Source organism: Ursus arctos, unplaced genomic scaffold (genome assembly GCF_023065955.2).
Source record: "Ursus arctos isolate Adak ecotype North America unplaced genomic scaffold, UrsArc2.0 scaffold_13, whole genome shotgun sequence".
NCBI lineage: Eukaryota > Metazoa > Chordata > Mammalia > Carnivora > Ursidae > Ursus > Ursus arctos.
Genome location: NW_026622797.1, coordinates 11493170 through 11565258, shown reverse-complemented (window position 1 = coordinate 11565258; position 72089 = coordinate 11493170).

Below are 72089 nucleotides of genomic sequence, written 5' to 3'. Positions count from 1 at the left end.
GCACATAATAACTTTTTCATCTTTCATAAATGGATATCTTGCTCTTTGCTTGAGTCTAGGGACTTGGTTGTCCATTTATTCCAAGAAATGTTTATTAAGCACATACTATGACCTACCACTGTTCCATAGGTGTTAGAGATATAAGGATATATTAGACGTGGTCTCTGCCCTAAAGGAGTTTATAGTAATATGAAGGGAGAGAGCAAAAAGCAGAGCCACATAATTGTAGCGACTCAGTACGCATACATAAATGTGTTTTGTGCAGCCTGATCATTAACAGGATGGGCTCTGGGGTCAGGCTGCCTATGTGGTGTTGGGCAAGTCACTTAAACTCTTCATGCCTTAGCTTCCTTTTCTTGAAAATGAGAACAATGGTTCCTTAAATCAGTAAACATATATAGAACACTTAGAACAGTGCCTAGCACATAATAAACCCTTGATGAATATTAGATAGCATTATTAGTATAATATCATAATGACAGGATTATATGCAGACTTCTGTGGGAGAACAAAGTAGAGTCACTCTTTCCAAACTGGATGGAGGCCCTGGAGAAGACAACTTGAGTTGAGTCTTGAAGAATTCAATGGCCTTGTCTAGAGGAGGAAAGAAGTCATTCAGAGGCAACAGCACGTACCAAGTGCAAGAAAGTGGAGAGGGGGCACCCCTAGCCTGTACTTTCCTGGAGGTTAGTAAATGAGTGAAATTGTGGGATGAAAGTAAATAGCTGAGTGGAGGTAGATCACACAGAACTCTGTCAGTTAGGGAGTTGGAAGGATTTAGAATTCTTGAGAAGCCACTGAGGAGTTTCAAGCAAGAAAGTGACATGATCCAAATTATGCTTTGAAAAGAGAACCCTGGTTACACATGCAGAATGGAGACAAAGGCAGATTGTTGGGGGACTAATAAGAAGGTTATTTTATTAATATAATGAGTCAATGGTGACTTCGAAGTGGGTGCCACAGATTTGTACCAAGGATGTCCATGTTTTCTTGTTCCTACAGCCTGGATAAATGGTGATGTCCTGATCTGTCCAAAGAAAGACAATTGAGGAGAAGTAGGTTAGGGAAATTATAAATCAGGATTGGTTTTGGGTGGAAATAACAGAAGACCCTCTTAGCAAGAAATAAGTTTATTCCTCACATTCAAAACATTTGCAGGCTGATGTGGGCTGGTGTGGCCCTCCACAGTGTAAGGAACCCACATTCTTTCTATCTTGTTATATCCCAAGGTCACCTCATGGACATAGTCGGCTGCTAGAACTATGCTATTATATCCATACCCCCATCATCCAGAAGGAAAAGTGAGGGGAGAAAGGAGCTTCCTTCCCTTTAAGGACATAAAACTTAATTTGTACATACAACTTCTGCTTATAACCCTATGATGGTTAATTTTAGGTGTCAACCTGGCTAGGGTGTAATACCCAGATATTTGGCCAAACACTAGTCTACATGTTGCTATGAAGGTTTTTTTTGGATGAAATTAACATTTAAGTCAGTAGACTTTAAGCAAAGCAGATTACACTCCGCAATGTGGGTGAGCCTCATCCAACCAATTGAAAGCCTTAATTTAAAAAAGACTAATGTCCCCCAAGGACAAGGAAATTCTGCTTTTGGAGTTGAGCTGTAACATCAACTCTTTCTTGGGTTTTCAACCTGCCAGATTTTAGAGTGATTGGTTTGCACAATCATGTGAGCCAATTCCTTAAAATCAATGTCTCTCATCCATCTGTCATCTATCTATCTATCTATCATCTATCTATCTATCTATCTATCTATCTATCTATCTATCTATCTATCATCTATCTATCTATCTATCATCTATCATCTATCTATCTACACACATATACACACAGCTCTTTTGTGGAGAACCTTGACTAACATCTTCCCATGGGACCTGAGTTAGGCACATGCCTGTGTGGCTGTGAGGATGGCTGAGAAATGTGGTGTTAATTTTGGTGGTCAAGTAGCTAGTTATGGTTCATGGGAGTTATAATTGTGCAAGAGCAGAAGATGTAAGTTACTGGGGGACAGCTGGCGATCTTAGCCATAGCTAACTGTTTAAAAATGGGCTTGAATAGGTTGGAAATTCTCGTAAGACTTCTATATGTGGAGTCGGGTGGTTAGTTCAGAAATTTGGATGTGAAGCACTGAAGAGAGAACAGGGATGAGGAAATAAATTTGGCCATCTCCAAGTTGTGTATAAATTTACAGTTGTGGACTGGGATAAGGCTCTGCAGGAAGAGAGTATTGCATGAGATAAAGCCTACCTCTGTTTGTGAACTTTAACATTTAAAGTTTGTGTGGGGATGAGGGGAGGAGGAGATTATAATTTGAGATATGTTTAAAAGGCAAAATGCATTGAATTTAGAAATTAACTAAATGTGAGGTAGAGAGAATAGTGAGTTTAAGATGGTACCATAGTTTTGATTTCTGGGGAGACAATGTTGTTAAGGAATGGTGAATAGAGAGTAGGAAGAGTGGGGAGGAAGAGCGTGGATTTGAACTGGAACAAAACTGGATCTGGACCTATGGGACAGCCCAATGTCACTGCCCAAGAAGTGGAGCAAGAGTCAGAAACTCTGGTAGGTATCGTGTCTGGGGTAGGGACTGAGGGGGGTCATCAGCTTATACAAGTAAAAATTAAAACCATGAGACTAGGGTGTGTGAGTAGGGAGAAGAGCAATGGATGGAAGACAACATTCCGAAGAGGAATTCTCAAAGAAAGCCAAGAATGAGTGGGCAGAGAGATGTCTCAGAAATAAAAGGAATTGTTCACATGCGTCATCGGGGTTCATAACATGAAGACCATGTTAGTGGTCAATTAGGACAGTCACGGAATTCGTCACAGTGGTCCAGTGTGGTAAGAGTGGAGGCCAAGTTCTCCTTGAAGAATACAGTGGTGGAGAAGGAGAAAGAGGGGGAAAGGGAGGGAAAGGGAGAGGGACCGGGTGGGGTGGGAGAGGGAGAGAGAGCGGCCAGAGGCCCACTGTGGGCTACATGGGAGGGCTTGGTTGGTTGGTTGGTTGGTTTTCGTCTTTATGAGAGCTACTTCATCATGTCAATAGGCAGAAACAGAAGAATGAAAATGAGCAAACAGTAAATGGCAGGGCTGTGTGAGCCAAGGAAGTCCGAGAGGTCCCTAGCCACAGCTTTGAATCATCCGTGGGCCTGCAGCAGTCACCTGGGAAGGCGGGAGATGGTCAGATAGTTGGAAAAAGTAATCTCTGTACACTCACTGCATTCAAAACGGTTCCTTGCACTTAATAAATATCACGTTAGTTGATTTGTCAATCTGTTGATTATTGTTTCTGCGTTATTTATCAGGTCTGTCACTTTCATACAGAGGAAGTGTTGGCTTCATTGAAGTTTTCATGCAGTTGTTCATTTGGGACAAGTTCTCCCACGATTCCCCTATTTAATTCCTAATTTATTCCCGTTCCACAGCTTCACAGCTTTGTTATTGAAATGATTATCTTGGGACACAGCCAATTCGGTTCTTCTAAGAAAAATCCATTCTAGAAATTTATTAGTAGATTTAGAACAAAAGTAAAAATTAAGGTAAACCTCCTGTTCAAAGGGAGGCTGAAACAGGGCAAATAGAGCTGTGTTTTGGTGGGGTGAAGCCAGGGCTGAGGATCCTGGGCTGGATAACTACATCCACTTCCTTTCCGAATCAAGTGCACCTTCGGTATTTTCCTATTGCATTCGTCCAACTCATTCAGAACGCCCTTTCTACAAATTGCTACCTTAGTCTCAAATTAGGTAGTTTCAATCAGCTTTCTCTTTCTGTCCATAACGTCTAAGCAATACCAGATTTGGGGATAGCATTTTAATCATGCTGTCATTAGTAAGGCAGCAGGTGGCTTTTAATGAGATCTTCTTGAAACAGAACTGGTTCCTCTATATCCTATCCAAATCCACACTTTGCCGCATTGGCAGAAAACACTGAAATGTTTTTGTCAGTTTTGGGGAAATGAATCAATGAAGATTGTGATTATTCCCCAAAATTGAAGTTTCTGATTGAACCTGTTTTTGTATTTTACATGATGGGGAAATATTATTTTTTTGGAAATGAACAATAACTACACTAGCCCCCAAGTAAAAAGAAATTCATGCAAATTAGTCCAAGGCTTGCGTGAACAATTAATTCTGAACCACAACTTAGAAGCTCTATTTTTCAATTCTCAAACAGTTTTATCGAAAGAGACCTGAAAATCTGTGAAAATGCATGTACTTATTCAGCATGAAAGAGACTTCTAGCAAGAAGGACTTCTAACAGTTTGGCTGAGCAAAAAGCTGCTATTACCTTTTTAAACTCAGATCTGTCAGATTTTTTTGTTTTTGTTTTTGCATATAATTCAGAAAGTTCAGTAAAATTTCTCAGAAATTACATTTTCGCTCTTTTGAAAAGCTTGTTGATTTAGGAGAAAACAGAAACCAGAGGAGTAAGTGCTCAGATTTTATTTTATTTTATTATTTTTTAAGATTTTATTTATTTATTGGAGGAAGAGAGAGAGAGAAGGAGTGCACAAGCAGGGGGAGTGGCAGGCAGAGGGAGAAGCAGACTCCCCACCAAACAGGGAGCCTGATGTGGGACTCAATCCCAGGACTCCAGGATGGCGACCTGAGCCAAAGGCAGAAGCTTAAACAACTAAGCCACCCAAGCATCCCAAGTGCTCAGATTTTAAACTATCATTTTCTTAAAGTTCACCCTCAAGACCTCTCTACATATGGGCATGGACTAAACAGGTGACCATTTACGCAAATGGAGAAGTGCTTTTTATACCGCCGAAATATTAGTAACTTTTTCTTGGTGGATCCCAGGTATTTCACTTCTTCTATTTCCCACATACCTGTTTGCTTATAGAGAGACTCAAAAGATTTATAGAATGAGATAATCTAGATAACTCTCTGCTTCCAAGGTAGTCCAATAAATGAGGTTTAAACTCTTTAACATAAGGGATCTTACCTTGTCCACTCCCTTGGCCCCCACACCACCTAACACTGTGGCTGAATTCCTGATTCAACTTGCTATATGAAGAAAATGCTGTAAGAAAGTGACATGTTGCCCCACTAGCAACTCACACTAATTTAAAGTTGAAGAGAATCAGCAGCACCTCAATGAGTACCCAGCACCGAGCCTTTCCGGTCCTCAAATCAATGCAAACAATTGGTGCCAGGTGAATGACAGAACTGAAGGGAGTCAACGAGAATGGTCTTGTGCACAGATTCCTTGAGTCCAAAGAGTCTGACTATTGGTTTTTCTTGTCTTGTCACAGCATCTGTTTGACCAATTCCTATCCCATAAAAATCCTCGATGGGAAGACTGACGGTCACTGGCTCAGGAATGAATGTTGGGAGCTCTGAAAGTCCTCCAGTGGGCCCTGAGTATGGAGTGAGCATTGGAGGTGAGGACGGGGAACAGAGGGTGTGCTGAAGGCATCCCGGCAACTTGGACTTGATTGTAAGGTATAGAAACCCACCGACTTATTTAAAACAGAAGAGTGATGTCAGCAAACTTGCATTTGCAAGTAACAGTGAGGGAAGGAGACGGAAAACAAAGAGAGGATGCAGGGAGAGATGAAGGGAGCATGACTGAGGGAAAAATAGTAGAGAAAAAGAAATGTTCTAAGAATGCCAAAATAAGCCAAAACGGTAACAGGGTGCTTAGTAGCAGGGACAGAATGGAATCAAGGAGGACTTGAACAGGTCCATGGGACGATGACATCCAATATCTTCCTATGGGAGCAGAACGAACGTACTACAGCAGGAGTAGAATTTCAACACACTGAGAAGGAAGCAAAAAATAATAATAAAAAAAAAAATCTCAGAAGAGGAAGTTCTTAAAGTTAGGGGACATACCTCACTTTTGTGGTGTCTCCTGGGGAGATGTGGTGGGTGGTCAGTAAAATCCTGATGGTCTCTATATTCATTCCTTTCCCATGGTATTTCCAGCTTTCCTATCACATATTTTTAATTTCTTTCTCTCCCTCTCTCTCTTTTTCCTTTCTGTTTTAACTTACATCTTGTTTTCCTGAAGGAGTGTTTAGCACAGAGTAGAAATTCTGTTAAATAAGCTGGTGCACGTGTACCTCACATATTAAGATGCAAATTTTCTGCCTGATACTGCATATTCTGAATATTTCCTTTATACGTTACTTGTTGGGCCGCGGTTTAGGCATTGTCCCTGCCTTATACAATGTAGGCACCAGTCCTTCTATTGTGATTCTGAAACCCGGGTGTTACACTCAGGATGACAAAAGGACATAAGACATTCCAGCAAGGAGAAAATATAAAGATTTGAAAAGATGTGGTTTTTCGTAAGTGCAATTTTATTTTGTTTTTAAAGATTTATTTATTTATTTGAGAGAGAGCGAGAGGGAGAGAGAATCTCCAGCAGACTCTGCTGAGCACGAGCCCGACTTGGGACTCGATCTCATGACCCTGAATTCACGACCTGAGCTGAAACCAAGAGTCGGTTGCTTAACCGACTCTAGCCACCCAGGTGCCCCTGTAAGGATAATTTTAATAACAACAGTACCAATAAATGCCAGGTTTCATTTTACTATCATTATTTTAAAAAGAAAGAAAAAATATTAGCTCACTTGATGTGCATGGGATGGGAAAACACAATTCCTAATATTGTGAGTGATATTAACATTTTCAACAAAAGTTTTAGGCCTTCTTTTAAGCGTATTAGTATTATAAGCGTGCTTCATTTTTAACATATCCAAGAATCAGTATTATAAGCTGATAATTTTCTCTGATTTCATAATGCAAGGAAATGAGAAGATAGGGTTCACATAAATTTTGCTTTGCTGAAAACTATCGGGATACCTCCATGCCCACTTTGAGGCATAGTTGAATGCCCGTTGTGACCATGATCACCATTATCTGACTTGCTTTTGACCACAATAGAAGGAAGTAAGGGTTGTTATGTCTCCTTCACAACCGTTCATCCTTCCACCTCTCTCTGTTCATTTATTCAGAAAATATTTATTGAGTATCTACTACCTGTGGACATTTCTAACCACCTAATATCCATTCCCCTTTGCATGAGCCCCCTGATTTCCTTTTGAACATTAACTTCCCTCCTCTGTTGGAAACCTTGGCTGGGTGGTAGATCAAAGACTCTGTGTCCCACCCCAGAATCCAAAGGCTACACAGAGGGTCTTCCCTTTCTTCATCCTGCAGTACGCAACGTGTTGACATGGGACCTAAAGGTAGCCAGCTGGACACTCTCTCCTGGAGTGATGAAGCTTTGAGGAGAGGAATGTCCTGACCCAAAATTTGTTTGAACTGGTCCCTTCATTCCAATGTTGGTGGCAGGGAGCAAAGAGGGGACAGTCCTTGAGTAGGTCCTGTCTCTGAAACCTTCTAGTGTTTCTTGATTCCCGATTGTTGCAAACCTGCTCTTTCCACCGTCCGTTTTGTCCTCTCTGTTAGCACCTTCTTGTTCTTCCACTCACTTCTCTTTTTTCCTTTCATTTAGCCAGAGTTCATTGCTGATGCTTGCAGTCAAAGAATCCAGGCTAATAAAGACATAAACCTGAACCTGAGGGGCTCACAGTCTAGTAAGCATGAAATAGATCTTGAGATCAGACCACGTTTGAGTGACAGGGATATCATGTCGCTTTCAGCACTCTGTTTTTCAAGCCACCAGCATTGCATACTTGTCAAATACCAGGAGAAGCACACACAGTCCCCATTTACATGACCCAGGAGGAACCCGGCAGGGGATATCTGAATTGCTCTGTTACATATAACCGGTAAAACATGAAGCAGATATGGTTTTGCCCACATAGCAATGGCCAGCACTGATATTGAAAATAACTTTCAATCTCCTCTTGCTCTAAGTAATTGATGGCAGATGTAATCTGCTACCACAAAGACCAAATCTAACTGCTCAACAAGTTAATGGGCAGGTCAATTCAATTTTCTTACCAAAAAGCCTACTCCACATTATTTTTGGCATTTGATTATATTAGAAAAGATCTAAATCAAAGGAAACAAAGCATCCAATATAATTTAATGAGAAATAAATCTATTACAGTATATAGTTTCGTTGCCTCGAAGAGATAAAGAAGAGTGAGTTTGACTTTTTTTTCCTAAATGGATATTACTGGGCCACTCTCTCAGGCAGCCTCTGCACTAGAGTTGAAAGAGATTTTTGCACGAATGCCAATAATGGTTTTAAACAATATAAATACTTGCTTGGAGATGGATACTAATGCCCTCTTTGGAACTATTGTGGTCTATCAGGTCAATAATATTCATTTAAAAAACTTTCCAAAAGTGTTTTCATACAATAACTCCTGAAGATAATAAAAGGGCCTCCTTATGGTCTCCTGAGTCAATAATCTCTGTTTTTAATACATACTCCAAAATTCACCTTCTTTTCTATGTCAGTGTCTGTTTAAACTATTTCAATTAATTATTGATAAGAGGAAGGTTTGCAATGGGTTTGAACTTTACCTTTACCTGATATGCATCATAGAGCTCTCATCACAGTTTCCTTCTCCAGATATGTTAGGCGAGATTGCGACCCACAGCCTAGAATGCTGGACAATGGTGAAAATCATGTCTTAGAGGGAAGCAAGAGGAAACATTTGTGAAAAAAAAAAAAAAGAAAGGACCTTCTATGACAACAACTTAGAACTACCAGGCAAAAGCAAGTCTGTGTGCTCTACTGTTGCAGATATTTCAAATTGCCTGGATATTTTTCTAAAACTTAGTTTTATAAAACAGTAATATCCGAGGTGTTAAATCTGGCCAAACAAGGCAAGCATGACCAATGGGCTCACACTAGCCTGTTTTGAGTTGTAATGTCCCATTTGGTTTATTTGTGAGAGTGAGCAGTGCTGTGATGTTTCAAATACAGACTGTCCCCGACTTAGGATGGTTCCACTTACGATCTTTTGACTCTATGATGGTGCGAAAGCGATATGCATTCAGTAGAAGCCGTACTTGGAATTTTGAATTTGGATCTTGTCCAAGGCTGGCGACATGTGGGCAGCTCCCCATCGACGGGCCACCACGGAGTGAACAACGGGTACGCTTGATAGCCATTCTGCGTTGGTACCTCCGCTCGGTTTCTCACTTTCAGTACACCATCCGGTAAGTTACAGGATCTACTCAACACTTGATTGTAAAATAGCCTTTGGGTTCGATGATTGTGCCCAACTGCAGGTAATGTAAGCGTTCGGAGCACGCTGAAGGGGGGCCAGGCTAAGCTGTGATGTTTGGGAGGCTAGTTGTATTAAATGCATTTTCCACTCAGGATATTTTCCACTTAGGACCGGTTTACTGGGATGTAACCCCGTCATAAGTTGAGGAGGAGCTGTATAGACATTTTAAATATAGTTTATATATTTAGTATCTGAAATCCAGACTCAAATTGCTTGTACTTTTATAGAAACTCTGCCAAGGTTTTAAGGACTAAATTGTTAAATTTATTCTGGAGGGAAGCACTGACGATTTGAAATAAGGTTACATTTATTTTTTAAACATCTTGTTTGTATGTATGTATGCATGATTTAAAGTGTTGGCATTCTGTAATTTAACTGTATGATTCTATGCCTACTGCACATTGGATGCTCATGAAAATGAGGGGCCTGTTCTCCTTGCTCCTCTGCTGAACAATATTTCAATAAATATTTTCTTTCCCTTCCTCTCTATTGTGGTTTTATAAAAAAAATACCTTTTAGCTTAATTACTTAACCTTGGTTTATTTTGCTGGGTGGAGAGAGGCTAGCATTTCTGCCTAGCTCTGTTATTTGAATTTGACAAGGTTCACAATTTCAATTAAGCTGGATTTTCTAATCTGTTGGTCTGCCCCTGCTGGCTGCAGTGAGATCCTGGAGACAGGGCAGCCCGCTGGAGTTGGGAGAGCTCATTTAGCTGTGTAGAGAGAAAGGGTAGATGGACCCTGGAGTGACCTGAACTTGTAGCCTGAAGGAAAATGATATGGCTGCAGGGAATTCTAGGATTAGGGTCAGGAGGTACCTGGGCAGAAGTGGCAAGCTGGACCATATATGGGGGTGGTGTGCACTTTGAAAGGGAGGAGAGGGTGAGCCCCGTTTTCATTGGAAGACTCGCGTTCTTTGAACTGGGCTCAGAAGACAATGAGTTGTGGCTAGTTAGGGCCCTATAGTGTACTAGATAAGCCATGTTAGGAAAATAAAGGTCATGAAACCTCCAAGCCAAGGGCAAATTCTGACTTCGTAATCCCCCCATCCTGCTTGGCACCACTCCATTTATTTTACAAGCTCTGTGTGTGAGTAAGCAAGACGAATCGCTGAAATTAGAGCCTTTGATAGAATTCATTCTCTGAGATTTATTGAGGGCTGACCATATGCCACACCCTCAGAGTTTGGGAAGAAATGGTGTGCCAAGACCAGCCCTGTGCCCCCTGCCTTCATGGAGCTTCATGAGAGACGTGTTTGTCAGAGTATCATAGACAGACATGTAAAATTAGAACCATGGTAAGGGTAGGTAGAAGTTAGGGAGAGCTGACCTGGTCAGCGAAGGGTAGGGGAGAGATGCAGAGTTGTTAAAAATGGATAACAATGATCGTATTAATGCTAATGTTTCTGGTGTAGCAGGTAATATTTACTCAGCTCTTATTATATGTTTTGAGCACTGTTTACATACAACAATTTACTTAATCCTTGTAGCAACTCTGTAAGGCAAGTATTGTAGTTGGTGTCATTTTACACAAGGGGAAACTGAGGCATTTCCGCAGAGAGATTATGTAACTTCCTCAAGGTCACACAGCTCATAAAAGAGGAAGTAGAATTTGGATCAACACAGTTTAGCTTTTCTTCTTTCTCTCTTTCTTATTTATTTATTTTGGAGAAAGAGAGCAGGAGAAGGGGCAGAGGGAGAGAGTATCCAAGCAGACTCCTGCTGAGCGGAGAGCCCAACGCTGGGCTCCATCTCATGAGCCACGAGATCAGGACCTGAGCCGAAACCAAGAGTTGGATGCTTAACCAACTGAGCCACCCAGGAGCCCCCAAAGCTCTGATTCTTAACCATTACATGTGAACCTTCTAAGCAAATGCAATCTGGAATATAGGTCCTCTGCCAGTAGAAAATAATTATAATCGTGAATACTTACAAAGTAGTTTCTATTTGCCAGACACTGTTCTAAAGCTCTGACATGTTAACTCATTTAATCCTCAAAACAATACTTTGAGATGGGTTCTATCATTACCCCTACTGTGCCAGGAAGGAAATTGCAAACTGCTTCCTGAGTTTTGCTCTGAATCCCTTGCTATTCAGCCTTGCACTAAATAAGTAGTGGATAGACGTGCAGAACTCTTCTCACGATGACGTGGGAGGGTGACAGCTGTCTGCTTGGGGACAAAGGATGCTGTTTAAAAGCACCTGGAAAGACCTGCTGGAGGGTAGTTTGTACTGAAAAAAATCTGCTTCAATATTCTAAATATTTATAAATTCTCATAATGAATAAAAGGCATTCGTGATAAAGAAGAACATAGCCATGGATTAAAAATGTAACTCGATGGACCAGCCTTGTGAGTAGATGTGTAATAAATAAAGTAATATACAAATTAAATCAATTGGGATCCATGGGCTCTCATAATCTAATATCTCTGAATCTGGGTAAAGTCTTTTGAAATAATTCTCTGAAAAATCAAATAATTTTTATATCTGACTTTTTGTGTATCTCAAGACATTTACAGACAAATTTAGCTTACAGGTATTGCAGTGTCTTATTAATCAAAAACATTAATTACAGGCAGCGTGGTTATTTGGTTTTCAAAAAATTAAATGAGTTACGTGTTATCTGCAATTTTAGAATGTAAAACAGAAATATTTTATTAGTTAATATTTGTGTTTACAATCTCATATTGCTGTACACATTTTCAAAACAAGTCACCAGAGACAATACACATAATATCATATTTTCTTCCAATATTAGACTTAAATGGTTTTAAAAAAACATTTAATATTAAAGAGAAAACACTACTGTCTGTCATGTTAATGTTTGGATCATTATTTTTGACCTGATCTTCACAGAGCACACGATGATCATAAAACGCCATTCTAGGATACCCGTGGGGTCGGCATAAATGAGAAAACCTGGATTATTACTGAGATGTTAACAGAATTTATATTGGTCTTTTTTTTTTTAAGATTTTTTTATTTGACAAAGAGAAAGAGAACACGATCAGGGGGAGTGGGAGGCAGAGGGAGAGGGAGAAGCAGGCTCCCTGGCTGAGCAGAGAGCCCAATGCGGGGCTCGATCCCAGAACCCTGAGATCACGACCTGAGCTGAAGGCAGATGCTTAACCAGCTGAGCCACCCAGGCGCCCCTATATTGGTCTTCACAACTTAAGAATAAGAAGTTTAGTTCAGATGAGTTAAGGTTCATTATCCATTACCCGTTAGGCTAACTCTTAGCAAGAGCTGGTTCTTACCTACTCTCAGGCCAAATGGAGTCGTGAAATTGAAAGTTATTTTCTGTAAATCCATACTTTGGGTTGATACAAATCTATTTACAGGTGCTCCCATTGGATGGGAAGAAAATTCATCTCTCTCTCTTACAATCTGTGACCACAGACCCACGTATTTGACTCGGGGTGAATCTACATCCCCAAGCATCCAGGAGGAGCGCAGAGGACTGAGTTTTCTCTGACTACAAAGAGGATTCAACTCCATCTCTGTGAATTCAAATGTAGATTCTCAGTGGTGAAAGTCTTTACTAGGGTGATTGTTAATTTCTTAGACTTCCATTTTTCAGTTGCTAAAAGGGTCCAGGTTCCAAATTAAGAAGTTAGGAGAATCTGCATTACAGATGCACGTATATGAGGTCCCATGAGGCACGCAGATTACGGTCTCTTTAAATATGTAAGTCTGGAGATGCGTCTCTACACAGTTGATGGACATATTGTTGAAAGACTTTTAATCACTCTCTCAGATACTTGGGGGAATTTCAGTCCCTCTGTTGGAAGAAAGTCACAATCCCAGACCCTGAATCCCAGATCTGTTGTCACCTGCTCTTTCACAGATGACAGGTAGCTCTTGGTACACGTTTGAGGACGACTGCAAATATATTTGGATCTGACACCTTTTAGTTTTCCCATAGGGAAATGAAGATGCACAGAGAATGAAACAATTCATGGGGAAAGGTAATTTTTTTAACATGTATCTTAATAGAAAGCCTCAATACTTCGTCTATATATTTATACTTCAATTTATAAATGGACTTTTCCCATCATTATTTGATTTTTTCCTAGCTTTTTAAAAAGTTTTTAAAAAATCATATTGAAACCGGCTGCAAAAAAGTTGTGAAGACCTGTCTTCTTTTCATCTTATCGGCAGAATTTATGAAGCGATCTTCTTCTAAGTGACTGATCCCAGAAATTCACAGACCTTTACTTAAACCATGTGAAAATAAAAACCAGGCACAGGATTTCTATCAAGAGAGACATCTTTCTTTCTACTTTTTCTTTTTTTACTGTATTTGATCATGGACAATGAGATATATAGATGTATAGAGACATGTACATTTGCTTTTCCATGGATAAAATTCTCACTAATATTTGTCCATTATTCATCTTGACTATTTTGATTTTCTTCCGCTTGATTTTCCTCATCTCATTTCTTTCTCTCCTGTCTACGCTGAAGGTTTCTGCCCAAACTACCAATTTTTTCTTTCATCTTCTTTTCTTAATCAGTTCTGACAAAAGGCTGTGAATTTCTATAAAGCTGGCCTTTTTTGAGGGAGTATTTCTTCTTCACTAAGGATAGCCCATTTATATTTTGGTTATGAAGGGATAATTTTTCTTCAATAAAATTGCCTTCTCCATTAAGCAAAGAAAAACATCTCCTTCCCTTCCCACTCAAATTTTAATATAGAAAAATTTTAACATAGATCTATTGATAGACCGTTGAATCCGCAGTAAGCCATACATTTACCAAAAGAATTCATGAGATTTACTGAGTCAGTAATTCCCATTTTACTCAATATTCTGAGAAGTAAGAACTGGAAACAGAGCATTGAGCTTTGTTTTATAATAATGATACTAGGGTTGTTTATGAGGGTCATGTTTGAATTACATATTCTTTTATGCTTATAAATCAGAGGGGAATAGTAGCTACTGTTGACTCATCAACTTTTTTAATTCTGTGAAGCAAATCTCGTTGGAAAAATGAATATTAATAATTAGACAATATCCAATTAGGGGCCATAGGCCAGAGCTAATCCCTCAACTCAAAAATCCACAAAGCACATGTAATAGTAGAAACTTAGGTTAACAAACCCTATTAACATAAAATTAATGACAGTAGTATAGTGTGAGGGATTTCAGGCCCTCCAAATAGGAGCGTATTGACATAATTTTTTTTTTTCTTTTTCTCAGGAATTCATTTCCAGCGTAAGACCTTAATACTGCCCTTTGGAACAATCATATCATCTCTTTACACCGGTTTAAGAAGCTGTACTTTGATCAATTCTTAGGTAGAAGCACTTCTTCCTCTCCAGTTGAGAATGCATTTAACTCCGTATTTTTCCTTCATTTGAATAGAGAAAGTTCTATGTTTCGGACAAACTAAAGGAGGAATTGCTCCATTTCTGGCTGATGTAATGGTGCCAAACAGATGTCCCATAATTTAGTTTCATTAGTGTATCAATTTGCTAAAGACCTGTATATTCACAATCACAGCCATTTTTATTTCTTTTTTTAAAGATTTATTTATTTATTTTAGAGAGAGAAAGAGCGTGAGTAAGGGCCGGGGGGAAGTAGAGGGAGAGAGAGAATCCTCAAGCAGACTCCCCACTGTGGGGATCCATCTCATGACCCCAGAATCATGACCTGAGTTGAAAGCAAGAGCCTGAGGCTCAACCGACTGAGCCATTCAGCCGCCTAAACACAGCCATCTTTAAATGGTAGTTATGAACTCCATTTTACGGAGAGGAACTGGTGGCTCTGATACATTAAAGGAGTTGCGCAAGGTCACCAGTGGGTATCAGTGGAAGGAATTCCGGGTGACAGAATGAGTTGTGAGCTCACCTGCTTTCTCCCCTGCTCATTTCCTCCATAACTCTGCCCTCTGCCAGTTACGCAGGGAGCTGGTAAGCCTGCAGCTTTGGTCCCTTATCCCAACCCTTGACTCAGCCAAGTGGAAGGAAAATAAAAGAGGCAGGAGTAATGGACATAAAGTCCATTTCCTTCAATCCATGCCGATTTTCCCTTTGGATCCATTTTAGAGATTTTCACTCTGACAATAAAATCATATATTTTTATATCACTCTCCTTCATCTTGCTGGAACCATGCAGAATATTAGAAACAGATCTGAAAAATATTCGTGTATATTTCTTTGGGACACAGAACTGGAAACTAACCTTCCATATTTCAGTTTTCACGTATAAATAAAATTGAACAAATATTACTGGGGAGGAAGGTATTCATTCAACTTCTGAACAATAAAAGTAAAAGGACTCCAAATATATTAAGGCCCAAATTATACAGTACACACAAGTAGACACAGGCAAGAATAATCTACAAACTGTTCCCTTTATGTATAATTCAGGACACAGATGCTTTTTATCTCACTAAATCAGAATTCCATAAGAAGTGTTAAAGCTTCATTATTAACCAAATGCACCTCTCCCCTCAACTAAATGCTGATGCTACTTTTCAGTTTCACTCTTCAGAAATTATTTTCATGGATACATTTTGAGTATGCTTGATTTTTTTTTTTCTTCAAAGTTTCTCGAAAACAAATTTCTGCGTTATTCTTTCAGTCTGGTCCTTTCCTTTCAAAATGAGAATTTCTGTTCATTTGGTTGTCAAAAGTCCTCAGCTCTTCCAAACTAAAGACAAAGAGAAGGAAGAAATAATTTTATCTTTTATTCCTTCCATCCACATTCCCACAAAGTTTCATAGAGTGTTTATTTTAGCTGATTCAAGAATTTAACCTCAGTAGTTTTTAAAATGCAGATTTAAAACAAGGAAGAAACACCAGTCTTAGCCCATTGAATTGGCAAACTTAAGACGCATGATAATGTCCTGCGTCGGGTAGGGTGTGGAGCAATGGGCATAATTACACACAGCTGGCAGGATCTGAGAATTGGTACAGCATGTCTGTAGAGCAATTTAGCAACATCTGTCAAAATATATCCAAATGCACCTAGCTTTTGACCCAGAAACTCCACTTCTAGGAATTCCCAAGGAAAGTATCAGGGATGTGTGGAAAGATACTCGTCCAGGGCTTTTTTCTTGTGCGATTATTTACAGTAAGAAAACTCACACAAATATGCAACAATAGTGGATTAGTTAAGCACACGGTGGTACATCCATATCATGTAGAATCGCGTTTAACGAGAGTGTTGGGCATGAGAAAACGTTCACTAATCTTATATATATATATATCTTTTTAAGTGAAAAAAGGAGTCCATAAAACAGTACTCAGTGTTATGCTGTCCAACCCTATAAAGTTCTATTTCTGGGAAAAGAAATACACCAAAATGTCATCAGTGGTTTTATCTGTGTGGTAGATTTCAAATGGGTTCTCTTTCTCTCTCTTTCTTCCTTTCTCCCTCCCTCCTTTCCTCCCTTGCTTCCTTCCTTGCTTCCTCCCTTCCTTCTTTCCTGTCTTCCTTTCTTCTCTTTCTTTTTTTATCCCTTCTTTCCTCTCTTCTTTTTATTCTTTCTTTCTCATTTTTATTATGAGGACATTTGAAATAAACAAGAAAGATTGCTAGGTAACTCCAGTGGAAAACTATGCATTGTTTAGAACACAATCTTCCATGAGATCTGATTTTAGCCTTTCATTGCCTGTGAGTTATTCAAGGCTCTATAAGGTGCAGGTAACCGCGAGCAAGGCAAACACTGCTGCCTGTAGACACACACAGTATTAGTTCTGTCCGGTGGAGCTGCAGTCGTCCCTCCTTCTTTCTTTTGGTAAAACCGGTTCGGTGCCCATTTGTAAATTCATTTCAACATTCCCTTATTTCATATAAACTTGTGCTGCTTTAACTTCTCCTTTGAACTGGTTGTAACATCTTTCCTGGTTCTTTCATTTGATTAATAGGTTAAATAAAATATCTGACAAGTATTCATTTTATATCTGTATGAAAGTTGTGATCTTACCTTTTTGGAAAATTATCCTTTAACATAGGTTTCCTACTTTGACAAACTGAGCACATATTACAATATTTTTGATTATTAAAATGAAATACCAGCAAATGTGATTTAAAAAGAGTAGATTGAGCAACAGTCCAGTATTACAATATTGATCTAACATTTTTATAAAACATCTCACATCAAATTGTCCTAACATCTCTACAAATGAATTTAATAAACACTTACAGAGTGCCTAGAGTTTTCAGGTCAATATGCTACATTGGAGAGCATATAAAGATGCATAAGATTATGGCCATAATGTTCAACATCTTGTAATTGTCTCTATTTTTATACTAAATATCAAAATTAGCTACTATTTCATTATTAAATGTATTAAAATGTCAACTCTTTCAATATCAACGATTTCAATATCTACTTACTCGAAATGGCTGTGGCCATTTTGGCTTAGTCTCTGTGTGGCAGAAGTGATGGGAAGCTGAGAAGCACAGTTGCTGCTCGGCACGGCAGTTTTCATTTACTGAATAGGCACCAGCAGCTTCTATAGTCTTACATATTCACAAAGTGCTATTTCCCTTCAGAATTCAGCCACTAACATATAGTCTATAATAGAGCAAAGAGTTACATAAGGTGGTAATAAAAAGGAATAAGACGCATGACTTTGGGCAGGGGAAGCAATTCAACTGTGATTATGCATAAAATATAATACACACTAGGTTAGAGAAAATACTGGCTCTGGTCATCCCAGAATTTGTTTCAATAATAAATGGTCTTTTATGTGTTCTAAGTGAATCTTTTTTTTTTTTTTTTTTTTCCCCTTGGCCAAAGTGCATAACACAGAACGACAATAGGGAGTGAAATGTTTTTGCTAGGTGTCTGGGAGAACTGCCCTTTCCCTGTTCCCTTGGTTTTCCTGAGAAGTTTGCCCTAAATTCTTCTTGCTTCTCTCTCCTTCCTTGCTCTTTCCTTGGAGATGGGGAGGAAAGCAATTGTGGATTGGCCAGGAACATGAAGCTGATGGCTTTTCCTGTGTGGGAAGGAAACATCAAAAGAGGAAGAAGAGCTCTTTTTCTTGGTCAGGGTGTTGGCTCTGGGAGCTGTTTGGTCTAGAAATTCTGCTACATGGGGAAGGTGCTGCTTCTCTTCCCCAGGCATAGCTGCTTGGGTGCAGATTGCTGCCACATGACTTGCAGGGACTGTGCATTCCATCTTCTAAGGGCAAAAGCAAGAATCCAGCATAGGCATCATGGCACGCTCACATTTGATAGAACGCACCATCCCAAACTCTCAGGGCATCCTAGAAAGGGAGCCAACATTAAGCAGATGTGGGGTCATAATGTTTGTATATTATTAGGTTAGTTAATGTTAGTTATTTTGTGTATTATTAGGTTAGTAATTATTAGGTTAATTAAAGGCTTAGCTCTTTCGAGAGCCCTTAAGTTAACTATCTCTGATTTACTCCACAAGGTCTGGAGATACATCATTGACACAGTGGTGTCCACAACACTGTATTTGATTTCTCAGGTGCAATTCCTGATCAGGCTGGCTGGAAGCATAAGCTCTATGAAGAAACTACCCCTCTAGTACAATCACCTTTGGTTTTGATAATGTATCATGTTGTAGATCTTACTCTTTTGTGACGTCAGGGAAGAATACATTTCTCACAATTTCCCCAGCTCCAGAAGGAAGCATTTTAACCACAGAGGTCTCCAAAATAAATATAAAATGTATTCCACAGCAGGCAGAAAGCCACCATCAAGATTTCCAGAAACTCCTTCTCAATGCTTTTTTAACACCTTGTAATCTTCTGCCATGAGGTGTGAATGCATTTCTTAGCCTTCCATTAAAATTTTTACTCAACACCTTCTACTTCCTCTTTCTTTTTCATTGACCAATTGAACTCTTCATCTAACCTTTCCTATCAAATCAGAATTATAGCGTTTTCACTACTTTCCATTTTTTTTCTGTGTGTTTTTAAGATTGTTTTCCTAAAATTTTCAATCCTATTTTGTAACTGTAACTTTCAATTGATTTTTTAAATTTGATTTTTATATTTGTTTGTATTTAAAAAGTGCTATTTAAAAAAAAATTTTTTTTTAAAGATTTTATTTATTTATTTGACAGAGATAGAGACAGCCAGCGAGAGAGGGAACACAAGCAGGGGGAGTGGGAGAGGAAGAAGCAGGCTCATAGCAGAAGAGCCTGATGTGGGGCTTGATCCCATAACGCCGGGATCACGCCCTGAGCCGAAGGCAGACGGTTAACTGCTGTGCCACCCAGGGGCCCCAAAAGTGCTATTTTTAAACCACAGAAAACTTGGAGAAAAATCCTGACAAGTAGTGGGAGATGGGAGGAAGGGAGAAGTCTTCCGTGTTTAACTACTATTAACATTTTTGCTCATGTTCTTATGTGCTTTCCCCCTCAAGCTTATAATATTTAAAAAAATATTTTCTCTAATAGTGTTGTGAATAGGTTTGTGTTAAAAATAAAACAAAAGGGGGTGCCTGGATAGCGCAGTTGTTAAGCGTCTGCCTTCGGCTCAGGGCGTGATCCCGGCGTTCTGGGATCGAGCCCCACATCAGTCTCCTCCACTGGGAGCCTGCTTCTTCTGCTCCCACTCCCCGTGCTTGTGTTCCCTCTCTCACTGGCTGTCTCTCTGTCACATAAATAAATTTTAAAAAAAATCTTAAAAAAAAAAAAAAAGGGTCACATTTGCTCCTTCTTAACCCGTCCTCCCAGTTCTGTGATTACGCCACCTCTCCTGCATTTCTTCCACTATCCATCCATCAAAAGACCCACGAGAGAAAATGAACACTGAAAAAAAATGCAAATAACTTTTAAAGTTTATGAACGTCGAGAGAGTTTTTGCTGTGTTTGCTTGTTAGGTATTTTGTTTTTTGTTTTTCTGGCCCAGGTTGCTAGTTGACCATTCCTTTCAACATGTCAAGAAGGTGAAATCAGAGCAGAATGGTATCTGGAATTCTACGTGACCTGAATTTTTTATTACAAATATATTTTTTTCTTATTTATTTATTTGCTTATTTTTTTATTTATTTTATTTTATTCACTTCTTGTTTTAAAGAAAGGCTGACTGCTAGCTGCAGCGCCTAATGTGGGTGTGTCTGGAGTCTTGGAAGCTTGACTATCCTACATCTTCTACAAATGGACCTTGAGAGTTGTTTGGAGGTTTTAGCAGGGGAGAGCCATCACTCGTTCCCCTTGACCGAAGAACACGTCTTCCTCTATCAGAGAAGGTCGTGCTCTTGGACCTAGCACACAGCTTCTGGATGGACGCACATGGAACGGTGAGGGAGGAAGGGGACACCTGCCTAGCCAGCCAGGTGAGCCAAATCAACACTGGTGATCAGCAGGGTGACAAATGTCACAGCCAGACCACCTTCACATCCCTTTTTTCTTATTTTAAAAAGAAATACATACACCTTACTGAAAAATTAAACACACATACACACAAAGAAATGAAAAGAAAAAAATTTTTTTAAAGAGCAATAAAACAAACACACACCAAACAGGATATCATCTGTCACCCATTTACTCAGAGACAATCAATGTCATCCCTTCAGTATATGAACTAGTTTCATTCCAGAAGAATGTATTAAAATGTGTGCTTTATGCTAGACTCTCCTCTAGGCATGGTAGTAAATAAGAGAAAAATTCTTGCTTATGAGGAACATATATTCTGGTAGAGAAAAAAGCATTTAAATTGAAAACAGATGAGCAAAATACTTGCACCTTGTAATTAGATTGTTGTGAAGATAATGATAGGCTGTATAAAAAAAGAGGATATCTATCTTTCTATCTATCTATCTACCTACCTCTATGAGAGAATATACAGTTTCCATTCGTAACTACTTTGAAATTCTTTTTCTCCCACTGGGGGGTGTAGAATTGTATTTCTTTCTAAGGGGAAAAGTAGGGCCATTTTCAGAACTATCTTAAAATGGGTGGGTGATATCAATCAAATCAGTTTTCATCTTACTTGTCTGTTCAGAAGTGACACAAGGTCATTTTCTCTTAATCTCTGATCCATGGGAAGATTTGAGGACTCTGCGTACCTCCTAAAATAGCGTGCAAACTTTTATTTGCATCTAGGAGGATGGTCTAGATATCCTTTTACTCCGACCTTCAACGACATCTTTGCCGCAGGGACATCCTGACAATATCAGGACGCATCAATATTGATGCTCATATCACATCTGGTACATTTGGATCCGTTTAGGTTTGGAGCAGTATTTTAGAGCTTCAAGTAAATTTTGTTTCTAGTTTTCTCTTGAAAATATGCATCTCTTTTCTGTTTTGGGGTCCGCTAATCTCTGCGGATTTCCATTTCCGCTCTTGCAGAGTGGCTTTGCTTGTATAGTTGCTGTGCGTACGAATAAAGAATCACATACACACATACTCAGTGTAAGTTGTGATGAATTAAAAAAGCAGAACTAAAAATGGCTACACAATCATATGCCATAGTCTGGAATATAATAATTTTAACTGCCGATCACAAAACAAATAAAGTATGTGTATGTTGAAAGCTATGAAATGAGAAGCAGCTGCCTTAAACCCTTCCTAGAATAGTCTGAGGATGTGTAAACAAACAAACAAGAAACAAACAAGGATGCAAGTAGCCTTGTGCTCAGGGTATTGCGACAGACTCTTTTTGATTCTTTTAGGTACACATTTTTCATTCTGAAAAATAAGTGAAACCATCTCCTTGTAACTTATTCTTCCCAATGGAAAATGTAATCAATTGTAACTATATTTATTTATGCAGAATTTTATACCTCATTGACATTCTCAAAATGAGATCTCTAACATCCAGAAGGAAAACTCTCCAATACATGTCAAAGAATTTCAAGTACCTTCCTACTGACATACATTATACACTGAAACCAACAATGGGTTCGAGAAAAAACGCTTGTGTTCCTTCACTGACGTGTCATGCATGCCCACTCATTCGTTTTTCTAATATTGAGTGTTGGCATCAATTCCCCTTTCCTCAAATTAAAAAGAAGAGAGTTTCAGATTTTAGATTCAAAGAAGAAAATGCATAGATGCATGGGTTTAGTGAGGAAGAAAAAGCCTAAGAGCTCTTAAGCAGATGGAAGCCTGTCGACTAATTTCATGTTCTATTCCATTATAGTCTTAACTATTATTCCTTGCACAGACAAATACGACTCACCTTATAATTTCTGTGCATATCGAATCTCTATATGTTGATTCCTATTTAAAATTCACTTTAAATCCTTTTCTGTTCAAACTCTATGAGGGCAAGTATCTGGTCTACTCTGTTCACTGCTGAGTTCCAAGTTATTAGCACAGTGCCTGGCCTCTATGAAGCCCTTTAGAGTAATTATTTGAATGAATAAGTAAATGAGTTAATTGATGAAGATACTAGGAGATATTCCCAGTTAAGGCTTCCAATGACTTCTTCAATGTCTATGTTGCATATATGTATATTTTCATGATATCAAGTTCTCAAAACTCACTTGCATACTCTTACTACTCTTTTATTAGAGAGCCCCTTTTTCTTTCCTCAGTTTTATGAATGGCCACGGTCAACTAAGGTTTTTGTGCAAGCTGCTGAACAGACCTGATATCAGAGGATAGTGTTGCTAAGCAGGGTGCAGTCTGTACCATTAATCTGGAAGTTCTTAAAGCATGCTACATGATTCAAGGGTGACTGAAAAAGCCAGAATAGGAAAGGACAGGGGTCTGGGAAACGTGCCTGGTTCTGGAGCTGGCCATCAGAAGTCAATGGATTTGTCCAAAGGCACTTAGGGAGCTCAGGCTTGACGTGGAGAGGAACAGAGACCAATGCTATAATGTTGGCAGCCCAAGATGCTCAAAATTCCACAGGCGATGGTTATGTGACTTCAGGGCTAGGACCTAGGTAGGATGTTACAAGATGAAAGCTGACCTCCTAACAAGACATCAATCTTGGAACTTGTATTTCCACCTGGGTCAATATGACACAGTCTAGGGGCAGGCCACGATTTAGAGGAGGAGACACACAGCATCAAGGAGAAATTCAAGGTCTGCCCTAGACCAGCTCTATAATGCTGAGCTTAATTCCAGATGGCAAGACTAATTTTGTACTCCACATGGAGGGGCTGAGAGTCTCATTCTGCCTCCTGCTGAATTCTAGATGGCTCAGGGACCAGCAAGACCTGACCTGTAGGTAAAGGGCACCAGCCACTACAGCTGAGGTGTGGAAAAAGCAAGGACTGACAAAGTCAATCCATCAAGAAGTTAACACCAACTCTTGGTTCTGAGAATTCTCATCTATTTGTAAGGAAACTCTAAATACGTGTAAATGCATCAGTTGGAAGGCAAGGCTCTCCCTCTTACAAAACCAATATTTCTCTTCAAACTCCTCCCCAGTTCAGGGTTCAGGTAGGTAGGAGCTTGTCAAGAAACAAACAAACAAACAAAATCCCCACAAATCTGAACCTGGTAAGGAGAGACTTTTATTCAAGAGGATTATTGCAAGAAAAGGAAAATGACTTTGCAACAGGGAGAGGGATTAGTGTTATAGGGAGGGGGACGATAGCGATAGGGAGAGGGGGATTACTGTAACTGGGTGAATGATGTGACCTAATGTCTGCAGGTGTCTCATGAGTTGGGTAAAAGAGCTTTCTTTTATAGAGAGGAACAGACAAAGCTAGAAAGAACTGAGTGTGGCAGGTGACATGAGGGGTAGGGTGGCAGGACAGGATAGTAGATTAGAGAATGTTTTACCCTAAGGCCACCTTTCCTTGAGAGGGGTTTTCTGCTGGATCCGGCTGCAGTTGGGCTAAAATTCGGGCACCCGGGTGAAGGAGAGACATTTACCTAAAGGTTGGCCAATTAGTATTTTGTTTAGAACGATTAACAGTTCAGCTGGTCACTTATGAGGTAAAGAAAGGGAATTCCGAGTACCTGTCTAGCCTCATTATAGATAAACAAGGGGTCAGGCATCTGGGAGTCTTATCTAAGTCATATGGGGAAGGGTGCTTCTTTGCAGTAAGAACAAAAGAGAGCAGAGGGATTCCTTCAACCTTCACTGATCACAGGGCTCAGGTAAGATTCAATACTGTCAAGCTTAACTCTGGGGCAGGCTTTTCTTTGGTAAGGTCTCCCTTTACCCCAAAAAGGGCGTAGGAGCTGCTGCAGAGCCTGGCTTCCGCTTCAGGTGGCTCCTTTCATCTCAGGTCCATACCATTCTAGCTGCCCAGCAAAAAGAAGGGATGATACCACTGACGTTATTGCGGAAGGTCTTGCTTGTAAGCCCACCCGCTGGGCACCCACAGGGACAAATCTCTAGCCATCGAGACCTCTGCAAGTCGACTGCCAAATGTACACGAATTAATGAAATTCCTTCTCTGCTGCATACATTTTCCAATAGTGAAATCCACTTATCAGGCTAAATATATTGAATACTAAATTTCTGGATAACTGGCTGAATTTTTTCTCTCTTCATCATGTCAGTATAAGGGGTTGCTCGGCCAAAGTTGTAAAAATTATCCTGATAGTGATCTAACGATGGAGAATAGAAAGGAGGTGATATTTGTGTGCAAATGAAACCATCAAGAAGTGCGGTAGTATTTTTTTTCCTGATGACATTAAAAAATAAAGATCCATATAGTGCCAGGCCATTGGCCTGGAAGGCAAGAAAGGCTAGCTCAAATACAAATATACTGTTTCTGATTAAGAAAACACTTTTTTATTCATATAAAGTATTTATTAGGTATTGGATTTTATAAACTGTTTGGTCCTGGAGTCTTTATTTTAAAAAGGTTATTCTGAATGCATTACCAAGTATCCTGTGGAATATTTCACATAAAAGGAAGCAGAAAATGTATAAATGTAAACAGGCTAATTGTATGCAGATATAAATTATGGATGTTGGTCTTATGAAAAAGCATTGCTGATTTGCAGGGGGCTTACTCAGCAGCGCTGCGTCTTGTCTAAGGGGATATTTAGTATGGCTGTGATGTGCAGAATTTAAAACAAAACTTTAAATTCTGGAGAATAAAATATAGCCCAATTGTGCTAAGACCACACTGTTGGGAGAATGAGGTTTTTAGTTCATTTCATTGCTGTTGACATTGACACTCATTCGCTCTGTTATCCTCTGCGTGCTTTTGACTCCAGACGCTGTGCAAAAACAAAGGTTTGGTAAGGGCTGTTTATAGTTGTGTGACACTTCCTGATAGTCACTGCAGGTGACACTGTCTCCATTACTCGATGTGGTTTCATTGCTCAAGGGGCCATATCGAGCTCACAAGCAAAGGCAGGCTAGGGAGATGCCTGCAGTCCCAGGTGAGAGAGCTGCCTAGAGCTTCTGTTTTTCCTTAGTACAAAACAAATACAAATATGAAACTCGTAAAACATGCCACGAGATGAAAGACAGTCAAGTGAATGGTGCAAATGGAAAGAACTATGATGGGATTGCTCCTTATGGCGGGTAATTTCCATGCCAGCACCAATTTTTCTCTAATTTATACCAATAAGCTTAACTTTGAATTAAAGACGCTGCCCCATCTCATCTCAAAGAACTGAGGCGATATGGAAAATGGACAGCTTCATAAGTGTAAAGTAATTGGCCTAATATTTTATGATACACAACACAGAATGTTAGAGAGATTTATGTGGACAGCATAAACTTTTAGCTGACATGTGATGTAAGTGCTTCCTGGTAAATAATTGACTAGCACAGCCTTACTTTCCTGCCATCCTCTCCTTGTTAGTCCAGGGAAAAAGTACAGAAATGAATACGAGCAAAAGCATTTTTTTCTTATTCTAAATCATGAGGAGTAAACTTAGTATTTAAACAAAGCAGAAGTTTCCACTATATACGACAATAAAATACATTTTAAAATAATTTTTAATACAATTTAAAGAAAACAATATGAAACCTATCATATGGCAGTCTTCCTATCTGACAGCATAAAGCCCATCAGGCTCACAGTTGCACGCAGGACAACAGTCTTTCCCTTGAATTGTAATGTTCGTAACCAAGACACTCATGGAGCGGATGTTTTGTGTGGCTCATGCCATAGACCAGATTATCTGGACGAAGTTTGGGCTCCGCCTTTCAGTTCTTTTAAAACCTGCTCTTTCTCCACATCCCTTCTCTTTACTTATCCCAGTTGAAGGGCTACTCAGAGCAAATTTCTCTTCTCAGCAACCTCAAAGTTTCTTAGATAGAGCATGATTCCCAGGGCTTGCCCAGCCAATTTAATGGGGTACCTAATTTGGCCAAACTAGTTTGTGTCGATGACTTAATATACTGGCTTCCCTGAGCCACAATACTCAGGTTTCCATTGGGAACTTCAACTGTACTTTGAAGCACTATGGGGTCATTTATTGGGCAAATATTCAATGAGTGCTTATGGCAAGCCAAAATGATACAAAAATATTGTTTACCAACCTTACAAGGTAGGTATTAACCCAATTTTAAGATGATAGAAATTAGAGTCAGAGATTAAGTACTTGCTGCTTCATCATTGTTCTTGGATATTGCATTTACAAAGCGCTCAGTCAGGTAGAGTCCAGCAGATGATTTGGTTAATTTAAGATGCGTGGACAGCCAAATCTCATTTCAATCTGGGCTCCTGATAGTCAAGTTTGATATTCTAAACTGCCCAAATTGTCCAGATAGTCAGCAGTGAGGCCCCTCATTTAGTGCTGTATAGACTAAGCTTTGTCATTTTAGAAACTGGATGCATCCATGCCTCTCGTAGCAAATACAATGGTTCCTAAAAAAATGTGTTATATATTAGGTTCACACATATGAAATTTCGTTTTGTATGTATTTATTCAATACTCATCGGTTCAGGTCTGAAAGAGGTTCCTGAAAGTGTTGGAGGATGGTGTATGACTTTCTGTTTAACACACAAGGCTTATTTCCCTTCCCCAACTCCATCCCAGTAGGCCCACTAAGAGCCTCCCTGATGTAAGCACTCACTCTGGGATAATGAGGCTGATGAATAAGTGATGAATTATAGGACACAACTACATATCTACTTGGCTAGACAAATTATCTTGGCTCAGAAAAGTGGATTCATTTACTGTAATCTAAATTTTAAAATATATTTTTATTACTACTAAGCTAGCTCTGTAAATATAACAAAAAAATCTGTTAATAAAGGTTATTGTATCTAAAAATTATTGCTATAATAACTAGAACTCTCAATAAAATTTCCAAGAAACTTGATGGCTTTTTCTCCCTTGATAGAAATTATACTTGTATATAAAAACTTTTTGATGTTGTAAAAATGCTATAATAGGATTCTGGAAGGCACTTCCTGTGGGGCACATAACAGCTGAATTATTCAAGGGAACCCCAGAAAAGTGGGAGGAATTCATCTGAACTTGGAAAGGCTTAATGAGCTCAACTCTGACCTTTTATCTACCTATAGTTTGCAAATGAGCTGCAGCTAGAGTCATTTCAGGAAGACCCTAGACACTGGTGGGTAGCCATAAAATAGGAGGTGACTTTTAATTCGGGAAATGATAAAAAGCTATTTGTGGCTATTGGAGATGCTAAAGTAATGTAGACGTTCCCCAGGCAAGCAACAGCCACGAACTCAAAGTTAACCTAAGCACCTGTGGGAATAGGCCTAGATATTGGTTTAGACCAGTAAATGGCAAAGGACGTTTTTTCAAAGCAACAGCAACAGGTTTCTTAATCTCAGGTGACTTAATTCTCAAGTTGAGTTTGGACCATAAATTTAGACTCTGCTTTATGATCAAATAAATTAAATATGGTAATTTGGGTATGAAGTCCATTTCTTTTCCTTTTTTTTTTTTCCAAGTTCGCTGCCCTTCTTGGTTCTACCTAGAAATTAGAAGAGTTGATTGTCCATACTTAGATGTCAAAACAGCCTGATGCTACCATCCCTAGTTCCAGAGTCAGGTTGACTTAAATTTTTAGATCTTAAAAATGAATTGTGAGCACTAGATAAAAACACGCGCACACACACACACACACACACATGCACACACACAATGCTGGAGCACTTCATATTAAAATGATGAATACATTTAACAATAAGGTAAATAAAACGAGAGCATTTTGTTGGGAAAAAAAATTCTAACACTCCTGTGCTTGGTCAAGAACCTGACTGAAATAGTTATAAAATGATGATCGGAAGTCAAGTGACTCGAAAATGCAAAATATGTTTGTGGAAGAAAATAACGTGAAAAAAGAAAGGTCTTGCTTATCTCGTGAAGAATATCTGTTTGTACCTCATGGCCAAGAGACGTTCGGGTCAGCTACTGCACTCCATGAATAAGGAGGCTCACAAAGTGTGTGTAAACTTAGTATTTCTGTGGATTTATGCTTTGTATAAAATTTGTTCATCAGTGAGTTCTGAATAAACACATACAAAGCAAGATTTTACAAATATGTATAAAGAACATTTTAATGACTCATTCTATAGATCATTACCTCGAAACTTAGGACGAGTCATTGAGAATTCAGAAAGATGTCAACCCTTCAGTTACTAGGCCCATGCTGGGCACAGAGTAAATATACAAGAGTGTTTGCGCATTGATTGAATTGTTTCAGGGGTAATAATAATTACTAATAATATGAGGAGAAACCAGATGCTATGACGAGGCTCTATGCCAACCCAAGTTCTACCAAGGACATGTTCACAGGCTGATGCTCTTACACCTGATTTCTCCCAAGACGCCTTCTTGGGGATGACAACACAGGGACATGAAGAAAAATAGAAGCTCTTATTAGATAGGCTATTCTTCCTTCCACATCACAGCTATGTATAAATAATGGTGACCTATAATTTAATTATTAATAATCACATAAGAAGGAGTCTTGATGAATTGTGATTAGACCAAATATGTGTTTTCGTGTAGAAACGAACCTGTTGTGACTACTATTGATGCTCCCCCTTTCCTCATTCCTTTATGTCTTTACCACAATGTTATCGTGTAATTTTCTGCTTGATTCAGCACAAGGCAAAGCCCATGAAAACTGAGCTGCTTCTTATTTATATTGCTTTATAAAGCATTTGGAGAATGTTTACACATTTATTGTCACAACAACTTCGCAAAGAAGGTAAAACAAACATTATTATGCCTATTTTACAGAGGAAAGTCAGAGGTAAGTGACTTGCCCAAGGTCATGTGGCTAGTAAGTGGTAGAGCCAGGCGTTAGGTCTAAGGGCTCCAAACTGTGGGAAGAGTGTGTGTGGGGGTACATCACAGCACACACTGTATAAACATGTATATCTCCTTGAGTGTTAAATTTACTCAATGATAATTTGTTCCTTCCCCCCGCCACCTCCCTATCTCTCTCTCTCCCTTTATTCCTTTCATCCTCCCTTCCTTTTTTTTTTTTTAAGGTTTTATTTATTTATTTGACAGAGAGAGACAGCCAGCAAGAGAGGGAACACAAGCAGGGGGAGTGGGAGAGGAAGAAGCAGGCTCCCGGCAGAGCAGGGAGCCCGATGCGAGACTCGATCCCAGGACCCTGGGATCATGTCCTGAGCCGAAGGCAGACGCTTAATGACTGAGGCATGCAGAAGCCCCTCATCCTCCCTTTCTTTAGACAAGCATTAATGAGGATTTACAATGTCCTAGACACTCTTCCAAATATTGAAGGTACAATGATGAAGAAAAGAAAAAAAGAATCAGGCTAGGTTATGGCCTACTGTGGATTCCAACTGAACTCTCCATCACACAACAAAAGTTTATTTAGTGCTTATGCAAGTCTGGTGAGGTTAGAGGCCTTCTTCCTACTTCTGGCTATGCAAACTGAAAAGTGTTCAAACCATCATGATGGCTGAGAAGATTGGGACAAAGGAGGCACCCTGACTCTTAACTATTTGATCCAGTTCTGCTCCCATTCCACTGGCCAGAACCATTCATGTGTCCCTCGCTAACTGACAGGGAGGCTGGTGAGTACAACTCTCTACCATAGTCTGTCCTCCTGGGGCCTTTAGTCGGTGGGTTGGGGAGACACTGATAATTAACAAGTTAACAAATAAATAATGGCAAACAGTGATTGGTACAATGAAGAAAATGAGCAGTAATGACAGATAATAATAGATACAGCCCAATACAAACTAGAAGCTCAAGGAGGTCCTCTTTCTGACCACAGCCTCATGAGAGAGGAGCAGCTAAGATGTGCCGGGACTCTCAACCCGGAGAAACTGTGAGATAACCCGTTTGTCTTGCTTTAAGCCAGTAAGCTGTGGTAATTTGTTACAGAGCCATATAAAACGAATACGGTGTCACGGTTTTCTTATAATCTGTTAATAACTCTTTCACATAAATGTTTTATTATGGGCTCTTTTGTTTGGCTTTCTCTAACTTTTTTGTTAAAATTTGAATATATATAAATGAATGTTTAAATTGCATGTAAAGTATAGAAAGTAAAACAATAATTCAAATACCTCCCCGCTGAAGAGATGGTCTTTACCAATCCCCAAACACACACCCCCACGATCCCCCACCTACCAGAAGTAAATAATATCTTGTTTTTTTGGTCTATCACTCCTTTGCTCATCTTTCTCGATTTGCCACTTATGTGTGTATCCTTTAAACAAGGTGTCATTCTGTTTTACGTGCCTTTGTACTTTATACGAATGAATCATGCTGCAGGTGTTCTGGACATGGCTTTCCTTGTTCAATATCATGTTTTGAGCAGCAATATCATGTTGATGTGTGTAGCTTTAGTCTATTAGTTTTTCCCACTGAAGGATAGTTCCCCATCTTGTGTGGAGTCCACAATGTAGTTATCCATTCTTTTGTTAATGGACACTTGAGCTGTTTGTTTCAAGGGTTTTTAAAATTATTATTATAAACATTGCAAGAATGTATGTTCTTGTCTATGCCTGCGAGTAGAGTAGTTGAATCACAAGGTACATGTGTTTTCCCCTGTCCTAGAAAACGTCCAGTTATTTTCTGAAGTGGCCGTATCAACTTAGTTTAGTTTGTGGAAGTTCTCACTCTTCCACCTTCTTGCCAGAACGTTTTACTATTAAGGGTTGGTTTTTGCCAATCCAAGGAGTGTAAAATGAAACCCCTTTGGTTTTATTTGGCGTTTCCATGATTCATAATACTGTTGAACATCTTTCCATGTGTCTATTGGCCTTGTGGATTTCCACTAATGTGAGGGCCTCTTTAAGTCATTGAATCAGTCAGGGTTCCAGAAGGAGCCAGATGGCACCCATCCTGGGCCATTTGAGGAGAGTTTGATAAAAGGATAAATTGGAAATGTGTGGACAGGATCCCATGCAATTGACAGTGCTGTTACTAGTTATACTTTTAGGCCTGTAGGTGTGAAGGGAGGGGTCACTCAGGGTAAGAACGTGACCCTCTGTGGAGGACGCAGCAGGCCTCGGGCAGCCCCAGAGGGGAAGAGGTGTGTGTGTTGGGGGAGGGGGAAATAAACTCTCTTCCCTCCCTCTCCGTCCTCCTCTCATCTCCATCTGATGCTTCCATCATTAGAACCCACCCCCTATCCCCACCCCAGCAAGCAACAGGGTAGCAGACAGCCTATTTCTGTGGTCACACAGGCCCAGGGCAGGGCAGGGAGAGGCGGAAAATAGATCTGGAGGGGCAAAATGTAGTCTCCGGTCAATGCACCATTTCTCTCCTAGATTGATGGCATTTGTTGTAGTGATTTCTTGGTGTTTTCCATATACAGATGTTTCTCCAGCCTCTGTCTGGCCTATTTCTGTGTGAGAATCTCACTGCTTTAGAAGTACCCATTTCGTATTTGATGTGAAGTCTCTCTTTATACTGAGTGGAATTTGCCTTCTTGAAACACCCAGCCCTAGATCTTGTTTTAATACCCCTTTGAGGACAGGCCTTCAAAATTCAGAAGATGCTCTCATGTCTTCTTTATTTTGTCAATGTCTCTCCTCTCTTCTTCTCTTTCCTTTCCTTTTTTTTTTTTTTTTTTGGCACCCATATCAGATTGATGGCCCCTATAAAGGTTGTAGTGTACAAACCACTACTGCCCACCCCCATTTCACACGAATTGCTATTAATCCAGGTCTCCTTTACTGTAGTCATACACAAATTACTTTTGTTTTTTTATTTCTTATACATAAATTACTTTTAAATCTAAGTTCTCACTGTACAGTTATGCCTATTATATTTAATCTTGATTCAAATCTTGCACATATATTCCTACTGCAAACTGTGTCAATTTGACTTCGTTATTAAATGTGTTAGTCCCTTTTCCTGGCCTTGAGTCACATGCAGTCTTTATTAATGCGGACTTCAGTTCGAATAAACTCAAATTTGAATTCGGATCTGTTGCTTGCAATGGGACTTTGTACAATTTCTCATCTTTTCTGAGACTCATCTTCTCATTCACAGAAAAGAAATCCTATCTGTCCTGTAGGGTTATTGTTCATTATTTTCAAAAACTTGAATCATAGAAAGAATTAATGAAGCTAGCATGTGTGAAAACACCTTAACAATAGAAACTCTGTAGTGTGACGGAGACATTGATTTTATTTATTTGCCTATTTATTTATTTATCTATTTTTGACTCATCATTTTAAACAAAGAATATGCTTTCCTTTTGTACCTTACTAAGGGTGAGACACTTGCCCTAGCTCATCTCAGCCTCTACCTGCCTAAAGTCACTGATCAGGCCAAGAGTGACCACCTCAAAAGTCACTTCAGCTTCAGATTTCAACTTTCGGTATCAATCCAGAGAAAAGAGAAGTCACCTCCCCTGAGGAATCCCCACTATTCTTCTGCCATGAAGGTGCATAAGCCCTCCATACCTTCCAGTCAGAGCTGACTTAGGGAGACGAGGGTAAGGGACAGTTTCAAAATGAAAGAGTGTTTCCTTAAAAAGGGACAGCTTCTATTATTCACATAATGCACTAAGTTCAAACAGAGTTGGACCCCTAGTTAATTTTTTTCCTATGTATCAGTAGATAGAGGCTCATAAAGATCATAGTTACAAATAAGATAAACTTTTTGGGGCGCCTGGGTGGTGCAGCTGTTGGGCGTCTGCCTTAGGCTCAGGGTGTGATCCTGGTGGTCCAGGATCGAGCCCCACATCAGGCTCCTCTGCTGGGAGCCTGCTTCTTCCTCTCCCACTCCCCCTGCTTGTGTTCCCCCTCTCGCTGGCTGTCTCTCTCTCTGTCAAATAAATAAATAAAATCTTAAAAAAAAAAAAACTTTTTATCTTTGCACAACCGTGTTGTCATGGATTTTTAAAAATCCCTGTTCAGTAGACATTCAGTAAATGTTAACTTTCCATATTTCCTTCTTTCTCCATAAGTGAATTTTAAAAAAAATGTTTCACAGCCCTGGCCTAAATACAGAATACTAGATTTCTATTAAGTGTAGATGACAAGCACAGCCTTGATAATGTCCACATTTATATCTTATTTTTAATTTGGTTTTCTTTATTTTGCTGCTTTCTTTGAGCTGGAAATGCATTTCAAGCTAGCTTAAGCAAACAGAAACACAAATGTAATTCTTTTAGTTTAGGGATTTATTTCACACATGGTTCTATCTAGACATACGGTGTATAAATACCTGGTATTTATTCATTCTATCTTTCAGCGATACTTTGATTCCATGGACCTGGAGCCCAGTCTGAATGTCTCCACATGGTGACCTGTAACAGTTCCAGGTCAATATTCTACCAGCTTCAAGGCCAATGCAAAAAAAAAAAAAAAAAAGAAAAAAGAAGAAAGATGTTTTTTATGCCAACAACTCAAAAACTATCCCAAACTTGAGTTTTGTTGGCATGTCTGAGGTCCACTTGCCTACCTCTGAAACAACTGGTCTGGCCAGTGGGCTGGAATGGCCTGCCTGACAAGAACTGAGTCAGGTGTCCACTCTTAGAGGCAAGAAGTCAAGGCAGTTTCACCTGTACCATATGGATTAAAGGTAGGAGGGGATAGTTTCCAAAAGGGGACAGCTTCAAGATGCTGTCATCAGAGAAGGGAACTGGATGCTGAGCAGGAAAACCTTACAAATGTCCACCATTCTCTTTCATCACCAGTCTTCTGTCCATATCTCACTCTCTGTGATTCTGAAACGTTGTCCATGTAAGATTCCCCTTGAAAAACTTCCCAAAGAAGCTACCTCACAAAAGGTTCCCATCAGAAGTTCCCCCAGAAGGTTTACCTTAGAAATTTCCCTTCAAAGATTTCCCCAAAAAGTTCCTCTCAGAAGTTTCCCTACAGATGTTTCCCCTCAAAAGATTTTCCCAGAGGACTCCCTCAGAAGCTTACCTCAGAAGGTTCACCTCAAAAGATTTCCCCAGAAGTTTCCCCTGAAAGATTTCCCCAGAAGTTTCCCCTCAAAAGATCTGCCCCAGAAGGTTTCCTATGGAAGGTTCTTCACAGAATGTTACCCAGTGGAGTCTCCTCTCATAAGGTTCCCCCTGAAATTTTCTCTTAGAAATTTCCCCTCAGAAGGTTTCTCACAGAAGGACACCCTCGGAAGTTTCCCCTCAGGTTGCATGATTGAGCTGGTACTTCTTTCAGTAGGGGGCAGCTTCATTTATCAGGCCTGAAGCCTTGAGCTTCCCATATTCTTGATCGAAGAATGATCTTCCCCTCTCTGGAAAAGGCTTCCTCCTCCTAGACTGAACATCCCACTAGACGAGTGGTAATATAGAGTGGTGAAGTCCAGGGGAGCACCGTTAGGCCATCCAGTCCAGCAGATGCCATTCAGATCCTCCTTGCCTTATGCTTTCTGGCCTCTTAATCTGGAGCTCAACTCCCTGGTATACATATTTATTTTACCTTTTTTGGATGAAGATAATTCTTTTCTTTTTAAGATTTTATTTGTTTATTTGAGAGAGAGAGTGAGCAAGAGCAAGCACAAGTGAGGGGAGGTGCAAAGGAAGTGGGAGAAGCAGGCTCCCCACTGAGCAGGAAGCTCCATGCAGGTCTCGATCTTAGGACTCCAGGATCATGACCTGAGCCAAAGGCAGATGCTTAACTGACTAAGCCACCCAGGCACCCCGGATGAAGAGAATTCTTGATGAAATAGAAAGCTAACCAATGTTGAATGAATAAAGAAATATTGAAATGAAAGTAAGCAAATAGTAAGCTGAATAAATCCGCCTACTATTTATCTATTAATATTATAATGTCTGCTTCAGCAGTGAAGACTCCTAGAGGCAAGAATTCAAGACAGCTTCATCTGCACCACGTGGGTTAAAGGTAGGAGGCGATGGTTTCCAGAAAAAAAAAAGAATTCAGGATGCTGTCGTCAGAAAAGGGGACTGGATGCTGAGTAGAAAAACCTTACAAGTATCCGTCATTCCCTTTCAACACCGGTCTTTTCTGTCCATATCTCACTCTCTCTGATTCTGAAACTGCTCTGAAAGACATTTTTTTACAGCTCATTTTGGGGTAAGGCTTCCTGCAGCTATAATGGGCTTCAGTGGAGGACTGTAGAATGAGCACTGAATACACCAGAAATGATGAGGCCCAAGAATGAGAGTGGAACCTGACCCTCATCACCACAGCCCTCCAAGACTCGCTGTTCTCATTTATCAAACACGCAGATGAGACCAGAAGGTCTTGAAGGTCCTTCAGCAATGAAATTCCGTATTTTTGAGAGTATGGCCCTCTTACCTTTGAGCTTTTCAGAGAAATCACTGTAGATAAGCCCTGGTGACTCGAATGTCTCTCGATGTTCTCCTCAGACCATCTCATCAGAATCCCACTTTTTAAGAGATGAGAAAGAAAGAAGAAACCTTGACATCTGTCAGCTGGTAGCTGATCTGGAGCTGCGAAGCCAGTGTTCATTATTTAAACAATTCGTAGTTCCTCTCAGGTCTATATCTATAGATCAGTATCAATATCAGTGTCTATCTATAGAGACAGAGACGGAGAGGGAGAGATAGAGACAGAGATCCCCCACTCCACTGATGGGAACTGGAGACATTTTTCTGATGTTTCCACTTCTTGAATTTTGGACAAGGGCCAGATTGCCTGATCTCAAGGGTAATCTCACTCCTGTAATGCTAACACATTTATTCCTCCTTTCCATCTTGTAACTTTGTGATTGTTTGGGTCCCTATACCAAAAGTTTTCCTGAACTGTGACTCAAACTTGGTGAGACATGTGAAGCCCACACGTTGGCTGCTCAGCTCAGCCCCAAAGGCCGGCTGGCCTGCAGCACCTGTCTCCTCCAGGGCTTCCCATTGTGGTGGTGAGCATAGGAAGGGTAACCTTATGCTCCAGTTTGCTGAGGACAGCCTAGTTTATGCCTGCTTCCCCCCCGTAATTATTAAGCACTTCCTTTCTTGCTCCAGGGTGCCATCGTTTGGATGATAGGTTGTATAGTCACCCAAGCTAAAGGACTAGTTACGATCTCTGTGAATTGTAACCTTAATTCAAGAAGTCTTGAGATGTGACAGACTGAAGTTTCCCATCACTTGTCTCCTGGCCCAGTTCCCTTATCACCAGGAAATTTTGTCTCTTGTATGTTTTGTGAAAAGAAAAATCTTTGTCTCCATTTTTCTTGTGACACATGAATATCTAAGATACGACTTCTTTCTCCTTTTTGGAGTAGGTAATCTGTTAAAGAAAAGGAGGAATTTGTTATTAAATAAGGCCTTCCACAAACATGAATTTATTTTTATGAGTTTCTCACACTTTTTTCATGTAGGTCCATTTTTCTGTTCACATCTATGCTTCTTTTTAATTTTATCATTCTTTTGAATTTATTTACATATTTTAAACAAAAATTGTACGTATTTGTACAACATGATGATTTGATACACTTAAATAGTGAAATGATTACTACTAATGGTTTTGTTTTCAGAACTTACATTAAACTTTTCAATCCATTTTGAATTGATTTTTTGCATGTGGAGTGAAACTGGGTCTGATTTCATTCTGCTGCCTATGGAAAATCAGTTTTCCCAATATCATTTATTAAGAAGACTGTCGTTGCCTTGTCATGCATTTTTGACACCTTTGTTGAAGGTCGATTGAACACAAACGCATGGATTTATCTCTGAGTTCTGTATTCTGTTCCATTGGTCTATATGTCTGTTTTTATGCCAGTACCATACTGTTTGGGTTACTATAGCTTTGGACTATATTTTGGAGTCAGGAAATGTAATGCCTCTAGCTTTGTTCTACTTTCTCAAGATTGCTTTTGGCTGTTTAGGGTCTTTTGTGATTCCATTTGAATTTTAGGACTGTTTGCTCTATTTCTGTGAAAAATGCCATTTTAGACTTTTGATTGAGATGGTGTTAAATGTGTAGATCACTTTGGGTAATATGGATGTTTTAACAATATCAATTCTTCCAGTCTCTGAACATGGAAAACTTTTTCATTCATTTGTCTTCTTCAATTTCTTCACCAAAGTTTTCCAGTTTCAGTGTACAGATCTTTGACCTTTGTTGTTAAATTTATTCTTAGTATTTTATGTTTTTGAGGCTATTATAAATGAGATTGTTTACGTATGTATTTTTTGGGGGGGATGGTTCATTGTTAGTGTATAGAAATGTAACTGGTTTTTTTAAAGATTATTTATTTGAGAGAGAGAAAGAGAACAGAGAGAGCACGCTTGAGCGGAAGGAGAGAAACAGGGGGAGAGGGAGAAGCAGAATTCCTGCAGAGCCAGGAGCCTGATGTGGGGCTGGAGTCTGATGTGGGGTTGATCCCAGGACCCCAGGATCACAACCCCAGCGGAAGGCAGATGCCCAACCGACTGAGCCACCCAGGCACCCTATAACTGATTTTTGTATCTTAATCTCTTTATTTTTATTCTTTAAACCACGTTCATAAAATGGATTCCATTTATCCTAGTTCCACTGTTTTCCTAGACATCCAAGCATGTTTTGATAACCTAAAAGCAATATTCATTCAATGGAACAGAAGAGTGTTACTATGAGACAAAGTGTCATTTACCTAACTGTGTCCTCTTCACACCACCCCGTCTGCTGTACATCTCTGAATCTTGTCCTGACCTAGAGCAGGGACCTAGTTTCTTGGGATGACAATGCACCCAGTTTCTTGGGATGACAATGCACCCTATTCTCCTCTCTCCTTTTTTTTTTTTTTTTTAAGATTTTATTTATTTATTCGACAGAGATAGAGACAGCCAGCGAGAGAGGGAACACAAGCCCGGGGAAGTGGGAGACGAAGAAGCAGGCTCACAGCAGAAGAGCCTGATGTGGGGCTCTATCTCATAACGACGGGATCAGGCCCTGAGCCAAAGGCAGACGCTTAACCGCTGTGCCACCCAGGCGCCCCTCCTCTCTCCTCTTTATTGTACTTTACAGCATTTGTAGTTTGCAGCACATGATTTCATGATTGCTCCCTGGCAAGCTTCTCTTGCTATTTTCTGTTCATTGGTATTCTTTCTACACCTAGATTTTCAGTATGTTTAGGGCTAGATTAGGTCTTCTGCTCTCGTGTGTGTCCGCTTGGGGAAGTAGTGCCGTGCTAGACAACCAATGATCGAAGAACGCATGCGCGGCCATGGTTCGTTTTTCTCAAGTCAGCAACCACAGCACTTCCACTGTTTTTTGTTGTCTGAAACATCTTCAGATCGTCTCCCCATGCCTGTTCTCTCCTTCCTCTTCCATTGTCATTCCTTCTGTTTATAGTACAACATTATCTTCATTGAACTTCACTTCTGCTAATATCTCATGTGGGTCAGTACTTATTTCAGTCTTTTACAATTTTTACCAAATTGGCTTTTACGCTGACCCTCTTCGAGCTTCAGCTTCTGATTTTTCTTTTTTCTTTTCTTTTCTTTTTTTTTTTTCTTTTTTTTTTTTTTTGAGAGGGAGAGAATCTTAAGCAGGATCCATGCCCATTTGGAGCCCAACACTGGGTTCAGTCTCATGACTCTGAGATCACTACCTGAGCCAGAATCAAGAGTCCAGCAATTCACTGACTGAGCCACCCACGTGCCCCTGGAGCTTCAGCGTTTAAACTTAGTCTCATTAATTAGTTAATTGAGTCTAGTCAATGAGGAACATATGGTGATCAATAATTAGCCCACTTCCTGTTCTAATATTATTATATGTTTTTTAGATTTTACAAAATTACAAATGAGTAACATGCTATATGTTCTCATTTTTATGGCCTGGTGAATTATTTGTACCACTCTGATATGGTGATTGGCATGTGTCAGACAAAATATTTTTAGTTACTAATGTAATTTTCTTGGTTTCTCTATGAATTGTTGGGGTGATTCATTGTTAAACAATCGTGCTGCATTGGCAGCCTTTCATTTCATTTTACGGTGTGCCCTCCCCCCACATTTGCTTCAGAAGGCCTGTAACATATTCGCAGGGTTCATGGATCCCTGAATATTTGGCTACATTACTTTCTGCCTTACTCATTGTTACCCTATGTGACAGAATGACAGAGCTTCCCCGAGATAGTAAAAGCTGAGATGCAATATTAGCATTATGAATTAATATTATTATTTACTCAGCATCATCATTTGAAGGTGCCTGAGGTTGACACAGTAATCTCAAAAGGCTTAAAAGCACAGTGACAGAATCTGTAGTATTTATTAACAGACAAAGATAAATGATAATTTAGTGGTTGGGAAGCTGGTGTGGAACACAATCAATTTGGATTAGATTCACATTACCAAATTGAATACCTTTTCTTTATGCATAATGTTGAATCATGAATCAGATTTTTATTTATAACGCTAGACTATGGAAGCAATCGAAATTCTGAGTTCACTCTAAATTACTATTAACAGAAAAGTATAACAAGTTTTCATATTTCAAGAAGAATTAAGTTACTTAAGGGGAACTATGTAATGGTAGCGTTAAAGAAATTTGGACAGTCGATGAGTCTGTTTTCATCTGGCGGTAATGTCTTACATTGTCAGAGAAAGAACTGTCCTATATCATACTGAACTATGACGATTCACTTTTTATATATGGATAAAGGAAGATAGAAGAGACAAAAAAGGAAAGCATAATCCGAATACACATGATTGTAGAAGACAGTTGGTATTAACTGGGTTTAACCTGGAAAGAGAAGGTTTTGAAATATTCAGTGATAATGATATCTGACATAATCCAGAAAGAAATAAAACTTTTCTCAGGCCTCCCAGGAGGAAAGTTGCCAGTGGGGACCTGGGGATTTGAGGGGTATTCATGAATGTGTTCAGTAAGCGTGTGTTACATGAGGTGTGAACGTGAGTTCAGAAGGAAGATCAGCCCATGGAGCTGATGTGTCTGATCGCTAGGAAATGAGCGCCTCAATTAAATATATTTTCTGCTAAACCAAATATTTTAAGGTTTTCCTATTGAAAGGAACACTTAAGTCATTATGACATATTTTTTCCTATTTCCACTTGATACATCCTATCATACAGGTATCTGAGAGTATCTATTAGTACTGAACTACTATTTAAGCCACACGTATATGGCACATCAAACAATTACCGCCGCTATCCCTCCTCCATTACAATTATTGAAGGCATTTGCACATAATGAATTTCAAAGCACAGCTCAAAGGAGTGTAATGACTTCTAGAAATATATTTTTAAAGGAATATCTACAGAGACCAAAAAAAAAAATAAGCATATCCATTAAAGAAACTCCACTTTTACACAAATACAGGGATTTATAACATTGCAAAGACATCTTGCTATTATTTACTACAGAATTTTTTCCTTTAAAATTCTTTTCATTAAAAATAAATGTATGAACCTTGAAATAAGTTGGGGCACTCTAAAACATTTAAATTCACATTATAATAATTTTTCCCCTATTATTACTTGACTACTGATGATTTTCATTTTAGAACATTAGTTGATTTTTAGAATATGAAATTTTAGTAAGTAAAAAGTAAAAATATTTCTCTCTTAACCAGGACTATACTTTCTATCAAATTTATCTTATTTAAGATTTTCCTGTTTGGTTTAATAACTTGTCTCATGATCTCGAAATACACTGTTTCATGTTTTAACAATTCTTTAGTGTCCAGGAAATTGTTCCTTTATTTACCCAATTTTTATAAGCAATGCTGTTAATGTCCAGCTTCCCTGTATTATAGCCATATCTTAGGGCTTTTGTTATGGAGTAACCAGAATTTGGATTGGCCTATCAATAATTTCTCTTCTTCTGTTATTCAAGAACAAGGATTGACCGATTCTTTAATTATTCATGATTAATTTTTTCTTCTTTCTTCCAATGCTCCACTCCTTCACTCGAAGAATTATTGTTTTCTTTACCCTGAACTTTCTTATGTTAGGCAAATCCCATATGACTCTGCTACTCCCCAGATTCAATTCTCTTCTAAAAACATTCAGTGTTTCCTTGTTTCTCCCTATCTCTCAAGCTTCCTACATTATGATTTATTTGGGGCATTCGACCCAATCCTTCCCATCTATTTTACACTATAATCATACTTCTCCATCATTACTATCTTTCCAACTCTCTTTTACACATGGTATCTTTTCTTTATAAGATACTATACCTACATGCCATGGGGAAAGGTAGAGCACAAAAGAAGTGAACAAGGTGATAAAAGTAGGGAAAGGAAAGTTTTTGTTTTTGCTTCTTAAATACCTACAACCACCCATTTGAGAGTAAAATGATTATTCTCATACTATAAACTTTTTAAAAAAGGCTCAGAAAGTAAAAGAGTTTGATAAACTCATACAACTAATAAATGACAGCATAGGAATATGAAATAAAATCTTCTAAATTATGGTTCCCATTGTCTTCTCCCTAGACTGTACCACCTTCTTCTGTGGTCAAATAGATTTTATGTCTCCTGGTTGCTGGTGTTTGGTAGCATGCAGAAGCTCAGTTATACTTAGCTCCAAAGGTTGTGTAATAGGCTGAAGCTTGACTGCCTTTGAGGTAAGGTCAGATGCCATTTGAATGACAAGTTGTGGGCTGGCTGGATATCAGACAGTTACATGTTTGGATCTGCTGTACATGGAACCCCAAATTCTGAGATCTTTCTAACAGAGCCCTTTTTTTCCAGTAGGGGACAGAGCTGGAACACCATCCTGATGGATGTTCCTCCATATGTCTCATTGTAAATGAGAATGACAGAAGTCTTTGGGGCTCATAAGATGATTAGTAAGGAATTCAGGTGGTTTTGTCTTTAAAAGACTACCAGAAATGATTGTGGCTCCTCTGAGCCTGCCTTAGCCAAATCACTCTCTGAAATTCCATAATTGCCTTTTCACATATGAATCAAAATTTCAAAATATCGACAAATGTTATTACATGAAAATATTTAAAATCTGCATATAAAAATATCAAAAGACAAATAATAAGCAGGAAACATATTGCATTTCATATCAAAAACAAAGAACCAAATCTTTAATATACAAGTAGCTCCCCTAAAAATGGGCAAGAACATAAATAGATAATTTACAGCAAAATGAATACAAATAATGCTTAGACATGTAGAAGGACTTCAGCAAGAAAACAGACACCTTGCATTCACTAATACCAAACTATTTCCTCTTTCCCAACTATGCCTTGCATCCCCCACATTTTTTTTTAAATTTTTCTTTTAAATTCTATTCCTCTGCCCAGCCCTCTGCCACATCTCTCTTTCTGGAAAGATAATTTTTTAACATTAAGGATAAACACTGTCTCTTCTTTGGAGTCTCCACAGATGCTTTTCCTAGTATAATTAGTTGTTCACTCATGTGTCTTCCCTCAGCACATTAAATATATTAGCAATAGAGTATTAAAACATAATGTATTACTTTGTGTTTTAGTTCATTGGATGTGTTTTTGTGTTTTTACCTCCTCTATTGGACTGTGACCTTCCTAGGAAAAGGAATCTTGTCTTAGTCATCTTTCATTCCCTGCACTTGGGCATGGTAAATGAGACATAGTAAGAATTCAATCAATTGTTAAATAAATGAATGAATGGATTAATGAAAATTTGAATGCAAAAAAAGAAAATAAAACAAATGAAACGACACTGATCTCCTGGCTGGGGTGTTTCAAGAATTTCAGTGTGAAAGAGAGTAAAATATGGGATAACAGAAGTCTCTTGGATTTGGCAGTTGGGTGTCACTGCTGACTATTACAGCAGTTTCTGACCTATCATGGATGGAAAAGCCCAGAGGATTAAAAGGTACATAGGAAGTGAAGATGCAGGCAGGGAGCTGTAGTCACCTGTTTGAGGATTCTGGCTGTGAGGAGAAGGCAAGCAGTCAAGTAGGTTAGAAGAAGACACGGAGACAAGGGAGTGATTTTCACCTTTTACATTTCAAGATTAGAGAGATCTGAACATGTTTGCAGACTACAGTGCAAGTGCTAGAAGAGGGAAGTTCCGTTTTCAGTAGTAGAGGTTAGGTAATTTGGATCAACCTCTCTATGAAAATGAGGAAAGTTAGACCAAAATGATCTGCCTAAAGACCTAACAAAACAGGAAGAATTACGAGGCCGAGATCTGATAAGGTGATGTGGCTTTTCCGCTACGATGTCCACTGATTTTCAGAGATTAGAGAGGCTGAGAAAGTGGAGCAGAATTTTGCTAGATTCTTACAACTAGGGTGACACAAAATCGAGTCTAGGTACCACCAAAGCCCAGGGTGTCTGGTAAGCCCTTGAACATTAGGAGGGAATTAGGACAGCATCTCAGGAGTAAGAGATTTTGGTTACATTGCCCTTTTGGGGGCTGAGCCCTTATTGGATGAAGTTATCCTGAACTGCTAATACTCTAAGTCACCTACTAGAAATAAGCCTAAATATTTTCTGGAGAGAGGCAGCACCATCCTAGGCCTGAAATTATTTCTATCAATTTTTAAATAACATATCAAGCATTCAGTCAAAATAAGCATACAATCCAGGACAAATCATGAACAAAATCTAAGAGAAACAGACAAGGGAAAAGATCACATGAAAATCAGATAATGGAGTAATCAGAAATAGACTTTTAAATAAGTATCCTCAATATTTTTAAGGAGGTAACAGATAAGAAGGAGAACTAGGGTTGAGAATTATAGCAGAAAACAGGAAATTAAAAATAGAAATTTCAAAGCTGAAAAATATGAAATAAGTGAAGATCTCAGTGAATGGGTTTAATAGTGTTTTAGATACAGCTGAAGAGATAATGGGTGGATCAGCAGATGGGTATAAGAAAATAGCATGAATGAAACATGGAGAGACAAAAAGACCAAATGTAGGGAGAAGAGGTGAGAAACATCTAAGATACAAATAAGAGAGCTTAATATAAATTATCTGAAGTCCCAGAAAGAAAAGAAAGCATGAGTTAGAACAAATATTTGAGAATTTTCCAAAATTAACAGAAGTTATCAAACCACATAGTCAAGAATTCTTACAGATCTCAAGTAGATTATATACAAAAAATACCACATGCAGACATATCCAAGTAAAATTAAATGTGAAAAAAATCTTAAAAAGCAGAGAGGGGAAAATCATAGTGTTTTGAAACCTATTGTTATTCAATTGAGAGAGGACATCTTGACAGAAACAAGGAAAGCCAAAAGACTGTAGAACAATATTTTCAAAAAGTACCTAAAATTCTACCACCAGTGAAAATATCCTCGAAGAATGAAAGTTAAATGTAAATAGTTTCAGATAAACAAAAACAGATAAAAGGGGAAATATGCGTCTGAATAAAAGTCGTAATTAATGCCCAGAACAACAATAATGAAAGCTAGAAAGGGAGAAAATGAACACTTCATCTGAAAAGATGGTAAAAATACAAAGTAACATCAGAACTTCATATGTCAAAGATGTTTTTATCTCTAGCTTAATTCCCTGAAAAATAATAAAGGAATGTATAATGACTAAACAAATAGGAGGGAAATAGAATAATTTATTTAAAAAATCCCCCCCAATTAAAAAAAAAAAACAAGAAAGGGGAAACAAATAGACACATAGTTGATAATACAAATATGAAGCAAATAGTAAGATGGTAGATTTAAATATTAATATCAACATATCAACAATCACAGTAACTGTAAGTGGAGACTAAATAATCCAATTAAAATACAAAGATTAACAGACCAAAAAAAGAAAAAAAAAAGTCTGAGGCTCACAAAAGACATACCTAATACATTGGGATACAAATACATTGAAAGTAAAAAAAATAGGAAAAGGTACTCTGTGCAAACAGTGACCAAAATAGAGCTGATGTAACAATACTAATATCAAAATAGACTTTATGGGAAAGATCATTGGTAGAGATAAAGGGGGATATTTAATAATAATAACTAATTTAATTTACCAAGAAGATATAGCAACCCTATGTTCTGGGTGTACATACAACGCTCGTATAATAAAGCCACAAAATACATAAAGCAAAAGTTAAATGTTCTAAAGGAGAAACAAATTCCCAGTCACAGTGGGAGATCTTTAACATGTCTTTTTCAGTAAATGATAAAGTAAGCACATTAAAAAGTACTATCCTACTGACTGTATTCTTTTCAAAAGCCAGAGAGAGGTTGAATATATGTGAGAGCAGGGCGAGAGCCTTCCTAGGAGAGCGCATGCGTCAGCCACGTGGAACCTGGCAGCTGTCCTGAAGAGCTAGTCTTTCACATTTCCACACATTTTACTTTTCGTTCTCTACTACTTGAATGTCCTACTCTTCTTCAACTGATGAATTCTATTCACTTTTTTAAAAGCCTCAATTCGGATATAACTTCCCTGTGATTTCTCTCTTCTGAGCTTTTACAGACCTGAATTATATTATGGCACACGTTATTTTGCAATGTAGGATTTATTTAGACCTTGCCCTACGCACCCTTCCAAGGAAGGCGCTGCGGCTTACAGGTGGATGCATATCGCATAGTTCTTGATATTTATTTACTTATTTTTTTTTTTTAAAGATTTTATTTATTTGAGAGAGAGAGAGAGAGAGAGACAGAGAGAAAGCATGAAAGGGGTAGGGGCAGAGGGAGAGGGAGAAACAGAGTCCTCAAAGAGCACGGAGCCCTGTGCAGGCTCAATCCCCAGACCCTGAGATCATGACCTGAGCCGAAGTCAGATACTTAACTGACGAGCCCCACCCAGGTGCCCCAGTTCCTGATTTTTATAAAATTCATTCTGTTTATTGAATTATTTGCCAGGTCATAATCCTCATCTTTTCTCCCTTTTTATCTCTATTTTAAAAGTAAACATCTCTCCTGCAAAATGCTCCATTCATAGTCTTGCTTAAAGTATTTTGGGCTATTAAAAGTGTACCACTGCTAAGGTTATAGAAATTTTGGAAATATCTAGAAACATGGAGGCACAGTGAATAGCTGGAGTGGGTAGGAAATCCCTGGCTGCATTATGAGTATCAAGGTTATAGTCTGAACCCCAGTCAATCAAGAAAGTGAAGGACGAATAATTAGAAAATTGGTTACCTGTACCATTTCAAATGATGTACCATTTCTATGATCAAGACTTAAAATTTGGTAAGGCCTCTTGCTTTTGGCAGAAAACATTAATTCATTAAGATTAGTAGTACTTCAGAATGTATTTTCAAGGTCTGAAAGGATGGTGTGAAACGTGGCCTAGTTTGTCAGCTGCCCTGTCTGCAACTTGGTCTTGCAATTTTAGTCCATGAGAAGAAAATAGTTTTTTCTGGTTAACTCACTCAGCAGCAAATGAGCTATTTTGGTTTGAGAAAATGATCCTATCTTCTTTGGGAATAGTCAAGGGAAACAATAAAAACAAAATAGCAAGTTATAATATGGCATCTTTGTCATTTTTTAAACTTAAACCCATTTGTAATTATTAACAGTTTATGTGTGGGTTTTTAAAATGTTTTTTCCCTACTGTGTCCTCAGGTCAGCACATTATCAGATTTGTAGGTGTGCTCAAAAATGTTTAACTGAATGAATAAAAGAGTAAATGAATATCTCACTCTGCTACTATTTTTTTCTTTTTTTTAAAAGATATTATTTATTTATTTGACAGAGAGAGACAGCCAGCAAGAGAGAGAACACAAGCAGGGGGAGTGGGAGAGGAAGAAGCAGGCTCCCAGCGGAGGAGCCTGATGTGGGGCTCGATCCCAGAACTCCGGGATCACACCCCGAGCCGAAGGCAGACGCTTAATGACTGAACCACCCAGGCACCCCCTCACTCTGCTACTATTAAAGATCTTAACTTTAAACCATAAAAATGGAAGGATAAATGTTTTCCAAATATATATATATAAAATAGTTCTAATATTATTATAATGGGACATGAACTTTTGTTCCTAATTTTATTTTTGAATGCTTTTTATTTCCTCTAGTCCAAATTTTGAACATGAAAAGTTTTAAAGCTAAATCATAAGTACTCACCTCCAAAGTGACAGGCTTCATTTGTTGCTTAGTTAAAACTTTGTCTCTCAGACAACTCTTGAGTCTTTCCATAGCGTCTCCTTTCTCTAGAAGTTTTCTCAACACAATTCCTCAATAGTCTGACACTTCTATCCCAATCACAGTCATCTCCATTAAAATTTTATCTTTCTTTGTGAAGAGCTTGTCTTTCCTTCCTTATTTATTATTAAAGTTTTAAATATCCAAAGGAAACCTGATTAATAATTTCTCAGAACTAAAAAATCTGAGACTTAGGGAAAAAATAGACTTCAACTTGTTTATTTTCCCAAGACTTGTGAAGTACAATCCCAATTGCAAAATGAAACACTTTTTCACAATTTATACTGTCCAGACATCAAGGTATAATCTTTTAGTAATATAAATAGAACATTCATTTTCTTGATTGGTATGTAAACATTAGGCTACTTTTCTTTTGGTGCTGCAGGAGATATACCAAGCTATTTGTCTTTTTAAGCTTTGCAAATGTAAAACATATTAATGTAGGTTACCTTGGTCTATTACAAATTCACCTCACTGTCTATTAACATATCTCAACTCTAACTCAATGGCACTTCTACCTGTATTATTCATTTTTCATTATCCCGTAATCCAGGGCTCTCTGCTGAGACTCTATAAAACACACCTATTAGGGCCAAACTCAAGGATATCCGTCTGTTGGGACATGGATTAGACCATCAAGTTATTTCAGCAGGCTAAACCAACTGCCACTCAGGTGCAGAGTGAATCTCACGCCAGTGCCTGCTCTAGCCACAATCCATGATTAAAAATTTCCGTATTCATTTCAGATTGCCTCTAGCACCCACTCGAATTAACTTGCCAAGCTACTGTGCATTTTTAGTTTCTTAACCAATGGACTGGCAGCCCAGGTAGCTTCCTGTATATTTTCATCCAAATGAGGCTTTACAAACATGAATTTCTCTAAAGGGAGTTCACACTGAGCTGAGGACAAAAATCTCATGTTTTATCAATCTCAGGTCAGAACATCATCTGTCAAAATCAATTGTCTTTCTTCTCACCTTCTCCTTATTAAGGATTCTAGCAAAATATGTATGAGGTGAAACTATAGAACAAACATGGTAGCCTAAAATTTTTTAGAGTTTTAAAGTCAGCTCAGTGTCAGGGCAGAAAGCAATGGACTATAGGTTCGAGTTCCTAGGGGTCTATCAGAGCACTTTAAAAAAATGTCAATAAATTGGAAAAACCTAACTGTCCGACAATCAGGGATGAGTTAAATAGATCATAATGCATCCATTCGCTAGAATGCGATCCGATCATTAAAACTGATGATAAAAGCCTATTTTTATTGACTCAGAAGACAAGAAAGACAATTACAGAAAATCTTCTTCGTTGTGTGTGTGTATTAAGAAACTAAGGGAAATTATTAAGGGTCATTATTTCCAGATTTGAACATTTCAAGTAAATTTATCTTTTTATTTATTTTATTTTGTTTTTAAATTTTTTTTAAAATTTTAATGTTTTTTTATTATATTATGTTAGTCACCATACAGTACATCCCTGGTTTCCGATGTAAAGCTAGATGCTTCATTAGTTGCATATAACACCCAGTGTACCAAGCAACACGTGCCCTCCTCACTACCCATCACCAGTCCATCCCATTCCCCCACCCCCCTCCCCTCTGAAGCCCTTAGTTTGTTTCTCATAGTCCATAGTCTCTCATGCTTCATTCCCCCTTCTGATTATCCCCCCTTTCTCTATCCCTTTCTTCCCCTACGGATCTTCCTAGTTCTTATGTTCCATAGATGAGAGAAATCATATGATAATTGTCTTTCTCTGTATTTTTCTGCATTATTGTTTTTATTTTTTATTAAAAATGAACACATACACTTCTGCTTCCAGCCATGATGGGGAAACAGGGGACAGATTTACCTTCTCTGTTTACCTTCAACACTTGAAAAATGGGACAAAATGTATGCAGCAGTGGTTTTCAGACCTTGGACAGCAGGCAGTGCAGGACAGTAATCCTTGAGCGAAGGAAGACGAATGAAGTGAGCTTCACAAAGTTTCCACTAACTGCCTAGATTGAGTTTCTAGGCCGAGGCACAGGAAAGAGGAACCCAATCGGAGCCTGGCAGTATCCCCTAGCTGAGAATTTGCAGAGTACAAGGTGGTTAGAACTATCATGGCAGACTGCCAGAGAGAAGAGAGTGGCACAGACAGTGAGCTCCCAAGATCTGCTCCCATTGTCAGCTCGGTACGAGTAACCACTGGCTGTGAGGAAGCTACTTGAAGTCAAGGAAGGAGTCATGAGAAAGGAGAAGAGTCCCACCAAGACAGAAATTGCTCTTGCTTTCAGTAACCAGAATGGAAAAACTCACAATGTACAGGTACTGTTTTTAGTACTTGGAAGGACGTTGTTTTCAGTAGTGGGGCAAATTAATGCTAGTTTAAAGACTGCTCTTGTCTTGTCTATCGAAGCTTAGAAGCAAGATTCAGAAGGATCGATCTGTTCCTAGGTACCTGAACTACGTCCTGAGATAAAGCCCAGAAAGATTTAAAAGAATTCAGTATCCAACGGAGTAAATGAATGATGTCTATTCAGAAGTTATGAGGCAAGCAAATAAACAGGGGGAAGAAAAAATCTATAAAGAGGATAAAACTCAATCATTTGAAGAGACACAGAAGTGGAAAACATGATAGGATTGGTAGACAAAGACATTTTGTAAAAATTGTGAATATATTCCGTATGTTCACAAAGATAGAGGAAAGCATGTTAAGGGGAAATATAAAGATAAATAGAGATCCAAATTGAACTTTTAGAGTTGCAAACACAATGTGTACAATGAAAAATGCATTAGATGGAATTGACAGCTACTCAAGGTGATAATATGGAATTATTACAAATAATTCATTTGGAAGAAGGCCAAAAAAAGAATCAAGAGAACAAAAAATAGAATGAATGCAAACTACAGCATGACGGTAGATTAATACACAAATTCAAATCAAGATGTATGCTTTAAACACCTCACTGAAAAGGCAGGGATGCTCAGATTGGATTTTTAAAAAGTATGCATGTAAAATACCCATTTTAATTATAAATAAATAGATTAAAAGCAAATGAATAGAAATTGATACACCATGCTAGCATTAACCCAAAGAAAACTGAAATAGCTATAAGAATATCAGGCAAAGTAAATATCAGAGTGAAGAATACTTCCAAAGATACAGAAGATCATTTCATGGTGATAAAGGGTTGATTCATTAAGAGGTTTATGCACCTGGTAATACAGCTTCCAAATACCTAAAGCAAAACTGACAGGACTGAAAGGAATAGGTGAATCTACAATTTTAGCCAAAGGTTTTTCTCAACAGTTCATGAGCCAAGAGGACAGAAAAACCAAAGATACAGAAAACTTTAACAATATTAGCAAACAACTTGACCTAACTGACACTTATAGAACCCTATAACCACTAATAGCAGAAACACATTATTATCAAGTACACACAGAATAATTACCAAGATATACCATATTCTGAGCCATAAAAATCTTTCAGTAAGTTGTAAAGTATTGAAATTATAAAAAGTATGTCTTCTGATCAAAATGGAATTAAACTAGAAATCAGTAACAGGAAGATATCTGGAAAGTCTTCAAATATTTGGAAAACAAACAACATACTCCTAAATAACCCAAGAGTCAAAGGAAATTAGAATGCATTTTGAATTGAATGCAAATTGAAATATTGCACAAAAAAAAAATGGAGAATGCAGTTACTCAGTGCTTAAAGGAACTTCATTAAGTGCTTCTATTAGAAATGAAACAGTTTAAATCAGTGACCTCTATATCCCATATGAACACAGACATATATTTTCTTAACAAGATTTTAATGAATAAATTGCAACAATATGTAAACAGATAATATATCATGACCAAGTAGAGGTTATCTCAGAAATGCAAGGTTGATTCAATATGTGATTCATCATATTAACAAGCTAACACAATATAATTCACCGTATCAAGAGTTGAAAGAAGAAAAATCACATGATCACGATGACTGTAAAAAAGCATTTGACAAAATCCAACATTGATTTATTATTATAATAATATAAAGCCTCTCAGCAAACAACAAAGAGAGGGGAATTTCCTGGATCTGATAACGGGAATCTAGGAAAACTTACAGCTACATTACACTTAATGATGAAAGTCTGGATGCTTTCCCTATAAGATTGAGAATTACCTGATGTATGTTCTTACCACTTTTATTCTGTAGTGTACTGCCGGTTCAGTGCAATAAGGCAAGAAAAATAAATAAAAGGTATCTATACTGGAAAGTAAGAAATAAATTGCATTTCCATTTACTATCCACAAACAAACAGAAATTGAAATTAAAGAAGCAGTTCCATCAAAAATAGAAAATACTTAGGGCTAAACTGACAAGAGAGTTGTATCACATGCACACTCAAAACCTAAAAATTTCATGGTGAAACATAAAAGACCAAAATGAATAGACAGATATAGCATGTTCATTGGTCAGAAGACTCAATAGTCCTAGGATATCAACTTCACCCAGATTGATCCACAGATTTAACACAATTTCAATCCAGATCCAAGTATGCTTTCTGCAGAAATTCACATGCTGACTCTAGAATTTACATGTAAATGTGAAGTATTTAGAATGGCCAAAATAGTTTTGAAAAAAAGAGCAAAGAACTAATGCTACCTGACTTCAAGATTTATTATAAAGTCACCAGTAATCAAGACAATGTTGCATTGGCATAAAGATATTCACTAGATCAGTGGAACAGAAAACAGTCAGATGTAGACCCATACATACATAAACAATTATTTTTTTTTAAAAAGTGCCAAGGCAATTCAACAGAGAAAGGATTATCTCTCTGATAAATGGCGCTAGAACAATTAGGTCTCCATATGCAAAATATGAATCTTGCCCCTTTCCCTCCACCACACACAAAAAATTAACTCAAAATAGACCATAGACCTAAATGTTAGAACTAAAACTATAAAACTTGTGTAAGAAAAAAGAGGAGACGATGAATGACCTTGGCTTTGGTAAAGATTTCTTAAATATGGCACAAAACCCCTACAAACTATAAAAGGAAACACAATAAATCAGGCTTTACCAAAATGAAAAAGTTTGACTTAAGACAAGCAATACCAAAAAATGGGTGAAGTTTTGAACAGATACTTCACCAAAGGAGATTATAAGTGAAAAGATGGTTAATCTCATCAGTCATTAGGGGAATGAAAATGAAAATCACCATGAAATACTGTTACCTTAAGGCTAAAAATATGATGGCAGGTAGAATTTTAAGATGACCACCAATGGCCCTTACTTTCCCTTGCATATAATGCTCTTTTATAATGTCCTCCCCTTTCGTGTGGGTGGAACCTATGAATATGATGAGATAATAATACTTTTGGCAGAAGGACTTCTGTGGATGTAATTAAGTTCCCAAATCAGTTGACCTCGTGACAAGTAGATTATCTATCTGGATCGGCCTGACCTAAGTACATGAGCCCTTTAGATCTGGATCTAGAGGTCACTATGGGGGAAGCCGGAGAGATCAGAAGCTGGAGAGGGATTCCATGCCCTCAGTGGTAGCTTTGAAGATGGAATGTGGGCACATGTCAAGGAATGTAGGCAGCTTGTAGGAGTTCAGAGCAGCTCATGGCTGACAGCCAGCAAGGAGCTCAGTTCCTATGAGGAGGAACTGAATTCCGCCATACACCACGCACCTAGAACAGGACTTGAACAGATAATAGAATGCAGGTGGATGACGTCTTGATTTTAGCTTTGTGAGAATCTAAGAAGTGAATCCAGCCACACTGGACCTGAACTTCTGACCTAAAGGACTGTGAGCTAATAACTGTATGTTATTCTAAGCAGCTAAGTTTGTGGAAACTTGTGACACTGCAACAGAAAATTAATCCAATGGCCATTACACATGTCTGTGGAGTATGGAAGGGGAACACCCATGCACTGTTGGTAGGAATGTAGACTGCACAACCACTCAGGAAGATAGCCTGGTAGTTTCTTAAAAAGTTAAACATCCTCCTGCCAGAAGACACAGCTAATCTACTCCTCATATATACCCAAGAGAAATGAAAACATATGTCCCACAAAGACTTGTGTGCAAATGTTCACAGCAGATTTATTTATAATAGGCAAAAACTGGGAACGACTGAAATGTTTATCAACAGGTTAATGGACGAACACATTGTGGTGTGGAAGATGACTCAGGAATAAAATGGAATGAAATGCAGCAACATGGATGAATCTCAAATCATTTTTCTGACTAGAAGAAACTAGACAAAAAAAGGATAGTGTACTATCTATATATGTACTATTTGAGTCCATTTATGTAAAACCCTGGAAAGTAAAAATCTATGATAAAAATCCATAATAGACAGAATTTGTTGTGTATAGGCAGTTAAGAAAATAGAAATGCATTACACGGGAGAAGGAAGAAACTTTTGGGAGTGAAGTGTAAGTTCATTATTTTGATTATGGTGATTGTTTTGTGGCCATGGATATATATCAAAGTTCATAAAATTGTACACTTTATACAATTATGGCTTGTTGTAGGACAATTATACTTCAATAAAGCTGTAATGAAAAGGAAGACAGATCTTAACTATAAAATAAAATACAAACAGAAGGGGATAAAGTTCATGGTGTTCTATTCCATTCCCAGCTCCGTGTCTAACTCGTTGTGTGAGCTTAGGCAAGTAACATTGCATCTCTGGTCTCAATAGACTCTTCTGTAAAATGGGTTGGTCGTAGGAGATATTTAAGATCTTTCCTATGAATCTGTAGTAACAACATCTATCTCTTACTGTATGGTTATAAAATCCCAAATACCGTCCTCACTTTATGTCGTCAGATGTGACTTAGAGAAATCAGTGACTTCTCCCAGACTGAAAAATGAGGAAGTGTAAGATCCAGGGCCAAACAGTTCTGCCTGAGTGGACAGTCTGTGCTCTCAGCCCATCTGCTCTACATCTCTAAGTGCAATCGTCTAACCAGGACTCCCTGCCTGGTAACCTTCCGTGCAGTTTAACTTTGATACGTTCCACTCCCTATCACTTGACCTTCCAGTTCCCCTCCTACTTGCTGTGTTTTCCCAGGCTTTAACAGCCAGTGTAGATAATTTGTCCTGTGGCTTGTGGAACTTAACGGCACAGCTCTTAATAATGCTAATGTGAGTCTTCGAGCAGAACTGTATCCATTGTGCTGAGAAGTTATACCAGATACAATTTCATCACTAACATAACAGCTCACAAATTACAAGGGTTCAATATAATTCTGAACCTTACTTTTTATTTTCTGTCACTGCCTTTTCACTCAAGAAGAAAAATAGAAGGAAAAAAAATCCATTGTCTATAGGAGAATGCATAATTTCTTCTCTTATGGAATTTAACTTCACTTGAAAGAAGAGATAGTACAAATCCCCGAAGAGACCTCTCACAGGAGAGATCAGTTGTAAGCTTTCTCTTTTACTTGCATATATTTCTCAAGAGAGTATATACGTATTATATATAATCACATGAAAAATACTATGCTAATTAATTAATTCATTACTTTAGCTTATGAAACAGAAGAAAATAGGCTCATCAGAAAATTTCACTACCACAAATCAGTGCTGGACCCTCTTCCTGTCTTAAGTGGGCATAGCGCTGCTGAATTTGTAATCGCCCGGAGAGTGAGCTGATTAACAATAATCTACTTGGCTGTAGAGCAATACTCGTTCTTTATTCACGCCATGGCTTACACTCTTTATGTTGCGTCCAAAATCAAGACGTCGGGAGGTATGTGGAAGTACCCACTGCCAAACAACTTCCATAGAAACAGCACAGGATGTGGAAACAAACCAGGTCTGATGGTGCGGTGTTCCGGCGCCAACTTTCCACGTTCCTTCCACCTACATTTTGTCTTTCTTGTTCGATCTTGTAGATTCTCTTAGTTCATGTCTTAGCAACGAGACACTAAAGAAATTCAGAGGCCGAGGGGGCAGGCGTCGTGTCTTTTACTTCCTCGGTTCCTTGCATTCCAGGTCACTCTGGGAACCAGTCCCAGGCGTCCGCTGGAAAGCCCTCAGCCCGCGGTGTTCTTGGCCCGCGGCTACCTCGCCGTCAGGTGCATGAGGCAAGCGATGCTGGAAAGCCTTTGTTAGTAAAAAACACATTTAGTTTAATCTTACTGTTTTTTTTGATGTTGGGAAGCATATTTTCTTTTTAACTTAAAAATAAAAGCTTTAATCAAGGTACGTTTGACACGCAGTGAAGTCCACACATTTAAAGTGCACCGTGAGTTTTGACATACGTCCAGGAGGTAGAACTATCATCACGGTCAAGATAATGAACACAGTGATGGCTCCGTGGTCGCCTTTTACAACCTGTCCTCTGCCCACCTTCTCAGCCTCCTCACCTTTGGGACAGGATTTTTACCCCGGTCACCTGCTGGTTAGACTTAACCCACGAATGGTATTCCGTTTGATTTTTACACGGCATTAACATTTTAAAATCATTTTTCAAACATTAAGAATTGGTAGATTTCATAGAAAATCCAGATTTCTGTGCGTGTGTGTGTGTGTGTGTGTGATCCCAAACTCTGGCAAGCCCTGGGCGGCAGTTGAGCTGGCAGCCACGCGTTTGTCACAGCTGCGCGGCTGCCAGCTTCTCTAGCCGAGGCACACGCTCCGCATTTGGCTCCGGTCCCCACCGGGCTTGCCTTACCACTGACGTCCAGCTTCTGAATTTACCACCCCTGCCACTCCGTGGGCCCCTCCCCGGACACAAGGCCCCATCCATCTCCTAAACACCGTAAACTTTTCTTTCTTGTGCCCTTCTTCTTGCAAAGAGCTCTGCTGTTCTCTGCCTAGATAGGCGAGAGGGAGCTCTTGAGCACTGCTTGTCTCTCTTTAAATCTCTTTAAGCAGGATGCATTGCTCCTTGCTCTGTGCTCCTGTGGCCTTTTTTCCTCACCATTATGGAACACAGCATATTGTGAGTTGTTTGCACACCTGGCCCTCCTGGGAGATAGTGTGCTCCTAAATCCAAGACAGACAGTTTTTGTCTTTCGTCCTCATCCTCCAGCCCCGTGCCCCACACAAGGCAGGGACCTGCAATACAATGTTTAAATGTAAAATTAAATTGATTTTTAAAAACACAATGCATTTATTCTACTTAGGAGAAAAAAAATCCCATAAACGTAATCCCAAATTAAAAAAAAAAACTAAACATTTATCTGTAATTCCAATAAAAACATATTTGGTTATATATTATGTTTATTATTTATTAATATATTGACATATTTTATAATAATATTATACATAATATATTTGATTAATATATATTAATTTGAATATATTTGAATATTATATATATTATATATATGCATATATATAGTACATTTTTGCTGCCTGTTGACCGAGTTAGGTATAATAGCCACTGGGTCTCACATGTGGGATCCTTGAAACCAAAATCATCTGGCTCATAGGTGGAAGGTTATACAATTTAATGTTTCACATCTTGGAAGGTGCAAGTTCCTACTCACACATGTGATTGGTCCTTTTATCTATGAGCACAAAAGGGTATTACATATCTATGTAATATATAGTGTGTATATATTTATATATAACTTTTCTCTATATATAGTTCTATATATACATATATGTATATAGAACTTTTCTAATTGGTAACTTCTTATTCAGGAACTTCCCTAAACATAGGCAACATTAAAAAATATTAAAAATTTTTTCTATCTATTTTACCCATATTTTGGTGACTCTGTTAATAGAATCCATCCTATTTCTGACCAGAGGACATCATATGTCTATTGGGTCACATTAAAGAAAAAAAAGAAAAACAAAAAACCTTGAAGAAAATCTTCATGCTATAAGTCTTTCTTTAGATAAAATATACTGTAGGTCAATGCCATTTCTTGGTAGCAAGTATGAAAGGCAGACAACAAAAACCTGGCTTCTGTTGTTCAACCTGATTCTTTTTAAGAAAGCATTTTGTGAATGTCCTCTGTGTTCAAAAAGGTCCATAAACACCGCGGAGAATAAGGAAATGAATAACACCTAGTTCATCTACTCAAGGGTCTCACAATGTAGTAGGAGCAGCTGGAAGGAATATATAAATGTTTTGGGTAGTAGAAATAAAATAAAAGCCGAGAGATTGGTTCAAATAAAAGCCAAGAGATTGGGACATCAGCCTATGTATTCATACGATAGTCAAATATACTACTCTTGCCCCAAACATGTGCTGGGATCGGGAGAGAATATGTGAAGCTAGGGGTTGGGAAATCAAATATGATATTGTTGAAAATTTAAACATCCGATCTGAGGATGTTTGGATTTGTATTGCATGTGGGTAATAGGGAGCTATTAGACATTGTGCAATGAGGGTTCAGATTGCAAATGATTATTTGTGTCAGGGTATCAGTTCAGCATTTATACATAGAATTTTAAGGTTAAAGTAAGTTTTGACTTCTTTCTCTCCTGTCTGTCTTTGTCTCTCTCTCCCTTTCTCTCTCTCTCTCTCTCTCTCTCAAATGTTTACTGAAGATGCCAAGGGTAGTTTTAAATTAGTAGCAGGGTACTGAAGACCCATGGAAAATGAGCCATCGCTATCATCTGGAAAATGCAGTCCCCAAGGATAATTTTGCAGCATGTTTGGGATTTGTGTGGCCATATGATGCTGAGTACATTTTATTACTTAAACAAATTTTGTTACATTTGTTTTGATCTGGAATAAAAAGCTGCTCCAACCTGTTAACCTCTGGACCCCTGAAGATGTAGAACATTATCCTGACTACTCCAATGAATCAGGTTGTATTTAAAAAACCGAGCTATGAATCCAGTAGCTAGGAAGAGAAAGCAGAGCTAAGACCCCCAGGGTGACTGCATTAAGAATCTTTTCCTGTCTTCTTTGCTACTCTGATGGATGATAATAATTTCCTTTTTCCCTGCTGATTTTAAATGTATGCTTTCTTCTACCAGTGTGTGAATGTTTTCAGAGTTTTTCTTGGCTTAGCCTTGATAAAATTATCCTTTGGAGAAGGGTAATAGAGCTCTCTGCCTTCATCCCTCAGGGGTGGACCTCAGAGGTTGGCTTCTGCCCTACTCATGACACAAGGCAAAGAACCAGGCTTGAGACTCTCTTAGCAAAGCTGAGTATTCCCCTGCAGAAAGTAAAGAACCCAGAGCCATAGTTAAGGACCAAAAGTGTAAGCAGATGACAACATTTCCTGCTGAGGAGGCTTTGGGGTGGGTCAGGAATCCAATGGCAGAGCAGCCTGATGGCCCATGTGGGTTTAGACTCTCAGCAGCTTGATGTGTCATTCTGCTGGGAACCAAGACCAAGCAAGGACTCTCCCTGGGTGCAATTTTTCTGAGAGCAGCCAGGCCACCCCTTAAAGTCTGTGTTGTTCACACCTGTCCAGATGGACCTACACCTGTTCGTTGTGATGAGATCAAACCAAATGTCACTGTGTTCTCTGGTTGGGAAGGGATGTGTGAAGCTGGGGGTTGCGAAGGAGTGGGAATTCAAAGGTGACATTGCAGAAGGTTTAAATATCAGATCTGAGGAATGGGAATTTTTACTGCATATAGGTAATGGGGAACCATTAGATATTATAGAGTGAGTGTCCCCCAACTCCTAGGTGTGTATGTTTCCTAATTCAGATTATTTCCTTTTGAATCAAAGGTCATGGTAGTGACATCGTCTTAGATGGATAATTCTCAAGTATGGGATCTGCTTTAAGCCCTTGGCTGGGTCACGTCAGGGTGTGATGATGCCAGGATGGGGGACTGGGAGCAATAGCAGCAGAATAGGAATCAAGACATTTAGAGAAGACTTGAAGAGAGCTCTGCCCTCCTGCCAGGGGTCTATCTCTGGGTCTCATAGTTACCAAGCAGAATGTCATTGACAGGTGGCAATGGACAGATTCGTGCCTTACACTGGCAATCTCACTCTGCATGAAAGAACTTCGGAGAAAACAACTGTTAGTCAGAACTCTTAGTTGGAAAAGTTTGAATACTTATGAATACAATTATATAACTGAAGAAACCATGAGCTGAACCTGCTCACAATGATAATTTGAGGTTTAATTAATTAATGACTAAAGTACTTTGGAAACACAAAGGACTATATAAATGCTAAATATTATTAAATGTTAATAGCCATGTTCTCGAATAACACTGATATTAATTTAAATTCCTAAACCTTATTATCAGAATGAAATGCATGCTAATGAGGCTTTCCTAATAAATATTTTGTTTATGATGTATTTGGAGTAGTATTACTTATCTTGCTAGAGCAAGGATAAATTACAGCACATGGCAAAAGGGTTGCTGCCTTTTCTTCATTATAATTAAAATGGAAATAGAGAAATGTAATGAATACATTAGGTAAGAAAATTTGTGCTGGAACTGCTGAGGTTCACTTTATCACCCAGCCAATGATTCCATTTTTTCTTCAAGTGCTGGTTCCAGTACTTTGTTGACTTTTGCCTTCTTAGACTCTCCTAACAGGACTAAAGAAGCATATTTTAATTTAAAACAAATTGGATTAAAATCGAAATTTTCCAAGAATTGTCTGAAAATCTCAAGTCATCTTTGAGGTCACTGGGGGTATCCTGGAGTCCTTTCAGTCAAGCCTGGGGATTCCTTCTCCTGCTGCTTCTGCTTGACAACCAATAAGTCACTATCATTGCTACACAGAAGGGAGGCAGGCTCACCTTGGTTTTCATTTCGTGTGTTGACTGGGTCTTAATACCAGAGCTAGCTTCTTGGGGCATTGAATCATTTGTGTTTCAATTAGTGAGGATCTGAGTGAAATCCTTAGGTAGAATGTATTCATACATTTACTTATACATTTTTCCCCCCAAACTGCATCAGCTGCTTACAGTTAGAACACAGTTGGCTTGGTCCGGACTACCCTGAAGTCCAGAAATCAGAAATTATACATACTCTAGAATCATAGGAAGCAGAAAACTTTTCTTTTAATTCCCTTCTTACTAGTGGGGTGCTGTACTTTACATGCATAATTACTTCAATCCCCATGAAAACGCTTGAGGCAGGTAATGTTATCCCATTTTTTAAAAGCCCAATTGTACATATTTATTTGGTTTGATGGTTCTCTAAAAAGTTTTAACAGCCTGATTTTGAAAACAAATAATTACATTCTTCAGCTTTGCTTTAGAACCATCCATTTATAATTTAGAATAATGTAATTTATTACTGGCTTGTGAAGACACTTTATCAATTAAGGATAGTAAGCCTTCGCTGTCATTTTTAGGCAAATTCTTTTTTCTGTTAATTTTTAAATTGTCCAAATTTAAGTTTTTAAAAAGCATATCATATGGCATATTTGGCTGTATTTTCCCTTGGGATCCTTTCCATTGTTTCTGAGTTAGAAAGCCTTTCCCCATCCAAAGACCAAAAATCTATTCAAATTTAATTTCTTTTCCTAGCACTTTAATTCCATGAGATTGTTTAAAGAAAAAATATTTTTTTCTCTTTCCTTTTCACATTTAACTCGTAAGTCTAACTGAAATTTATTGTTGTATATAGCATATGACCAAGCTCCATATAAAACTTTTTCCTTCAAAGGATTAACCATTATTTCTAGAATTTATATAAGGCATGATTAGAGCTTAGGAAAAAAAAAGTCAGCCTTATCTATGTAACAATAATTGTGTAAAATGTCTCTGCTGCATTTGACCGATACGTTTTTATAGCAAAGAAAATATTGCACTAAAGCAAAATGATACTCTAAGTGGTTTCCCAGGCTTGGGATGCTTTGGCTGAATCCTCACGAGGGGCAGAACTATGTTCTCAAGTCATTAGCTTGACTATTTGAATCCCTTGGGTGCAAACAGCAGAAATGGCTGCCCCGAAACATCAAGAACCTTGGCCTTGTAGATGCTCCTATTGCTTTTTTTCAAAGGACAAGACTTAAAGTTGCAGACTGATGTAGATAACCGAGGAAAGCCTTCAGACAATATGCCAGCAACGCATCAGCCTGGGATGGGGCTGCAGGATGGATGATCTTTATGTCAAACGCCACGTAATGCAGCCAGAATATTGGCTACAATCTAGTCATACAGGAAATGGGCTTCTGTTGCCTAATTGATTTTTTTTTTCCCAAACAGTGGCAATTTTAAGGCATCTAAGTAATAGCTTTGCTGTAGAACGTAGAAAGAAATGCTGATTTCTGGCAATATACTCACAGGAAATGAAAAAGAAATTAATGTGCGTCGCATCCGGCACTAGCAATGCTGATAATGTCTAGCATGTGTTGAAGCTCGCTCTGTGTGCCCACCGCACACTTAACAGGTATTTCCCCATTCAACATTCATCCTAATCCCACGAATGGATGACTGTTATCACCTAGAATAATTTGTTCTCACCTACCTAGGACACCTACCTAGGAAGTAGGGAAGTGAGGATTTGAGCTTGATTCCAGAGTCTATTTACTGCCTACTGGAATTAGGTCCAATGAGTATTTAATAAGATTTCAAATAAATGAATGAATGAACTAAGCTACTTATTGAGGAAGTGTATAAAATAACATCATTATAAATTTTTAAGAGCTACAAAATTATAAATACCAGAGAAAGATTTACTCGTTTAGTATCTATAAAATCTATTTCAACAATTATAAAAAGTGAAAAAACTTTAGTAGTTAGTAAAAACACATCTTTGGGTGATAGAGCAATTGAATAAACACAAAGTAACATTTCCCAGAAAAGAACATATACTATCCTCTTGCTTAATAACATCAGTTATAAAGAAAATAATTGAATTTCATCTGTCCATTGACAGATTTTAAAAATATATATTATGAAAAGCTACATGTTGTGAAAAACTGACATTGCCCTAGTGAATGGCCAGTGAAACTTAGCTCCTCAAAAGAGCTGATCGTTTTTACTGGGTTTTCTCTATTACATTTATGTACATGTTAAATGAAGTGAAGAATGCTTGAGAGAAATACAACCCAAAAAGTATTAACGGAAGTAGATTGTCTATAACCATGCAAATGTAAATGGGAAAATTAATCAAAAAGTGGAAGATTAAAAATCTTAAAGAAATATGTATCGTTCTCTATATCTATTTTCAGTTTCTACTTGCTAAAAAATAATATGTAGACAATGATTATGTTAAAAAATAATTAATGAATTCCACAGGTAAGTATTGAAGAAGAGTTACATCTGTTTGCATAATCTTAAACAAAAACTTTCAAAGGAAAGAACATAAAAGTATGTTACATCATATGATGTCACCACAATCTCATAAATTCAAATATTTGGAAAGCGTATCAATTTTGCATTGTAAAGATTATTTGGAAAACAAAACATAGAAAGGAAACAAGAAGCTGTTATTCTACTGTTTATTTGTCTAAGTTTATAAATATCAGAAAAGGGTGGATTGCGGGGCGCCTGGGTGGCTCAGTCGTTAAGCGTCTGCCTTTGGCTCAGGGCGTGATCCCGGCATTCTGGGATCGAGCCCCATGTCAGGCTCCTATGCTGGGAGCCTGCTTCTTCCTCTCCCGCTCCCCCTGCTGTGTTCCCTCTCTCTCTGGCTGTCTCCTGTCACATAAATAAATAAAATCTTTAAAAAAAAAAAAAAAGAAAAGGGTGGATTGGTGGTAAGGAAATAAGGAACATAAGTAAATCTGCAGACATATATGGTGGCCCGGCATGGTACATGACACTGAACAAAGAGATACTGATACAGGCAAAATCTTAAAGATTGAAGCCATCAGGATAAATAATGACAGATAATTCCAACAGGTGATGATCAGTTAGTGACGCCCACCATCAGATTATCAAGAAAGTAAAGGTAGAGTAGAGGTCCCGAAATACTGACTGAGGTCTTTAAGCAGGGCAAAAGCACAGTGCTTTTCCATATTAACACACTATTTTTCTCAACATGTAGAACCTCGAAGAAGTCACAAAACTTTAAAGATGCTACACAGAAAGAAAGATAATGTGTCTAAGGCAGTTGTCATGTTAAAATCTTGGCCAAATTCTTCTCCATGTTTTTTATATCTCCTAAAATGTATACAATGGAAATGTGATTTTGGTGATTTTTTAAAAGGATAAGTATGTCCTCTCGTATAAATTATTAGTCTTTAACCTCCTTATAAAGAAAATTGCACAAGCTAACTCTAAACATGAAAATAAAAAAAAATCCCTAACCCAAGCCCAAAATATTTTCAGCCCTTTACAAAGTGCTTGCTGACTCCTACTTTAGACCACAGAGGCATGACATTGTCAAGATTTTTCTTAAATGTCAACGATAGGAAGAGGAAAGAAGACAGCTTTAGGATCTCACCTGTCTCTGTTGATCTTTGCAACCATTAGGAGAATGGAAGTCTGACGGCTCTAAAGTAAGTTCATCAGTTTCAGAGTAGACTGGAAACAAAAGCTGGGGAAAAAACACAAGGTATTTTATCAAGATGGATGGTGTCCTCACTAATCAATGTTCCATTACAACACAAATTAAACAGAATCTCATCTTTGGCTCGGAGGCACTCACTCAATTTTGGGCAACTATGCTTAGAGATGCTGAGACATGGAGGGTGGTGTCAGGAGACCCCAAATATCTGGGGAAATGTCAGAACAAGAGACTAAGAGCACTAAAAACATTCCTGTATACAGAAATCCAGGAATTGGAAAAAAAAAAAAAAAAAACAAGCTGTGAAATTGACAAAAGACACAGAGTGCAGCTGGGAGTCAGCACAAGACATTACAAGATTGAAGATGGTTGCTGAATAGAGAAGCCTGAACCGAGCTACCCGCTAAATGCTACGGGAACCTCTCCTGTTCATCATCTCCACCATGGCCCCTGGCTTCCGAGGGATGCATTTTGACATTTAAGTATCCGTGAATAGCATGCGTTCAGTTAAGAGAAAGTAAGAGTTCTGCACTTCCATACTGAAATATCTAAAAATTTCTGTTTAAAATATCAATGCCTAAAAGTATTTGGGGCAACATACGTGAATCTAAGACAAACCAAATAATCTATCTTCTGGGAAAGGCACAAGAAGATTAAAGGCAGCTCAGTGGGCTGGCCTTGACCTTTGGCCCTCTTTTCCCACATCTGCCTTGAGTATCTACTCTTAGAAGCTGGTGCTTCTTGGTGGAGAAGAAAGCACACTAATGCATTCATTCTTTTGAGACTCTTTATATAATCACATTTATCAGACCATAGAGGAGTAAGTAGATGGTTTCTTACCATCTCTTCCAGACAAGACCAGCTACCGAACTTTCAAGACTCAGTGTGAAATAAAAATGTGGGGTCCCTTGTTCAAAAAACAAGAAAAAAGTGCCATTAGGGGTCCTTAAAATATACAGCGTTTTCCTTTCTTCTGTGATCTTTCTCACAACTTGTTATGGTGTTTTTATTTGTTATTTAATGTTTTTCTAAGTGATGAAAAATTAGAATTTTAAATCATTACCATATACTGTCTATCTTTATGTTGTGTGTTGCCGGTTTTAAATGTAAACTTTAGAGCATTTAACTCATATGTGGAATCACCTAAATTATAAAAATTGTACCTGCATATGTATTTTGGTCTTACCAGAACAGTAGAAATTCTTCACCGAACTAAATCGGTTGTTTTTATTTAACTTTTTGGTATGTGCTTATTCTAACAACACTCTCCCTTCAGCTCACTGATGAGCGAGGGAGGACTGAAAAGGTCTGAAAACTATGGTTTGCCCTACTCTTCCCTGTCCTGCTATGCCATTTACATGGTTGGCTAAGAGAGAGAGAGTTAACATGTGTAAGAAAGAATATAATACAGATCCTTGGTCGTTCATGTTTCCGAGACCACTATCCCCTTCTTTCTGTGTTGAAGCAAGCTGTTTTCAAATGAAAAGGGTAGCTCTCATGACAGGGAGCACCCCCCACGTCGTGGACACAGCAGGCTGACTTTCCACTCTTACTGAGCCTCAGTCAACTCTACCCATCGTGGCTCCGCTGGAATCCTGTGATCACGGGATCCTGGGAATGCTCGACCGCAGAAGCGCATATTGCCCCCTCCCCCGCCCCGGCGAGTCCCCGGCTTGCGTGCATGCTGTGTTGTCCCACCCACCTTCCCCTACAAAACACCAGATCAAAGATAAAATTAGTAAGGATTTTGGAACAGCTCCAGCAGAGCATTAAACCACCTTCTAAGTGAAGGCCCTGTGCCACTACAGCGGCCGTTTGTCCCACGAAGCCAGCTGTGCTTCCAGTGTTTGGAGATAAGCTTACGCTCACCAGCCAGTGCTCGGTCCTCTCCGGGAGCAGTCGGCAGCAGGGAGGAGCGCATCGCACGGTGACGTCACAGCCGCTCTAAGCCGCTCCTTGCCCGCTGCTAGGCTCTGTCTTCGCCACCTCCTGCTACAGTCACGACACTACACGAGCTCCCACAGGCTCACAGTTGGCCTTGCTCAGTCCTAGCGGCTCCTCGGTGTCACCTAACTGACCTTTCTTAATGTGATCTCATTCTTCCTCAACTGGTTCTGTTGAGGGCGAGACTGGGTGTCATGAATACCCAGGTGTCAAGAACTAACTAGATTTCTTTGTCCTTAGGCATTTGGTTCCTCCGAAGAGGGGCCCAGCTCCAGGCCTGTCCCTGCAACCAACCATACTAGCACTTCGTCACTCCTGTCTCAGGGGCCCTCGTCCTACCGGATCATAGCGCTGCTTTTCTGAACAGGCGCGCGCGCAGGCAGGCACAAGGATCCAGCACCCAGATGAGAAAGCCCGCGAAGTGGATACTCCCAGCCAGGCTCACGGTCCCGTGGCCCCGCAGTGAAGCAGGCAGAATGTGCAGCCACGTCTGGTTCATTTGTATTAGACACATGACATCGTTCCTTCTGGGCGCTCAGGGTCTAGGATTTATCCACGCTGTCACTTCTCTCTTACAGGGCACCAGATATGCCATCCCCCAAATATGCCACTTTGGCAGAAGGATTATTTTGAGCTGGAGGCAAATGAGAATCAATAGATACAGAAAGACACCTTTTCTGAGCTGCTTTTATCTGTCAAAAATCAGAAACCTCAGAAAAATGGGGACTACCATAAATCTCCTCTCCTGGGGAAGTTTACTGGCTAGGGGGCAGGGGGGGAGAAGGAAGTTGGCATCAAGAAGGACAAACACAGCAAACCTTGCTTTATTAGTTTCCCCCATATATTTACCTTTCCACAGGTTGCCACCCTTGGAAGCCTAACATTTCTCTTTTCTCTTATCACTTCTCTACAAAGTTATTGTGCTTTGAGAAAATGCTACATAATCTGAAGTTCTAACCATGCCTTTGAGTTAGACACCCTGAGGTTTCTCCCACATGGTGTACCACACGTGTTAGTAAATTTTTGTTTTTCTCTTATTAAGCTGTCCTTTGGGAGTCTAATTTTATGGGCCCCAACTGGAGAACCCAGCATGATAGAAAAAAAGGAATCTCTCCCCCTTCCCAATCTCCCAAATCACGTAAACTAGTACCTTTTAAAACTCCTGTGTGCCAGCGTGAGCCAGTGCCAGGGCCCCCAAAAAGCAAGAGGGTCTGCAACCCTGAAATGTTCGTTGAATTAGCCAACGATGTCCTGATGATCACAGATCTGTCTTCTCTGAGTCTCCTTCCTTAGGTCTGCTTTACTCATCCACATGCATCTCCCTGGAGTCCTCTCATGACGGGGGACAGATCTGAGGGCAACGTTGGAAGCAGCGCCCCTGGTGAAATTGCTTTGAAGTCTCAGTTTTAATCTTACAAATTCGTGTGAATTTTGCATTTTATCCATAAATCATCCCAATTTGTTTTAATATAGATCTACTTTAATTAACCTTGTTAAATTACTTAACTTTCCTCTCCAACTTTTCAGGAAACGTGATCCTCAAGGAAGATAATTATTCTGTGACTTTCCATAGCGTGCCCACCCGATTTGTCAAGTGTGGCTGCACCTTACGCATTCAATTTTTAATGTTTTCAACATATATTCTTTGAGCACTGACAACATGGAGGCAGCATGCTGGGCACTGGGGATACACGGATAAGCAAACACAGACCTTGTTCCTGGACTCCCAAAGCTTACAGTCTAGCATTGCCCAGGATGAGGGACGGAAGTAAGACCAGTGGTGTCTCACTGGAATCACGAAGCACAATATCATTTTTTAAAAAATTTTCAATAATTGAAGCTCATAAGAAAAGGAAAATACTCTGGTTTTCGGAATCCTTAATACTGAGTACTCTTCCTGATCTTTAATACTGAGGTTCTCCCTCCTACAATCAAAAATGTTCACATGGGTGTGGTTGGAGGTGGGGAGTGGGATAGGGAGAAAAGAAAAAACAGAAAGTTTATTGCTCTAGCCAGAGTTTCCATGTGGATTCATTAGTACAAATGAACTCCCTTCCTGGTCAACTGAACTGAGTTTAATCGCTATGAAATAATTCAGTGCTGACAGACAGGATGAGCCAAATGACCTTGTTCCTTGTATTCCATTTCTGGGTTTTTATGAGACTTTTCCACCTCACTGGAAAGTCGTCTTAGTCTATCAATTTTACGTATTTGGTTTGGATCGCTTTCCTTAGGTAGATTAAGATCCAAGTGTGCTTTTGTGTTTTTAACTATATTAATTGCTTGATCAACTCCCGTTTCAGAGAGGCTCAGCAAAATGCTTCCTGCTTGCATCTCTGCTTCTCTGAAAGCTGCTTCTCTGTTTTTTTCCCTTTTCGTCTATTAACCCTGCACTTGCCATGCAAATTATACAAATTTTGCACTTCTGGCACTCGTAAATTACATTGATATTTGAATTTCATTAGAAGCTTTCATGCATGATTGAGCTTGTTTATGTGTTCCCTTTCTGATCGAATGACTTAGATCTGAAATCTGTCCCTGACTCGGTGGTACAGCAAACAAGTTCTATCCTTGCAAAATAATGTCTAAGTGTTTCCAAATGAGAAGGGGGTGTGTGTCTAATAACAGCAGACATTTTCATTTTAGGAGCAAATGAATTGCTAGAATTGATAAAGGTTTAATTAAGCATTTTTAAATAATCACCAATAACCCAATGAGAAAAGCATTTGTATATTTCCAATTCTCGTACTAAGGATAACAATGTTGACCCTTTAACAATATATCTTTGTAATGGCAAAGCAAAACAATAAGACAGTTCCAAATGGGTTTGGATATTCAAGAGGTCCATGCAATCATCAATAAGAATTGACCTTAATCTTGCCATGAATAAAATACTGTTCCCTAATATTTATGTAGACCCTTTGAAGTAGATAACAAAGCATGATATTAAGTGAAAATGGACAAATTCTTTCCAGAGAATTACAAATAATGAGAGTGCGTGAATAAACAACCCATCTTTCATTTTGGTATAATATTTCCAGGTATGTTAAATATATTTTTAATAGTCTAAAACAGCACACAATCAAGAATTAATTGATTTACTACAGCATTTTAAATTTTTATATTCTCTTAGCGAAGAAATATAAATTACTTCGGAGATCTCTCCTTACAGTAATGACTGTTCACTTGAGAAAGAAAACAAAGAACATTAAAAACATAATTGGCCTCACATGATAATTTGAGATTTCTCTAAACTCCAGTTATATGGGCCAAAGCTTTTATTTATTATTTCTCATGTCCTACCTCTAATTTCTCAAATTCTTGATAAATGAATACACATTACATATTAAAAACTACCCATTGTCTTTCATTTTGTCCCATTCAGCTTTTCTAATCCACTACATTCCAGTCGAACAGGGCTAGCTGTTTGTCCCCAAACATCTCTATATTCTTAACCTCATGCTTTGGTTCATCTATTTCCACTACCTAAAATAGATTCATCAGGATCTATGCTTATCATCATTCAGCTCACTCTTCACTTCCCAACACAAATGCTAGCTTCTCTGTGAAGTTGTCCTGGAAAGTAATCTCTCCCATCTTTGAAACATTACATTTAGAATGTTCTGGAATGCAGCATTAACGAAACATAGAAACATGAGGTTTGTAGTCAGATTTTAATTGTATCTGAGTACAGGCTATATGTGGCCAAACAATCTGACCTCTCAGACTCTGTTTTCTCATCTGTAAGATGGGAACAACAGTAGTCCTTTCACTGTGGTGAGGACCAAATGAGATAATGTATGGAAGATTCTTTGTCCCGTGTCAGTCCAATAGAAAGGGCTCAAGGTTAGTAGCTCTTATGATGTTATTACGACTGTTCACATTTGATCTATGACATCGTTTATTTGAGGACAAGTCTACTCCCTTAACTAGATGGTTATGGTAAACAAATGTCCTATGTTCCTTTGCTTTTATTCTATCACAATGTCTAATACGATCTCGTGGAATGTCATAGAAATTTCTTAGTTGATAATTTCTTCTGTGAGTACCGTAAGTGGCTATTTAAAAGGATAGAAGGAAAGAAAGAGAGAGAGAAAGAAGAAAAGAAAAAAAAAATCCAACCATTCTCCTTTCTTACGTGTGTGTGCGTGTGTGTGTGTGTGTGTGTGTGTGTGAACTTCTGGAATAGAGAGTCAGCTAACTTTGTATTCCCACAGCAAAAATATGAATGCTCCTAAAGATTGGCCATTCTCACTGATAAACAAGATGTTTTTGAGGGTGCCAATACCTCCGGAGTATTATCAGCTAGAAAATAATGCAAAACAAGTTATCCTAATAATAAATTCTTAACAATTTAATCTAGTCAATGATATTTAGTTCAGTATCAAGTTTTCAAGCTTTTTTTAGCTTTAGAAAATTATAATTTCTGAGTAACGAAAACTTGAGAAATAAAAGACATCTTGCTAGCATAATTTGTAAAGCATTCAGTAGTTAAAATAAGAAAAAATTAGCCTTTGAGTGAAACTTAAAACACGTTTGTCAAAAGCTAGCAGCCAAAACACAGGAAAGCAATTTATCCAAAATTAGATTGCTTTGAAATCCTAAGGTTAATGGAATCACGGGAGGGAAAAGGTGGTGAGATAATTTGGCATCGTTAAAACCTTCAACTTAGATGGGAGATAATGTAAGTTAACTATGTGAACATTAACTCACGTCTTAAAATGCTCCAAACAATTGGGAGCTGTTAGGAAAAATATTCCAAGAAAAGAAGAGCAGAGAGTGATTTTTGTATCTGTCTTTTAGAAGGATAATGTGAAGCCCATTGAAATCCCTTTCTGGTAAAGCTGCTTTTAACTTACAAATAACTTGACCGAAAATCCAAGTCTACCAAGAAAAGAAGAGTTAATACTAATATGAGTGTAAGTTCAATTTGTAGACTAACGAGAAAAAGCGAGTTTTTTACTTGAGTCACTAAAATTCAACTCTGGGTACTTTTGGGAGCTTTTGGGGTGAGAGAGGGAAATGACACAGAAATAAAACTATGGAGTTTGGCCGTAAGACTGCCGAACAGGAGCGGCATCATTGACTTGAATTAATTTCCTTCATCATTTCATTTATCCATTCATTCATTTACATTCCTGTGTTTAAACGTGTCCTAAGTAGTATGACCAACCAGATGGAATCATGCGTTCTGCTTTCCTTAAACGGAAATGAGTAATGTTTATTATAATAGGTGTCCTTGGGTTAATGTTTAGCATTTAATATTTTTCTAAGTCAAATAATTCTGTTCGAGTGCCTTTTTCTCCCTTTGGACCCATAAGAACCCAGGAAAGTATAAATTAAATGTACCAGTATCCAGAGATATAGCATTTATATTTTTTGAGAAGAGTAATATTATTTGCTAGAGATCTTGTTCAGTCATTTATAAATAGTCACCTTTGTAAAGCAAGAAATAACCTTGTTTAAAAAACCACTGACATTGTTGTTCTATTGTCACCTGCTGGTAATTGAAAATGTGTTTCTGTCAGTCCTGCCTAAGATGGAATGTAATTCCTTCTAAGATCTTGATCTTAAATTGGTAGCAAGAAAGCCAAAGAGGAAAAGCAAGAAGTCTTTACTTGTTCTTTGCACGAGTAATTTTGCACTGCCCTTTCTGATAATGTGAGTTATTATTCTTACTGACTCTTGGAAGGCAACGATAGGCTTCTATTTTTTTTTTTTTTTTTTTACAGCTCTCAGCTCTGTTTTACTCAATTGATATGGAAGCAGGTCTCCGCCTGGCTTTGGAACACACATTTGTAATGTTTATTTTAAAATAAAATCCAGACTGCTTTGTTAGAACAAGCATCCACACACAGTTAATAGCTAAATCCTTGCCACAATATCCTCAGCTTGGTTTTTTTCCTCGGGCCCACAAACTTGTTCTAGAACATGTGTAACCTCATAGCCTAAAGTATAACAATGATTACAGGGAATTAGTCTTAGTCTCAAAATCAAGGATCCAGAATAACTCAGACTGTTACCAGACTCAACTGGATAACAACCCGAATGCGATGTTTCAGAACGATCATGCTCTGAGATGCTTATCTATATTTCAAGGAATGCAAAAAGAATTTTAATTATACTTGTAACACTGCCTGAGGTAATCACATCACAGAAAATACTGAAGAGCTCTTCCGAATTTTTTTTTTTCTATTTGAGGGAATACACAAGACAGCAGGAAATAAGAGTAAAATTCTTCCTTAACCATCAGAGAATTTGAAAAATAAACAAGCTGATTTGGAAGAGATTATACCTTCTCATCAGCCAAGTACAAGGAATCAATCTTGAAATTGGAATGAATTTATGAGGTCACATAAGCAAATCTTTGCA